Source organism: Diabrotica virgifera, chromosome 7, assembly GCF_917563875.1.
Source record: "Diabrotica virgifera virgifera chromosome 7, PGI_DIABVI_V3a".
NCBI classification, from domain to species: Eukaryota; Metazoa; Arthropoda; class Insecta; order Coleoptera; family Chrysomelidae; genus Diabrotica; species Diabrotica virgifera.
Genome location: NC_065449.1, coordinates 43,227,904 through 43,299,992, shown reverse-complemented (window position 1 = coordinate 43,299,992; position 72,089 = coordinate 43,227,904). Strand labels below are relative to the sequence as shown.

Here is a 72,089-nt window from a genome sequence, read left to right as displayed (position 1 = left end):
TGGATTTATTAGTTTTGATTAATTTAATTAAAAAATTATGAGTGTTTGGGTTGTAAATAAAAACAATGAACAAGCAAAAATTAGTGAAACAACTTATTTTTGCTTGTTCATTGTTTTTATTTAAAAAAATCTTAACGTGGTTAAACACCCACGTTGAGATTTTTTATGCTTCAATTTTCAATCAACTATAATATTATCTATATTTAATATTATATTAAATAGAAGAAAGAAGAAATTTTCTTCTTTCTTATTTTGCATAGAACCTGCATAAAATATTCAGTCCACCAGTATTCATCATCATCATCAGTAGCTCGACAACCCTTTTTGGGTCCTGGCTTGTTCTAGGATTTTCCGCCATTCTGTTCTGTTCCTTGCTTTGTTCTTCCAGTGGGTAATCTCAAGTGTTTTCAGATCTTGTTCCACTTGTTCCATGTATCTAAGTTTGGGTCTTCCCTTTGACCTTCTCCCTACTGGTGTTTGCTTCATTATATGTTTTGGTGTTTCGGTCTCCAACATTCGTTCAACATGGTCCATCCAGCGCAGACGTCCGATCTTTATGGATGTTATGACGTATACGTTTGCTGCGTATAGTTCAAAATTATATCTTCTGCGCCATACGTCATTTTCTTTCACCCCCTTGTATATGTGTCTAAGGATTTTTCGTTCAAACCTACCTAATAAGGTCTCATCGCTTTTCGACAGTGTCCATGTCTCTGATCCATATATAAGGACCGGTTTTATCAGGGTTTTGTATATTTTGCATTTTGGTTTTTCTCGTGATGTTGTTAGATCTTAGATGTTTAATGAGTCCATTATATGTTTTATTAGCAATATGTATTCTTCTCTTAACTTCTTCGATGACATTTTTATATGCGGTAATTAGTGAACCTAGATATGTAAAAATTTTTACGCTTTCGATGTTATAGTCTCCTATTGTGAGATTCTGTAGGTTTCTTTGGCCTGCCAATTTGCTGGCCTTCATGTGTTTGGTTTTTATTTCGTTAATATTTAGGCCACTGTTTTGTGCCGCTCTTTCTATAGCATTAAATGCTTCTATCATTTTTCTTTTGCTTATAGCTATGACATCAAATGAAAAAAGTGAAACAAGCATCCATCGTAAAAGACAAAAAAGGTAAAATAATTACAGATTTAAATGAAAAACTGGCAAGATGGACAGAATACATTGAAGAACTTTTTGCAGACGAAAGACCAGGAATAGCAGTGGCAGAACCTGTAGACGACACAACAGGGCCTCAAATCCTAAAAAGCGAGATAGAATAAATGCTACAAGGAACACTAAAGGGGGTAAAGCTTCAGGACCAGATGGAATTCCTGTAGAATTGTTGAAACTTATAGACTACGACACACTTGAAATAATAGTGAACTTCTTTAACACAATTTATAAAACAGGCATCATACCAAAGAAATGGCTCTCCTCTACTTTTGTCACAATACCGAAGACGAATAACGCCAGAGAGTGTTCAGACCACAGATCTATAGCATTGATGAACCACACACTAAAAGTATTTTTAAAAATAACTCACAAAAGAATATTTAATAAACTAGAAGAGGATATAAGCGCCACACAGTTTGGATTCAGAAGTAGACTGGGAACACGGGAAGCTTTGTTTGGTCTGAGTGTGTTAATGCAAAGATGTTTGGATGTAAACCAAGACCTCTACGTAGGTTTCATAGATTTTGAGAAGGCCTTCGATAAAGTCAGGCACCAAAAGCTGTATGAAATCCTAAGAAGCAAAAACATCGACAGTCGCGACATTAATATTATATCCAGGTTGTATTGGGGACAAACAGCAAAAATCAAGGTTGAAAATGAGTTAACCGAAGAAATTGAGATTCGTCGAGGTGTGCGTCATGGTTATGTGCTTTCTCCACTACTATTCAATATATATAGCGAAACAATATGTCAGGAAGCACTCCTAGAGCAAAATATTGGTATGAACATTAACGGAGAGTTAATTAACAATATACGATACGCTGATGACACTCTAATAGTAACAGATAACCTAGCATATTTACAGTATTTGATGGAAAACATAAACACCCATACCAATAAATATGGTCTAAAACTGAACATCAAAAAGACTAAATTCATGATTGTAACGAAGAAACTATACACCAATGTGAATTTAACCATAAATAATCAGCCAGTTGAAAGAGTTATGTCCTACAAATATTTAGGGGTTTGTTTCACTGATACTAATGACCAGACAAGAGAAATCAAGAGGCGAATAGAGATATCGAGACAATCGTTTGTCAAAATGAAAAAGTTCCTATGCAGCCGGGACATAAATATAAACTTAAGAACAAGAATGTTGAGGTGCTATGTTTTCTGCGTTCTGCTGTACGGCATGGAAGCTTGGACGCTGAAAAAGATGAACATCAAAAACATTGAGGCATTCGAGATGTGGTGTTACAGGAGAATGTGGAAAATATCATGGACAGAAAGAGTAACAAATCAAGATGTTGTGCTGAAGATGGGGAAGGAATGCGAAGTCATAAAAATCATACAAACGAAAAAACTGGAATATCTAGGCCACATAATGAGAGGAGAAAAGTATTGTCTGCTAAGACTCATCATCCAAGGAAAAATCTCGGGAAAGAGAAATGTGGGACATAGGAGGATTTCCTCGTTGCGAAATTTAAGGGAGTGGTATGGGTGCCGTTCAATACAGTTGTTCAGAGCTGCAGCCAACAAAGTTAAGATTGCTGTGATGGTACTGCAAGAAGAAGTATGCTATCAACATCTTCTGCAAATGCCAATATTTGTACACTTTTTGTTATTATTGTTCCTCTGGTGTTGACCTTTGACTCTCTAATTATTTTCTCTAATGTGATGTTGAATAGAATATAGGGTGAGGCAGATAAAGGGCCTATTAGAAATATCTCAAGGACTAAAGGCAACTGAATTATGAAAATTGGAACAAGGGGGTTTTGAAGACTGATCTATTTAATGAAAATATTTTCATCTACTTGGTACTTCCGGTTATACCAGAAGTTGCTTATAACTTGGTTTTTTTAAAGGGACACCCTGTATATTTTTACATTTTTGGATTCTCCTCGATTTCTTCTTTCTTAAAATATGAGGATTTCTAACATTATATAGGGTATGTTAAAAGATAATTACGTTTTCTTATTAATTTCCTAGCAATATTCACACCCTGTAGGATTGTAGTAGTTTGATATAATAAACTGTATTTATGTTCAAATGACTTTCAATATAGTCTAATATTGTTAACAATTATTATTAGTATAGCTAAATTTTTAATTTTAGTATACGGAAACTCGGTGCTGGGTCGAAACTCGGAATGAGTATTTTCAGAGTTTTCTTAAATGGAACACCCTATATTTTAGTATTGCAATAAAATGAAATTTCACGGTACTTTTTTATTTCTTAAGCATTCCCTATATATAACTGCTTTAATTTGTGCTTAATTGTTAATCGCACCAACAATCTTAACTTCGATGGTATTTTGGCTAGCTCAACCATTATTGGCAATTTTAAATTTCAGTCTAGATTAATATGTATTTATTTCCAAAAAATTATTTGTGATTGAATATTTTCACGGCCAACCTAATACAATTTCACATATTTTGTGTTGAAATTAATGTTGGCTTGAATCACCAATAACTCACAAATTAAAGCAGCTAGGTATAGGGAATGTTTAAGAAATTAAAAAGTACTATAAAATAACATTTCATTAAAATACTAAAATACAGGGTATTCCATTTATGAAAACTCAGAAAATACTCATTCCGAGTTTCGACCAACCCTGTATACTAAAATAAAAAATTTAACTATACCAATCATTCCTAACAATAGTAGACTATATTTAAAATTATTTTAATACAAATAGAGTTTATTATGTCAAACTACTACAATCCGACAGGGTGTGAATATTGCTATTAGATTAATAAGAAAACGTAATTATTTTTTAATCTACCCTGTATAATATTACAAAACCCTATATTTAAAGAAAGAATAAATCGAGGAAAATCCACAAATGTAAAAATATACAGGGTGTCCCGTTTAAAAAAACGAAGTTACAATCAACTTCTGGTATAACCGGAAGTAGCAAAGAGACCAAAATATTTTCATTAAATAGATCACACCTCAAAATCCCTGTATTCCAATTTTCATGATTTTCTTACCTTTAGTTCTCGAGATATTTCTAATAGGTCCTTTATCTGACTCACCCTGTATAGGATAGGGCATCTCCCTGTCGTAGGCCCGTTCTAACATGGATTATGGATTGTCTCTGTTAGTGCGTTTTGAATTCGATCCCAGCTTTGTACTTTAAGTGTTTCTTTTACTATATCAATGAGATGAGTTGGAACATTAAACTCTTTCAGGGCGTTGATAAGAAATTCTCGATGGATACTATCATAGGCGCTCTCAAAGTCAATGAAGAAATGATGTGTTTCTATATTAAATTCATTAGTCTTTTCCAAGATCTGTCTCAAAACGAAGATCTGATCTATTGTGGACTTCTGCCTGCAGAAACCACATTTATATCCCCCAACTATTTGTTCCGCATATGGTCTCAATCGCTCATACAATATTTGACAGTATTTTATATGCCACAGTTAGTAGCGTTATTACCCGGTAGTTTTTACATTGAAGTTGATCTCCCTTTTTATGTAGTGGAAGGATTACTCCGGTATTCCAGTCTTGTGGCAGTTGTTTATTATTCCATATGTTGACTATTAGTTCATGTATCGCATTCAATAGGGAGTCTCCGCCTTCTTTTATTAATTCTGCGCTAATATTGTCCAATCCAGGTGACTTGTTGTTTTTCAGTCTGGTAACTGCTTCTTGCATTTCAGCTACTGAAGGGGGGGTTGTTTATCTGGTATCTGTTTGATCCAGTATAATTTCATCGTATAGTGGATCTCCATTTTGTTCAAACTTTTCTTTAAAGAATTCAGTCCATCTTTGCAGTATTTCACTCTGTCGAGTTACTATATCTCCTTCTTTGTCTCTGCACATCATTGTTTTTGGTTTAAATTCTTTTCTGCTTTTGTTAAGTTTTTGGTAGAATTTTCTGGTTTTTGTTGGTTTATTTAATTCTTCAATTTTTGGAGTTCTTTCTCTATGTGTTCTCTTGTCTTTCTGCGGTGTATTGTCTTCTCTTCCCTCCGTAGCATTCTATATTCCTCCTCTGCCTGTCTTGTTCTTGTCGTTGCTGTAGTCGTTGATATGCATAAATTTTTCGAAACTCTTCATCGAACCACTTCCCTTCAGTTGATTTGAGCTTTTTTTGTAGACCCAAGGTCTTTTTGGCAGCGTCTTGTATGATGCTTTTATAAGCTTCCCATTCTCTGTTTATATCCTCGTGCTTTTGTCTGTTTTCTAGCCTTCCTTTTATCATTGCTTTATATATGGCCCTTTTGCTGTTGTCCGCTAAGTTTTTATTTCATATTTTTCAATTTTGGATCCCTTTTCTTTTTTAGTGTTTGAGATTCTGGCTCTTATTTTACTTTCCGCTAGGTAGTGATCTGAGTCTGCATTTGCCCCTCGTCTGCTGCATACATTTATTACGTCTGAGTGATGTCTAGGGTCAATAATAACATGATCGATCATGTTTACTGTAACCCCATCTGGCGATCTCCACGTTCCCTTATGAATATTTTTTCGCTGGAAGCATGTGCTGGCAATGACCATGTTAAGGGAATTTGCTAGATTTATTAGTCTGACGCCATTATCATTGGATACTTCATGGAAGCTGTCCTTACCTATGTTGGTAGGTATTGTGGCTCTTTTCCTATTTTTGCGTTGAGATCACCATAAATAATTTTGATGTCATTCTTTGGGCATGAATGGTATGCAGCTTCTAGGTCTTCATAGAATTTTTTTTTGACATCGTCTTCTTTTTCCCCTGTAGGGGCATGCACATTTAAAATGCTATAGTTAAAAAAAAGAATGTGTGTGTACTTTGTAAGCACGTAAGAAGTTATACTTCTATTATATGATTTAAACGAAATTAATATACTTTTTATTTATATTTTGTTTAAATATTAAACTAATTTATACTTACTGCTTCTCAAACATTTTTATTAGAACAGTGCCAAAAATTAAAATAATAAAAGAATAAAACACACACAAACACATTAAACAAGCCACAAATGATGTCTGAACATTAATTGTCGAAAATTTTTTTAACTAAATACGTATTTTCTGAAAATACAATTATATAATAAATCATAAAATGTATTAAAAAAAACAAAAAAGAAAGTTTCTATTGGGACTCGAACCAGCGCTGATAAGAGCGGTTGGTATTGGAATTCATTCGCCTTCTCCGCTTAGCCACGGACACTATGTGTCATTATTTACGAAGATCGACTAACTAAACGGATTAAACTTGTGATATTTTGATATTTTGAAAATTGATCAAATTATTTTAATTTTGAATTGAAATGATTTAGAATTGAAAAAATACAACAAAACATAGAGTAAAAAACAATATATTAGGTGAATATTGATAGAAATTTTGATGGTAATCAAATTATATAAATAAAAGTATTACATACTATGTATTTTGGCAGATCAAATAGGTAGGTTTATACCCATGATACATTAACAATTATTACGTACCTGTTGCTTTTAAAAACTATTTAAAAGTCACTACAATATTATAAACTTTTTTGTTTCTGTCCTCACAACAATAAAACTAATATATTATACATTTGTTTACCTTTACCTTTACCTCCAAACCACAGCTGCCATATCGGATAATTTTTGACATGTCATTTGAACATCCAATCAGAACAAAGTTATAATGCGCATGCGCCGGGCTGATAGGTTTTAACATATAAAAAAATCACCCTCTATCGCCGGTAAAGAAGTATAACTTAAAAAAGTTCCGCTTAGTCTTAGGATACACATTCTAGGGTTCATAGCACGAAAGTCTCTTACAAGGTGTTTAACCTTTTTATTTACAATAAAGCCAGTACCTAGTGCGTGATGATCTTTAGAGTCGCAACTATAGAATATACTGTGGTGCCTTTTGTCGATGGTGCCAATCCCAGTCCAGCAGTATTAGCACACCTAATGATTAAGGCGAGCGGCACACGCCTAATTTGAGGCTTCAAAATCGAAAGAGCGGCCATGATAGTTGAATGGCAAATTTTGATCATTCTTTCTGTTTTCGAAGTCGCTGAATCCGAATATGAAGTTTATTTTTATTTAGAATTGGTGAAAAATTTTTAAAAATCAAATTTTACTCAAAAAATCGAAAAAAAAAATGTTGATGATTTTTCAAATTTACCTCGCTGTATCTTTGGTGGCTTTAAATATTTCCTTTTGAATATTTTACACTGTCATCTTTGAACAATTTATATAACAATGAGATTTGTCGGACATGCTTAAACAAATTGAAAGAGAAGTTGTTAATTTTTAAACAATTTGTCGTCAGATTTCGTTAGTTTCATGTTTATTTAAAAAATTTGGGCGACAAACTTTTTAGTTTATAATTTTAATCAACACAGCATTAAAACGTGGGTCATTAAGAAGACATAAAACTTAGTTTTCTGAAAGATTTCAAGTCAAAATATTCAAAAAGAAAGAAGTTATGCCACTTTATTTACGAGTGACGCTTTCCCAAAACACGCTTATTTCTCGAGATACTGACCACGGTGTGGTGAGTGGCTAAATCTGATCATATTTTATGTTTTTGGTGACGATGTAAACGAAAATGAGGTTTATTTTAAAGTCTCTAAGTGCTGTATTTAAAAATCGATATATTTTGTGCTAAATTCCCTGGTCTATACTACTGTGCTAGGCCCAAAGGCGGTAACTAACATTTGACAAAATGGTGGCAAACTAGATTTCAAAAGTGAATGATAAAATTTTGGCCCGTTAGGGATTTATGGACTAGCTAATAGTTTTTGCATGGATATATGCCCCAGTTTATTAAGGGAACCATTAATTATATTTTAAAACAAAGTTTTATATAAAAAGAGGTAGATACCGCTAAAACGTTTTATCAAAACTTACTATAAAACTAAGCCTATTAGCGGTATGTGGTTTACAGTTGTGACTGATATGAAATAAAAAGCTTTTCTGTGTATTAAAGTTTATTAACTTGAAAGAATTAAAGTACTATTAAATGTTATTATTTTGTTGAGCCACCAACAACAAATTGACAATATTCTGTTTTCTTTCAAGAGTCAATAAATACATATTGGTTCATTAATAATAATGTTCTATTTGTGATTCAATATAGACAATTAAATAGACAACCGAACAACATACCTTGTGTCTGGTACATACAAAAAACCTATTTAGTATTACAATGGTATTAACTCATAATTAATATTTTTTATAAAATCTTTTATAGTGCTTCTAATAATTTGGCAGAAACTGTACTTACACTAAGAAAAAAGAAAATCTGTTCATATTGTTATAGATGTTTAAACATCTGCTGACGTTAAGCGTTTTAGAGAATTCTTCAACTGTGAATATGATTGTAAACCATACTTTTCACTTTATCAGCTATTATATTTTTTTTTGTTTCTTAGCGACAAAGGTTTGCTATTTTACGACATTTTATTATAGAGCTTTAAGATTTTTATGATCGCCGACACCTACCCTAATATTAGTATGCATTGTTATTATTATTGGGTATTTCACAATATTATATTCGGGAATATACCATTACTTACAGTAATTAGGGCAAATTTTAACATTTTATTAGTTTTATTGTACAAACTAGTTATATGTTATGAATAAAATATTGTTGTATTAAAACATTGTCTTTTAGACCGAAAAATACCTAATTATGTGATAAATAAAATTTTTAAAATATTCAAAAAAATTTTTGTATCATTATCCAGGTACCTGGCGTATTCATGGAAAATTTATAAAGGAATAAAACCAGCATTCTTATATAAAACTTAGGCAAAGGATTCTCAAAAGATTAAGTAAAGATATCCCAAATCTACAATCCCGTATCTATAATAGCATTGTATAACTAGACTACTAGACATTGTCTAGTTAAACAATGATAATAGCTTGTATTTAAACAAAAAAAAATGCAATCATTGGGACTGCTAATCCCATGTACGACCAACAAAGGGTTAATTGCAGGAAACTTTAAGTATGAAACAAACCTTGCGCCTGTACAGGCTGAACATAATTTTTTTTGCACCTCTTGTAATTGCTTTACAATAAATTGTTCTCTTTCTATAATATTGTCTTCAGTGGTTTCACCTCGTGTTTCACAACTCTTACTCGACTCTACTTGATTTTCTAAAAAAACAAAATATTTTAAATCTTTTTCTGAAAATGTTTGTGGACAGCGTGTGGATATATTATTAAGTTTTTAAAACCTAATTAAAAAAAAAGAAATATTTTTTAAACATGAAAATCCCTTACCGCGTAATTCAAGATATAAATCATCCACTTGGCGCCGAGTCATATTGTTTAGGACAACATAATTGGTTAATTCTTGAAATACTATAAACAAAAATTAAAATACATTTCAATAGATATAATAATCTCTAAAAGTTCTTAAAATCCTCGCTAATTTTTTCTTTTACTACCACAACTCTTTTAACTAACACAATAATTTAACCTTGTAAAGTTAGGCCGAATTTACTTTGTTATACTAAGGCGATTTGGCGGTTTCTAAATGTAGGCGTAGCATTCTTGAAAGTAGATTAGCGGTAAGTGCAATATGCTAAGGTATATGGACGGCAACTGTAGCAGATACCGTCAAAACGCCAAAGTGCAGATACCGCTAAAAAAATTGCAATGTTATTTAAAATATAATGCTTCTACAACTCCAAAGACTTTGTAAATAATATATACTAAATACCCTATTCTATATATATATATATATATATATATATATATATATATATATATATATATATATATATATATATATATATATCAAACAAATGAAATAGAGAATGTGGAAAAATCCCCTTACGAACAATTCACACATCCACCATTTCAGATTTTACATTTTTTGATGGAATGTGTCTAAAGATATTCAACCTCTCATCTTTATTGATAAGCCCAGAGAGGTTGAAGAGGGCGAAACACATTTCTAAGAACAGGTGTTTGGATCTTTGATTCTATTCAAGAAATTTTTCCCAACCTGAAATGGTGGATGTGTGAATTGTTCGTAAGGGGATTTTTCCACATTCTCTATTTCATTTGTTTGATTTAGATACGTTTGGTCGGTAAACCAATAACTTAGATCTTTTGATCACTGAGTGTGTTTCAAAGATTTACATCTTTTGTTTTTTTGTTTTTCAAATATATATATATATATATATTGTAACGATATGACTATGTCCTAAAACAGAGTATGTCGAAGATCAGAGAACGTAGTATCCGATTAAAGTGTTTAGAAACCAAAATGGACTAAAATGGCGATTATAGATGTAATTTATAGAAAATATACCATAGAATAGTATAAAAATTATTAAAGATCATATCATTTATATGAGGACATTCAAAATTAGCATAAGAAATTTATTAAAACCTTATGTAGGGACTTATATTTGTTTTTTTTTAATAATTGAGATAATTTAAATAGATAAATGGACATTTCAAACAATAATTATAGGTTAAAATAATAATATTTAACATTTAAGATGTTAATTTTATACAGAAGTAATAATTCTGATCTGAAATGCCTTAAAATCAATTAAAATAAATAATAAAACAAAAATAACTCTATAGGATGGTGGATGACATACTAATTTGACATAGCATGTTAAAAAAAGAAGGAATTGAAGTTTTCTATTTGTCATAATGTTTTTTTGTTTTTCGTTTGGAATGTTCTGGAAAAAAAAATTGATAAAAGGAGGTGTCACAATGACAAAAGGAGGCAGTCAAAAAATTAGAAATGAAGCTAGAAATTTGATAGAGAAAAAGATTTGAAAATTAACAGAAAATACAATAATTTAGCATAAACATGATAAATTTGGTATAATCGAAAAGAAATTAGATAAATATTTGAAGAAAACTTACTTATAATTTGGTAAAGTATCCTTTAATATATAAAAATACTATGTATCTTGAATTTGAACCAGCATAGTGTGGATAGTTTATTAGAAATATAAAGAAGAATTTGTGAAGTATCCATAATTTTAAATATTTATAAATTTTGAAATATATATTAATAATAGTATCCTGGTTCCTGATCCTGGAGTTGAAAGTTGAATTAAAATATTGAGAAGAAAGAAAAAAAATATTTTATTTGACAGTTTTGACAGTGACAATTGACCTGGTCTTACATCCAATAATTTTTCAGCCATCCAACAATTCAAATTTTATAAAATATTAATAAGAAGGCATTCAGTGACAGAAATTAGAAGGTACTGGAATTTGTTTTATTTAATTGTGGGAAGTTTTTCAAGTTAAAATTATTGTTTTTCAAATTTAGATTTCTATTTTTTTTGTTATCACATTTAAATATTCAATTTTATGTTAAATTTAGATTATAATAAAAACATTTAAAAAACTATTTAACAAACTAATTCTTTCAGAACCGCGACAAAAACCCTATTTCACAATAATATCCATTATAAATATCAAAAATAATATATCATTACAAATTTGGCGTCACAACGTAGGACCTCCTAATTAAAAGAATTAGTTTGTTAAAATAAATGCTCTCATATAATTGAAATAATTTTGATTAGAATCAATTTTATATTTTATTTTAAATTGGATTTTAACAAGTAAGATCTCAAAAATGTCTCAAGGAAGGAAAGGTTTAAGAAACAAAAAGAACGAAGAAGATGTGGAAGTGGACGGAGAAACTCAGCAGGCGGAACAAGAGCAGAGTTTAACTCAAGTTCTACAAGAGACAACAGGAATAAAACAAGAACGAGAGGAAAATGTCAATATGACAGCATTGATGTCTTTAATGATGCAGATCAACAAAAGAATGGAAGAAAATTCTAAAGAAATCAAAGAAGATATGAAAAAAATGGAATATAACAGGGAAGAGAATTCTAAAGAAATCAAAGAAGATATGAAAAAAATGGAACAAAAATTGGAAGAGAATTCCAGGAAAATGGAAGAAAATAATGCTAAAATTATGAAACGATTAGAAAAACAGATGGATGAAAAATTTGATGCTTTAGAGAAAAAATTAGCAAGTGAAATAAAAGATATACGTAATGACTACAAGAAAATAATAGAAAATGAAAGGAAAGAAATAAATATGATTATTAAAAATAATAATATAGATATGGAACGGAACATAGAAATCCAAAAATATAACTTAGAAGCAAAAATTTATGAAGAAAGGAGAAAGACTGAAGAAAAATTTGATGATATGCTACAAAATATCCAAACAAACAACCATCACATAAGGAATGTAGAACAGAGAATAGAAGACATTTCACAAATAAGAGACATAGGGAGACCTTACTTGAATTTAACAAATGAGACAGGTATAAAATTCTCTGGTAACATAAAAAAATTACATCCTAGAGTATACATAAATAGTTTAAAACATAAATTAAGATCAGTGAATAATATTAATGATATAAAAGATTATATTAGAATGACATTAAGTGACAATGCAGCAACCTGGTTTGCCAGCATTGAAAACGATTTAGATAATCTGCAAACATTTGAAAATAAATTCTTAAATTATTATTGGGGTGAATTAGAACAAGCTAGATTTAGGGAAGTTTTATATTTTGGAAAGTATAATCGCAATTTAAGTTTAAATATGGTAGATTATGCTTTAAAATTAATAACTGTTGCAAAATATTTAGAACCACCACTTAGAGAAGACGAAACAGTTTTGAATGTTTCTAGACACTTTGATGCGGACGTTGTGCAAACAGTCACAGTACAAAACATTCAAACAGTAGACAGTTTTATTAACTTTATTCAAAGAGTACAAAGAGGTTATATTACAAGTAATAATAGTAAAAATAGACAATCATATAACAATAATAGGTATGGTAGTAATTCTCAAAATTTTAATAACAACAATAATACTAGTTATGAGAGACAAGGTAATAGAGAGAATTTTAATAATAATACTAATGATAATAGACAAGAGAGACAAGGTAATAGAGAGAATTTTAATAATAATAATAATTATAATAGGCAAGATTTTAACACCAGGAGAAATGCACAAAGATATAATTACAACAGACAGGTAAATTATGTAAGGGGTCAGAGCTGCGAAGACAGTCAACGGAATAGTACATGGCAAGAAAATATGAATAGTAGAAGTGAAAGCAGTGAAAGACATCGAGAATTAGATCCAAATGATCAGACACAATCTGACAATCCTAATAATCCAAATTTTATGTAGAGGACTTTCTGAATTTCAAGTTGGGCCATTGTCATTATGAAAAACCTTCGGAATTTATTTCTTTAGATGATTATAAAAATTTTGAATCTATTAATTTAATTTATATAAATGCTATGGCCCAAAATAACATGATTAAGGTTATGATTGATACTGGTTCAGAAAGTACTCTAGTCTCGGAAAATTTTATTTTTAATACATTAAAATTAACAGATATAATCAAGATTCCAAAAATTAAAATAATAGGTGCAAATAATAAGAAGCTGGGAGAAATTAATAAACTGGTTAATTTTAAAATTGATATTCTTAATAAACAAATTAGTATGCAAGGATTTATTGTCAAGGACTTATGTGTTGACATTTTAATGGGAAATGACGAACTGGAAAAGAATAAAGTAAAGATAGATTTTGAAGAAAAAATGGTAACTTTGGAAGGGAAAAAAATAGGGTTTATGGAGAGAGAAGAGGTGGAACAAGGAGTAAGAGTTGATGGTATAATATTACAAGAAAATAATTATGTTGATGAAGAGAAAATGTATTATGATAGGGAAATGTCCAATAATATTAAAAAGAATAATAATTATAATGAATATTTAAGGAATGGTAAATTTGAGCAGAAGGATGCCTACGGAGCGGAGTGCGTAAAATTGGAAGGAAGGACTAATGATTTTATAATGAAAAATAATTTTATTTGTAAAGAAGAAGAAGTTATAGAAAGTTTAAGTTGCCCTGAACAATATAAATTAATAGTCGTTTCCATATTGCGGCAACACAAGGGGCTTATCAATAAAGAAAATAGAATTGCACAAAATTATACCCATAGTATAAAGGTTAAGGAAGAAAAAGACTTTAAAATAAAATCATACCCAATACCATATAAATATAGAGAAGAAGTAAACAGAGAAATTAAGAACATGCTAAAAGATGGCATCATTGAAAAGGCAGATACATGTTTTATAAACCCAATAGTAGTGGTACGTAAAACATCAGGTGAAATCAGATTATGTCTAGATGCAAGGAATATTAACAATATCACCGAAAAGCAATTTGAAGCACCAATGAGTATAGATGGAATATTAGGAAGAATTACAGGAATGTCTTTTTTCACAAAAATCGATTTGCGGCATAGTTTCTGGTTAATTCCCCTAGAAAGGAAAAGTAGACAGTATACAGGATTTCAGATAGATGGAGTTGTCTATCAGTTCAAAGTAGTACCATTTGGACTTCAATCATCTTGCAGTGCTTTATGTAGATGTCTTCATGATATCTTGGATCAATATGAACATTTTGTAATTCACTACATTGATGATATATTAATTTTTTCTAAAACGGCTGAGGATCACGAAAAACACCTAAAAATTATAATTGACAGATTAGATGAAGTTGGACTAAAAATAAATCAAGAAAAATGTAAATTTTTTCAAAAAGAAGTAATATATCTAGGATATAAACTTAACACTAAAGGAATAGAGATGGATCCAGAACGAATACAGGTTATTCAAGAATATAAAACACCACACAATTTAAGAACTTTAAGAGGATTTATTGGTATAGTTAATTATTATAAAAGGATGATACCAGACCTAAGTAAAAAAGAAATTCCATTACTTGAACTATTAAGAAAAGATGTACGATGGAAATGGAACGAGAGGAGAGAACTAGCATTCCAAGAAATAAAAAATATTTTTCTGACAAATTTACAAGTATACCATCCTGACTATACAAAACCATTCACGTTAAGAACAGATGCATCAATTGAGAGATTATCGGGGGTATTATTACAAACATATAATGGAGTAGATTACCCGATACAATTTATTTCAAGAATTACAAAGCCACACGAAAAGGGGTACTCAGTATCAGAATTAGAATTAGCAAGTATCATACACTGTGTCACAAAATTAAGATTTTATTTATTGGGTAATGATTTTACCATCGAAACAGATCATCAAGCATTAACATCTATATTAAAAAACAAATATGGAAACAGTCGAGTCCACCGTTGGAGCCTACTACTAAGTGAATATAGTTTTGAAATCAAATACATTTCAGGAAAATCAAACATAGTGGCAGATGCTTTGTCAAGGTTAGAAAATATACCACAAAATGGACAAAGAACACTAAAAATTGGAATAAATCAATTAGTAGAAAGCACAGGGTTATACTCTAAAGAACAGATAATGAGAGATCAAATCAATCTTGAGGAAAAGGAAAAGCAACTTAGTAAAGATGGGGTGTATTATAAAATAATCAATGGAATAGAAGTATATGTAATCAGTAGAAGTTTGACCAAGGAAATAATGAAAGATTTACATAACAATTACATGCATATAGGATCAAGAAAGCTTTGGATGCTCTTTAGGGATAATTATTTTACAAAGAATGATCTGAGCATAGCAAAAGAAATCACTACACAGTGTCATGTATGTCAATTAAATAAAGAAAAGAATTTCAAAAATAAAAACACATATAAGTCTAATGTTTCATATGAAAAACTAAACACAGTTTCCATGGATTTTATTTCAAATTTAATTCCCAGTCCAACAGGAAAAAAGCATATACTAGTGATAGTTGATTTATATACAAAATTTATTAAGCTATATCCATGCTCAAGAACAAATGTTAAAACATTAAAGATATATATTAATCAATTTTCTGAAGAAATAGGACCATTTAGAAATTGTATCATTGATAACGCTACCTATTTTAACAACCAAAATCTTCGAACATTTTGTGAGAAAAAGGGTATCAAGATGCATTTTACAAGTATAAGGCATCCACAGGCAAACCCAGCAGAAAGATATATTAAAGAAGTAATTAAATATTTAAGGATTGTATGTTATGAAAATCATCTAACTTGGGAGCAGCATGTACATGAAGTAGAATATTTTTTAAATAATACCCATAATTTAAATACAGAAGAAATACCAGAATATTTAATGTTTGGACATATAGGAAACAGAAAATGGATTAGTGAATATAATAAAGATAAGTATGAAGCAGTGTTACAAAAAGTAAATCAAAGAATCATGAGGAAAGCTGAAAAATATGTGAGAAAACATAATCGAAAAATAAAGAAACCAATAACATTTCAAAGAGGAGAACAAGTACTAGTCAGAAATCTCAGAAGAGGAAATTTGAGAGAAAATCTATGTAAAAAATTTCAACCCTTATTTGAAGGCCCTTATATCATAACAAATCAGAATGCAATAAATAGTTATGTGTTGATGGATGCAGATAATAAAATTAGAGGCATATTCCACATTAATGATATTTTCAAATATTATCATGATGAGACTGAATAACTTTCAAAAGTATGTAATACTTACTATAAATCACATTGTTTGCCAGAGATTTTCTGTATAAAATTTGTAATTCCAACTGCTAAGAACGACACAGTCTAGCGTTTTAAAAAACACAGAATGGTATGGGTTTTAAAATATCACATTTTTGCATTGATATAAATATAAAAATACAGTAGTTAGAAGCATTAGAAGATGTAAATACATACAAAATGTAAATGTGAACATGTAAACACTAAACACAAAATGGCATCTGAATTGACATTGACAATTTTGACATAGATAAATTTAAGGTATGTTCAGTATGTTCCATGAGTGACAGTTAGTAGTCAGGTTATTTGTGTTATGTCATGAGGCATTTTTTTACATAAAAGAGTATTAGATGATAGCAAATGAATGGGATGAATGTATTAGTTTGTTTATGAATTTTTTTGAGTTATTTTATTAGATTAATATTAGATTTAAGAATTTGCATAGAATAAAGGAAAATTAATGTTTGAAAAAATTTTAATTACATTCAATTTTTTTAACATTATTTTGGGGTAATTGTAACGATATGACTATGTCCTAAAACAGAGTATGTCGAAGATCAGAGAACGTAGTATCCGATTAAAGTGTTTAGAAACCAAAATGGACTAAAATGGCGATTATAGATGTAATTTATAGAAAATATACCATAGAATAGTATAAAAATTATTAAAGATCATATCATTTATATGAGGACATTCAAAATTAGCATAAGAAATTTATTAAAACCTTATGTAGGGACTTATATTTGTTTTTTTTTAATAATTGAGATAATTTAAATAGATAAATGGACATTTCAAACAATAATTATAGGTTAAAATAATAATATTTAACATTTAAGATGTTAATTTTATACAGAAGTAATAATTCTGATCTGAAATGCCTTAAAATCAATTAAAATAAATAATAAAACAAAAATAACTCTATAGGATGGTGGATGACATACTAATTTGACATAGCATGTTAAAAAAAGAAGGAATTGAAGTTTTCTATTTGTCATAATGTTTTTTGTTTTTCGTTTGGAATGTTCTGGAAAAAAAATTTGATAAAAGGAGGTGTCACAATGACAAAAGGAGGCAGTCAAAAAATTAGAAATGAAGCTAGAAATTTGATAGAGAAAAAGATTTGAAAATTGACAGAAAATACAATAATTTAGCATAAACATGATAAATTTGGTATAATCGAAAAGAAATTAGATAAATATTTGAAGAAAACTTACTTATAATTTGGTAAAGTATCCTTTAATATATAAAAATACTATGTATCTTGAATTTGAACCAGCATAGTGTGGATAGTTTATTAGAAATATAAAGAAGAATTTGTGAAGTATCCATAATTGTAAATATTTATAAATTTTGAAATATTAATAATAGTATCCTGGTTCCTGATCCTGGAGTTGAAAGTTGAATTAAAATATTGAGAAGAAAGAAAAAAAATATTTTATTTGACAGTTTTGACAGTGACAATTGACCTGGTCTTACATCCAATAATTTTTCAGCCATCCAACAATTCAAATTTTATAAAATATTAATAAGAAGGCATTCAGTGACAGAAATTAGAAGGTACTGGAATTTGTTTTATTTAATTGTGGGAAGTTTTTTAAAATTATTGTTTTTCAAATTTAGATTTCTATTTTTTTTGTTATCACATTTAAATATTCAATTTTATGTTAAATTTAGATTATAATAAAAACATTTAAAAAACTATTTAACAAACTAATTCTTTCAGAACCGCGACAAAAACCCTATTTCACAATAATATCCATTATAAATATCAAAAATAATATATCATTACAATATATATATATATATATATATATATATATATATATATATATATATATATATATATATATATATATATATATATATATATATGTTTGAAAAACAAAAAAACAAAAGATGTAAATCTTTGAAACACACTCAGTGATCAAAAGATCTAATGTGTGAATGTTTAAATCACCTGAAATGGTGGATGTGTGAATTGTTCGTAAGGGGATTTTCTCACATTCTCTATTTCATTTGTTTGATATATATATATATATATATATATATATATATATATATATATATATATATATTCTATATATATCTATATTCTATATATCATATCCCGCTATATATGGCATTTATTGACTTCGAAAAAGCATTTGATAGTGTGGAACACTGGGCAGTAAAGAATTCCCTACAAAACAGCAGAATAGACTACAGATATACCGACTTAATTACAAATATATATGATAAGGCAACAACAATTATCAAGCTAATGAAACAAACGGAGGCTATTAAAATAAACCGAGGAGTAAGACAAGGAGATACCATCTCGCCCAAGCTATTCAACCAAGCGCTAGAAGATGTGTTCAAACAACTGCACAACATGTTTGGGTATAAACATAAACGGGCAATATCTGAATCACTTACGATATGCTGATGATATTGTATTAATAGCAGAAAGAAGTGAATAATTACAAAGAATGATGGAAGAACTAGATAGAGAATCGACAAAGATAGGACTGAAGATGAATTACAGTAAAACAAAAACCATGACCAATCAACAAGAAGAACTAGTAACTACAGTGGCACAAACAAGAATAGAACAAGTAAAAGAATATATATATCTAGGACAAATCACTAGATTAAATAGAGAAAATCAGACCGAAGAAATAAAGAGAAGAATAATGTTGGCCTGGGCATCATTCGGAAAACTGTCTTATATTCTAAAGAAGAGAAAATACCCGCAATACCTAAAAACAAAAGTCTTCAATCAATGTATACTCCCTGTTTTAATATATGGCTCTCAGACATGGACGTTTACAAAAGAGAATATGGAAAAAATAGCAAAGACAGAAAGAGCCATGGAAAGACAAATGCTGAACATTAAATTATCAGACAGCAAAAGAAACAAATGGATCCGTAACAAAACAAAAGTGAAAGACGTTTCTACCCAAGTAGCAAAGCTTAAATGGAAGTTAGCCGGACACCCTACGGCAGAAGGATGAAAGATGGACTAAGATGGTAATACATTGGAGACCATGGAACCATAAACGAAAAAGGGGAAGGCCACAGATGCGATGGTCAGATGACCTGAAGAAACACACTGGGTCAAAATGGATGCAAATTGCCCAAGATAGAGAGGCATGGAAGAAGGAAGAGGAGGCCTATATCCAAGGATGGATGTTTAGGGCTGATTAGATAGAATAGATTAGACCCTATTCTACCTAAAAATTCAAAAATCGCATTCTCGATAATTAATGCACGAATCGGAAATGAAATAGTTCCAGGAGTAAAACAAAGATTCAATGAAAACCATGTCAACTCAAATGGAGAACTCATGGCTAATCTCTGTGCTTTTAACGAACTGCGAATCAATAATACATTTTTCGACCATAAGCTTCAGTATAAATATACGTTTGAAAACTCCAGGGGGCACAAATCTATGATTGATTTTATAGTCACTAATAGAAAAATCCACCCAGAGCAGATTCTAGATATTCGAACTTTAAACTCGGCAGACGCAGGGAGTGAACACAAATTAGTCCTAGCAAAAATAAGAATGAAACTAACACCAAAACATTTTCCACAGGAAATCACCGACGAAAAATTCAATGCAGAATCACTGTGGAACGATTCTACCAAAGAAATGTACCAAAGGAGGCTAGCACAGAAGATACAGCTGAAGCAGATAGACGACATCGAAGATATAAACGCGAGCTGGGAGAAAATTAAAAACAATATTGAAGAGGCAGCAACAGAAGCTCTAGGAAAACGCAAAGTCATACTGAACAAAAGAAACAACAACAATACACCATGGTTCAGAAAAGAAATAAAAGACAAATGTAAAGAGAAGAGAGACGCCAACATGAAGTATAAAACATCAAACACTCCAGAATCCAGAGACACCTATAGAAGAATACGAAATGAAACAAAGCAATTGGTAAGAAGAACAAAAAATGAACACTGGGAACAGTTTACAAAAAGGATGGAAAGCGACTTCTACGGAACACAAAAACAAATATGGAGATTCATAAGAAACCAACGGAAAGAAATGGCTGAATTGAAGGAATACAATAACATACCAGCAAACGAATGGGAAAGATACTTGACGGAACTGTTTAAAGGAAAGGAAAATCATAATCAAAATAATAACCTACCTGAATTAAGACACGAAATTGAAATCAGTTTTCAGGAAGTAGGGGTAGCCATAAATTCACTCAAAAATAGGAAGTCACCAGGACCAGACGGAATAACCAACGAGCTTCTAAAATACGGAGGAGAAAGTATAACCCTAGAGATGACAAAACTTATACAAAAACTAATATTGCACTGCACGATACCAGACGCATGGAGAAACAGCCTAATAATACCAATGTTCAAAAAAGGAGACAAAGAAGACCCCAACAATTATACAGGTATAAATCTACTAAACACCGCACTTAAGCTAACCACAAAAGTCCTAACCAACAAAATCAATAAACTAACAACTTTATCAGATGAACAACAAGGATTCAGATCCGGAAGATCCTGCGTAGATGCCGTATTTGTACTGAGACAAATCACAGAAAAGGCCATTGAGTACAATAAACCAGCATATCTATGTTTTATAGACCTGACAAAGGCTTTCGATCGGATCCAAGTCGAAGACGTCTTACATTTACTGTATGAAAGAAACATACCAATCAATATTATACAAACCATCGAAAACATCTACTTTCATAATCGAATACAGGCAAAGATAAATGGAAAACTAACGCAGTTTATACCAGTACAAAGTGGAGTCAGAAAAGGTGACTCATTAAGCCCACTGCTCTTTAATATAATAATAGACGAAATAATAGAAGCAGTACGTAAAGGTCGTGGTTACAGAATGGGGAATAAAGAAATCAAAGTATTGTGTTATGCAGACGACGCCGCATTAATCGCCGAGACAGAAGACGATCTCCAAAGATTAACACACATCTTTAATACAACAGTCAAGAAATACAATATGATAATATCAGCAGAAAAAACCAAATGTATGACAACATCTAAATACCCACTACGATGTAAAATCGAAATTGATGGGAAAATAATAAAGCAGGAAGCAAGGTTTAGATATCTGGGAATTGATATAACCAGTTACGGAGATGTTGAAGAGGAAGTACGACAACAAAGCTTAAAAGCAAGTAAAGCGGCGGGATCTCTTAATGACACAATCTGGAAGAACAAACACTTAAGACAAGACACAAAAGCAAGAATCTATAAAGCAGCAATTAGACCTATATTAACATACACGGCGGAGACAAGGCCTGACACATCTAAAACGAGACGACTACTGGAAACAACAGAGATGAAAATACTCCGACGAATATCAGGGAAAAGTCTGTTGGATAGGGAGAGGAGCGAAAACATAAGAAGATCATGCAATATAGAAGACATAAATGGATGGGTGACAAAACGGAAACAGGAGTGGAACGAACACATTAGTAGAATGGCAGAGGATAGGATAGTACGAATAGCACGAGATAAGTCACCAAATGAACGAAGAAGTATTGGCAGACCAAGAAAAAGGTGGTGCGATAACCTAAACAATTTAGGAGGATAATATTGAAGAAGAAACAGGCTTTAAAGCCTACATACAAGAAGGAAGAAGAAGAAGAAGAAGCATTTTCGATAATAAATCAGTTACCGCCTTTGGGCTTAGCACGGCAGTATAATTCCTGATACTTATTGTATTTGGAATTTTTTGTTGGTATTTTTTCTTAATACCAGAATCATCCTCTGAAGTTTGTCACACGTATTTACTAACACCCTGCATAAAGAACTTGTGTATTGATAGTTGATGAAAAATACGCACTGACAAATTGTAGATTCAAAATTTTCTTAACTGCACTCGTTATCAAAAACATTCGGAGCCCAAATTCTGACGTACTCTAAAACTCGTTTTCTCGTGCCTTTTTTACTATTTCGTAATTTCAGGTGTAATTAAATGTTTGGCTAATTTTGGCTAAAGTCCCGCAGATCAATAAAAAGACACTTGATTTCGATGTTACATTCACGCACCTCACGCAGAGAATTCGCCTACGCTGTAATTGCCTGTAACACACTTAAAAATACAATTTCGGGTTAAGACAACTTGACCTGAATAAAATCTTTGTCTTTGTTTCTTAATATCAACCCAAAAATAAATCCGGACTGTAGCAAAGCCAAAGCAATTTCAAGTGCAATTTTTGTAACTAAACTTTTCTTTAATCATTAATTTAAGGTCTAATTAAATAGTTACACAAAGAAGATAAAAGAGACTTTCAGAAATATCTATACAGTCATAAAGAAACCAGTGTCTATTGTTAAAATATTAATATCAATAAAATATTTAATTTTTTTAATGCTGCCAAAAATTTGTAATCTCTTGAAGATTTAAAAAGATAGACCAAAAATTTTACAACGTAGAATGAAATAAGTAAGTAAATTCATATTATACCTACTATTATACATACAACAGAAGTGTTTAATTCATTCTATGTTGTCTTATCGAAGGTATGCGCCAACTACAGGACTTATCCTTTTTAAAGTTTTAAAAATTTTACTGTTCTTCTAATATTAAACCCGTGTTGAGCTGCCCCTCCCCCACTTGCAAAAATTTTAAAACAAATAGCGCTGATTTATCAGCTATTTATTAGCTCTCATATTCCGCAAATTAAAAATTTTAAGCTCGTTCCACTGATCAGAAATTTAATATTTATTGGGGGGCAGCCCCCCACTACTTTTGGGGGCGAAAATAGCGATATTGAGTATCTTTGCGGCAGAATTACGAGCTATTTATGATCTCTCTAAAAAAATATAAACGTCTACTAAATTTTATTTGAGGAATAAAACTATTTATTGATTTATTTGTTGTTGAAACCGGAACTTAAACGTTTCTATCTCGATTATTTTAATTAACACAGAAATAAAAAGACAAGTAAAATCTTTACCAATAAAAAAGCTCCAATTTCGTTCTCTATCATTTTACGTGTATCTAGTATTATTGGAGTTATTATCAAAAGAAATAATTTACGAAAATTTGAGAAATCTTGATCCTTTTAAAGAGGTAAATCTGTAAATAAATGCATATTTTTTTATTTTACTTATGCTAAAGTAAAGAAAATATTATAGGGATTACTAAAAAATTTTAATTTTTATGGAAATGGCGTATGTTTTATTCTTCACTATTTTCAAGTGTTGTGTTTCTTAGAAACACAACACAAAATAACAGAAAGAAGACAGTTAAAAAGTGAAAGGGACATTGATCCACAAACCATTAGGGCACTCAATAAAGACATATCGAAAGCTGTGGGAAGAGATATTAGGAAATTTAAACATGAAAAAATAGTACAGATTATAGAGCAAAACCGGAGCATGAAGGTAATGAGACGAAAAATGACGACAAGTAGAAAAGAAATTTTCCAGCTTAGGGATAAAAATGGTGAGATAACAACAGACAGACAGAAAATACTAGGAATAGTCGAAGAGTTCTACACTATATTATACACAAACCAAGTTAACAATGTCATAAATCCAGAAAATAGACACACGGTACAAAACCAGGGATCTGAGGATATTCCAGAAATTACTCAAGATGAGATACAATATGCACTCCAAAAAATGAAAAACAACAAGGCTCCGGGAGATGATGGAATAGTTACAGAAGCTATAAAACTTGGCGGAACTTCTTTTCTGAAAAAAATACAAGACCTCTTCAATCTCTGCTTGTATAGTCAAAAAATTCCTATAGCTTGGAATAACTCAATTACAATTCTTATGCATAAGAAGGGTGACAACATGAACCTAGAGAATTACAGGCCAATTTCTCTACTCAACTATTTATACAAACTGTACACCAGAATAATAACCAATCGATTGGAAGCAAAATTTGAGCTGTACCAACCAAAAGAACAGGCTGGTTTTCGCCCCAACTACGGTACAAATGACCACCTACAGTGCCTCAAAGTCTTGATTGAAAAATCAATTGAATATAATATACCTCTAGTTCTAACGTTTATAGACTTCCATAAAGCGTTTGATACTATCGAATTACCCGCACTACTTAAGGCATTGGAAGAGTGTCGAATTGATCATAGGTACACCAATATTATAGAAAATATATACAGAAATGCTACAACAACTATAAATCTGCACGGTCCTACCAATAAGATATATATCAGGAGAGGTATTCGACAGGGAGATACTATGTCGCCTAAGTTGTTCATTACTGTACTTGAACATGCTTTGAAATCACTGGAATGGGAAAATAAAGTAATAAATATCGATGGTGAGATGCTCAGTCATCTACTATTCGCAGATGATATTGTTCTGATTTCAGATGACCTAAAAACTGCCAATGATATGTTGAATGAACTCCGCAATGCAGCACGTAAAGTAGGTCTAAATATTAATTACCAAAAGACCAAAATGATGACGAATTTAGTTCCGAGCCATCCTTTAAAGGTAGAAGACGTCGAAATTGAAGTTGTTGACAGCTACATATACCTTGGACACACGGTAAAAATTAGCAGAGACAATCAAACTGCTGAGCTGCTAAGAAGAATAACTCTGGGATGGGCAGCATATGGAAGACTACGTGATATTTTTAAAGGTGATATACCTATCAGCTTAAAAAGAAGAGCCTTTAATCAATGTGTCCTGCCTGTTCTTACATATGGCGCAGAGACACTTACCCTAACAAGGACATCTGCACGAAAACTACAAGTGACGCAACGTAGAATGGAAAGATCATTGTTGGGCATAACGTTAAGAGATAGGGTAAGAAACGAAGAAATTCGTAGAAGAAGTGGTGTAGAAGACATAATAAAACACATAGCCAAAATTAAATGGAAGTGGGCAGGACACGTCGCTAGAATGAGAGATGATAGGTGGACCAAAAAAATCTTGGAATGGAGACCGAGAGCGGATAGACGAAACCCGGGAAGACCACCCACAAGATGGACTGACGACATAAAGAGGATTTGTACCAACTGGATTGCAGCAGCGCAGGATAGATCTGAATGGAAGTTTTTCGAGGAGGCCTATGTTCAGCAGTGGACGACTATGGGCTGATGATGATGATGATGATGATTTTCTAAAAAAGTCTAAAGGGTCGTCTTATTTTCATTGTAACTTGCTTACATTTGATGATATCAACTTCGTCAGTAGCTCACTTGTAAAGTATTGCTGAGTACTTTGACAAGCGTAAATTAAATATTTATATTTTATAAAATGCATCGTTTTCCCGTTACTCAGGCTTGAATAATAAGATTTGAGTACTCGTCGAAAAAAAAAAGATATATTCAATTACCTATAACTCACTTTTAACTAATAATAAAAGGTTTTTTAAAGCTTTAATTTTGATAATTAACTTATAAAACCGCTTTAAAGCATGCATTTTTTGACGAAAAATTAAAATTTTTGATATTTAATAACTCAAAACTATTGATTTCCTTTAATAATAAGTTTATATAACAAATTTTGCTTATAATTTGTCCTTCTATTGATTTTTGAAGTTATTTTTAATAAAATAATTTTCGCCCCAGAGAAGGGGTGGTATCTACCTTCCGACTAGAAGCGCAAGGTGGCACTATGTCATCTTTATTTCTTTAGGTATCCTCTAACCACTCACCAATTTTCGTAAAAATCCATGAAGGTTCACAGAAATTGAAGGTAATAGTTTATTTTTACCTTCATTGACTGCACTATACAAAAGAAATTTCAATTTAATGATCTAAATGCGTGTATTTTGGGAGCTCATAAATTAGTAAACGATATGTAGTCGGCAGAAAATAAATTGAATTCATTTTAAGTGCAACTCTCTCTTAAGCCGGGAAAATGGGGTGGTATTCTTGCGAAGGGGTTGTAGCTCAATAATCGAAATGGGTGTGATTTAAGGGTTTATTATTAGAATATATCAGCTATACAGGGTGTTTCATTGGGAAAGTAACATACGTTTACTGCAGAAAGAGGACACTTAGGCGGTCTCAAAAATACCATACTTAATGGGTCTTACTTCATTAATAACAAAGACACTGAGTGTTTTATCTATTTTGCCATTTTTTTAATCGGTTCATAACTTTTTTACCACACTGTATATTTATTTTATATTTGGCAAGCAAATATCGTTTAAGGTGTACAATAAATTGTATTATTTACAATTGTAAAAAATCCAGGTGCGGATTAAAAAAAATTGGAAAAATATTCCAACCCAAAAACAACACCCTGTACATTAATTTTTTTTAATAGATTTTTCAGTTGAAAAGAGGATTAAAAACTAAATTTAGTGGTATACTTTGAATTTTTGGCAAAATAATTTTTCTGGTAAAATTTTGAATTTGAATTCTGAAATTATGTGAATTGCGAAGCTCAAAGTAAAAAAAAAATTAAAATATGATTTAATTTTAATTGATACCATTATTTAATCTAAATTGGTAAAATATTAACATTTTGACACATAACAATAATTTTTGATGGTGGTAATTTTGAATAACTACTTTAGTTTTGAATAGTAATGCTGCACATTTTCTCTGTTTTGTTATAGTTTTTAGATACTTTGTTGATTAAAGTGATTCTTTATTGGCTCTTTATTATTTATTCATTATTTAAAGATGAATATTCGCCATAAACTATTTGTCACAGATAATAAAAAAACACTGAAATGTTTTAACATTTTACCAATTTAGATTAAATAATGGTATTAATTAAAATTAAGTCGCATTTTAATTTTCTCTACTTAGAGCTCTCGCAATTGACATAATTTCAGAATTCAAATTTAAAATTTTATCAGAAAAATAATTTGGCCGAAAATTCAAAGTATACCACTAAATTTAGTTTTTCATCCTCTTTTCAAATGCAAAATCCATTTTAAAAAAATTTAATATACAGGGTGTTTTTGGGTCGAAACATTTTTACAATATTTTTTAATCCAGACCTGGATTTTTTATAATTGTAAATAAAATAATTGATTGGACACCTAAAAGAATATTTCCGTGTTAAATATAAAATAAATATATAGTGCGATTATCAAGTTGTAAGTTGTATTTAATTTTTTTTTCTACTTAGAGCTCTCGCAATTCACATACATAATTTCAGAATTCAAATTCAAAATTTGACCAGAAAAATCATTTTGCCGAAAATTCAACGTATACCACTAAATTTAGTTTTTCATGCTATTTTCAACTAAAAAATCCATTTTAAAAAAATTTAATATACAGGGTGTTTTTTGGGGTCGGAACATTTTTACAATATTTTTTAATCCAGACCTGGATTTTTTATAATTGTAAATAAAATAATTGATTGGACACCTAAAAGAATATTCGCGTGTTAAATATAAAATAAATATACAGTGCGGTTAACAAGTTGTAAGTTTTATTTAATTTTTTTTCTACTTAGAGCTCTCGTAATTCACATAATTTCAGATTTCAAATTCAAAATTTGACCAGAAAAATCATTTTGCCGGAAATTCAAAGTAAACCACTAAATTTAGTTTTTCATCCTCTTTTCAACTAAAAAATCCATTTTAAAAAAACTTAATGTACAGGGTGTTGTTTTTGGGTCGGAATATTTTTCTAATATTTTTTAATCGGGGTCTGGATTTTTTACATTTGTAAATAAATTAATTTATTTTACACCTTAAAGGATATTTCCGTGCCAAATATAAAATACATATACGGTGTGGTTAAAAAGTTATGAACCAAATAAAAAAAAATGGCAAAATAGATAAAACACCCAGTATCTCTGTTATTAATAAAGTAAGACCCATTAAGTATGGTATTTTTGAGATCGGTTAAGTGTCCTCTTTCTACAGTTAACGTATGTTACTTCCCCAATGAAAAACCCTGTATGAATTATATCCGCGATACGATAAATTTTAATTTTTCTCAGCATGTTTCTCTTAAGTTAAATCAATTAAAGGGATGTTTGGGGATGAAGGGGATGAGCTCAAAAATCTAAACTATATCACTTCGAAAGCTCATAAATAGCTCGTAATTCTGCCGCAAATATCGATTCAATATCGCTATTTTTAAGTAGTGGTGGCCCGACTCGCCCCCCCCCCCATTAAATATTAAATTGCTGCTCAGTGGAACGAGCTCAAAATGTTTAATTTGCGGAATATGAGAGCTCATAAATGGCTTATAAATAAGCACTATTTATTTTTTAATTTTTGCAAGTGGGGGGGGGGGGGCAGCTCAACACGGGTTAACATTAATACAGAGACATCGAAAAAATATGTACACTCAAACAGGTATAGGAATGTGAGCTGTGCGCAAACCAAAAAAAGGGGTGCAGAATTAGCTTGGAGCTTAATTTACAGAGTAAATTACTTCTGGACATCAGCCAGGCATTTCGAAAGGTATGGCACCGAGAATTACTTTATAAAATCAAAAAATATTTACCCAAAATAATTTGATTTATTAAAATCAAATGTAAAGAAAAGAGAATTTGAAAGTAAAGTGGACAATGAACTATCAAACCGTAATCAAATTCAGTCAGGAGTCCCATAAGGTAGTATGCTGGGAGCACTACTTTATGTACTGCACAATACATAAAAAACATTGTATTTTGTTAATAAAGAAGTTATTTATTGTTTAAAAAAAATCTACAACTAATATTAAAAAGCTTTGGTTAGATGAAATCTACAGCCTATTAACTTCGATTCTGGCCAAACAATATTTACTGCATTATGTATGGATTTTTCAAAATCCACTACAACATACTTGGGATGAAAACTCATTTTACGTTCCACCACAGTTTTAAAAATAAGTCAAAAACAAGCTAAGGTTGGCATTGACTTTCTTCTTGCGTTATAATATAGTATTCTGTTTAATGCAATTCACATCATTAATATTTAAATTATTGCAGTCACTTCCTAACACAGAACACATAACTTTTGACGGTCTGTCGCGAATATCTTCTAGTGCTTTCCTTTTGGCACTGACAGACACTTTTTGTGTTTCTATAGGCCGTTTCAAGACTTTGACGTTTATGACACTAATATGAAACCTGGGAGGCAAACATTGAAATTATTTATATTTGTACTGCATTGAGTTTTTTGAGTTTTTTACGTTTAATAGTTTTTTTATAAAATAGTTATTGTTGTTATAAAATAGTGGTTTATATAACAGTTTTTATACAATAGTTTAATAGTTGTAAAATAGTTTTTTTTAGTTGTATTTTCCGAACATTTTGCTGTTGACATTGTGTAGCTTTTAGCTGTTGAAGTTCTTTAACGACTTTATTTAGTTTTAAGGAGTGAATAAATAAACCTGAGTGAATATTTTCAAAAGCTGTTGGTATATAGATTATTTTCCCTAAAGGGGTATGAGTTAGCCTACAGCAGAAAAGGTTTTCCAAGGGTAACTAACATGGACATAGTTACTTATTTAGGGCTTAGTAATAGTTTCTACACACACAGGTCAACAAATGAAGGCATTTAAGAGTTTAAATTCTTACAAATATTTTGAGGCAGGATTTATATATAATTGTGGAGCTATTAAAATAAATAATTTCATCATAGTGGTTGGTAATGTAAGTTTAAATTTAATTAGCTCTAATAATGCATAGTTCAGCTCAGATATCTTCAAAAATTGCCTTTTTAAAGAATTTGTACCTGCAGTGAAAACATTTTAAGAGAAGACACTGGGAATACTGCCGGAAGAGGTGAAATGTTTTTTGATTTTAGACAATTCTCCTCCCTCTGAAAATATTCTATGATCAAAACATGACAACTTTAGTTATATGTTTTTGCCAAAAAATACATTGCTTATTCAACCTATGGATCAGGAAATAATTTTAGCAACTATAAACGAATATATTGCAGAAAGTTTTTAGATGAAGTAATTACAGTAGAACCCCGTAAATCCGAACCCCTCTAATCTGAACTTTCGCAAATCCGAACCAACGGAAAGTAAAAAAATTTTTAAAATTCAAGACAAAAACTGAAAAACATGTTTATTATACAGAGTAAAGCTAGAAAATTGGACAATGTAGGATTAATAGGACTTTTGACATTTAAAATTTCTTAAAAATAAATATTATACTTTAATATAGAGGTTTATAAAGTGTTTATAAAGGTTAAACACAAACTTACTTTGGTTCTCTCATAGTCAACTTGAGTCCAAAAATATTGTCCACACTCTTGCGAGAACGTTTGGCTACTCACAATCGCAATGAAAGCTTTGAACTACTAGTTAAGGCTAACTTTCGGATAATCCGAACTTTTTGGAATCCGAACAGGCTGTCTCCCCAATTAGTTCGGATTTGCGGGGTTCTACTGTATATGATGAAGATAACGCAGAAGATACAAGAGGGCAGCATACCTTGCAAAACTTAACTGTTACAAATTAAAATCAACAATTTGACAAGTTTGCTACAGCGTGGAAAGGGCAAACATTAAAAAAGTGGTTGGAAGAATTTGTTTGATGGCCATACATTATATTTAGTTAGGGAAGTTACTGATTTCTGTAGTGTAATACATAATAATGCCGAAGAGGAAGTAACCCTCACCGCTGGACTCCACTTGCAATTTGTAGTCCCGAAGATTGAACACATTGTTTCAAATATAAGTCAATCCATGATTATTTAGTCGCAAATGGATTGACTTGTATAGGGCTATTCATTCACAGTCATTTGTTTCGAGCTTCTATCATATTTCGTATAATCCGTGTATATTAATGTTATACACGACATTTGACAGAGGCTCGAAACAAATGACAATCGATGAAAAGCCCTATTTGAAACAATGTGTTCAATCTTCATGACTACAAATCGCAAGTGGAGTCCGGTGCTAACAATAAAACATTCCATGTATGTTCCTAGAAGGTACACACAGGACATTGAAAAAATTCCTGGAATATCCCCAAAAGCACAAGAACGTTCCCTGAACATCCCAGGAAAATTCTGTGTCAGCATTTTAAACATTCCCTGAATCCATGAATGTACACGAATGTTCTTGGTCATTCAAAGTATATTTTTTAGACATTCCTTGGATATACCAGAAATATATCCCTTGCTGATGAGACAATACCTCCTATCTGTTTTTTCATGAGTTTTGTAGGAGAGACGAAAAACTTTTTAAGGTCACATCCTGTTTTCATAAATGTAAGTTTTGACTTGTTTTGTAGTAAATAGATAGTGTAATTTACTACAAAACAAGTCAAAAAATATCATATGAAACAGGTGGTGACCCTAAAACAAGTTTTTAGTCTCTCTTACAAAACACATAAAAAAACAGAGAGGATGTATTGTCACATCACCGACGATATGTGGCCATATCAAATAATACATCCTTGATAAATATAAACATTTTTATTGCACAAAATCTTTTCATACATTTTTAATGTAGTTTACTGATATTCCTACATATTTTTAAAAAAATGTGTCACATTTGCTTTGTAATCATTTCTTTTGCCTTTCGTAGCCACATATTCCATTCCCTTCCTAGTTTTTTTGTACACCACTTCTCTCAGCTGATTCTAAAAAAAATTAAAATGGTAATTTTTCTATCCTTTACAATTAGCAATCAGAAGAAATATTATTTACAGATAATGATATGCATAATAATAATAGGTTTGTTCTAGCATCAGTTTCAAACAGTTTGAAACCATCAGCGAATAGTGGACCAGCGCGAGTAGAGGGGATAGCACTGGTGACTGTATTATGTTATCTCACTGACCAACTGTTTGCTGACGGTTTTTGACTAGTTTGACTGTTTACTAGAACAAACCTAATAATAATGAATACTTTGTATTTTGACAATGACATCTGATGTGGAAGTCAAAATATTAATAAAATTATTTTTTTCAAGTTAACTTTCACATGCGTGTCTTAAAAATTGTACTTTTAATACTTATATCATAAATAACTATTGTAAATAACAGTGAAACTAATTATAAATTTAGTATCAATTTGTAGCAAATTTTTGTGGTATCTCCTGCATTCACAGTGTTTTTAATACAATTGTGTAATAGTTCGTTAATCTGCAATTAACAGAAAATAAGTCAGTGGTTTTACCCTTTTTTGTGGTAATTTACAGATCACGAAAAAACTTAACTTGTCCATTATCTGTAGGCAATTGATAAAGCTCATTAGTGTACAGGACCGGCTTTTAAATTTTAATTTAGAAAATGAAGTGTATGGAATGCAAGAAAGAAGGTACTGAAGAAGAAATGCTTTATTGTGATAGCTGTGACCGCCCAGTTCACAAAGATACTTATTGTTCTGGTCTGTGTTCATCAGAAATTAGGGTTATGGAGTTAAAGAAGAATCGTGTTCTGCAGTTTTTGTGTCAAGAATGTAAATCTGGAATGAAACTTGTTCCAAAACTATTCAAATTAATTGAAAAACTGCAGAATGAGGTTAATGATATGAAATTGCAGAATTCTAAAAACCAAGAAGAGGATATTGTGAGGTTTTTGAAAGACAAAAGAGAATGAACAACTTAATCATTCATAATCTAGGTGAATCTGTGGATAGAAGAAATGCTGTATCTGATGATTTGGCTACTGTGACCTCAATTTTCAAGGATATTACTCAAGAGGAAAGTTGTCAAAGCTGTTAGATTTGGTAAGAAAAACAAAAATGGTGCTCGTTCTCTAAAAATTGTATCAACAAATTCTTTTGATGTAATGAATATTTTAAAAAATAAGATTCACGTTGCCAAAGCAAATAAGATATTTATAAATTCTGACACTCCCCAGCAACTCAACAATAAAGTTAAAGAGGACCTCAAAAAACGCCAAGAACAAGGTGAGAAAGATTTATTTATACGATATGTTAAAGGTATACCTGAAATTTGCAAAAATGATAATTCCACACAAAAAAACTAGACACAACGAAACATATAAGCTCACCTCCTTTACTAATTTATTATCAAAATGTTGGTGGATTAACAACTAAACTAAAGTCTCTGGAAATTGCCATAGCTCAATGTAATTATCATATAATCATTTTGGTGGAAACTTGGTTAACGTGTGATTATAGCGATGCAGAATTAGGACTTATTGGTTATCATGTGTTTAGAAATGATCGCAATCCTGCTGCTACAGGAAAAACTAGGGGTGGAGGTGTGTTGATTGCTGTTAAAAATGACATAAGTGCGCAGAAAGTGATAATCCCTGATTGTGAAGTAGAACAAATTTTTGTATCACTGAAAATTAATAATAAGTGCATAGTTATGGGTGGAGTTTATATCCCTCCTGCATCCGTGCAAAACACTTTACCTAACAGTCGTAATGTCTTTCTAGATTTAGTATTTACAAATTTAAACAATGTTGATGTAGTTATTCCACTTGATTCGCTATTTGATAATAGTATCCATCATTCGCCTATAGTTGTAGAATTAACTGGTTTTGAAAAGCATTATCAACTGAACTACGAGGAATTTTATTATGATTTTAAAAATGCAAATTATGTCGGATTAAATGATTACTTTGCAAGTATTAATTGGGACTTACTTTTATCAGATGATGTGAATTACAGCTTAGCAGTATTTTATGATTTTATGTATACAGGTTTTGACTTATTTGTTCCGATCAAAAAATTTAAAACAAGTTAGTTTCCGATTTGGTTTAATGGTAAATTAAGGAAATTGATATATTTAAAAAAGAAAATACATAAGCAGTATAAATTATTTGGTAGAAGGGATGATTATTTAAGATTTTCTCAGTTAAGAGATGAATGTAAACAAGTCTCCTCTCAATGTTATACTAACTATTTGAATAACATTGAGAATGGGATTCTATCTAATCCTCGACATTTTTGGAAGTACTATATCAATAATAAACGTAAAAGTTATAATCTGCCATCTAATATGTCCTACGGTGATAGTACCGGTGATAATGCTCAAGACGTAGTTAATTTATTTAGTAAGTTTTTCTCAACTACATATTCTAATTCTAAAGTTAATCAGATCCCAATTTTTAACTATACGCAGAGTGTAAATGTGAATAATTATAGTATTGGACTCTCAGACATAATTGATAGTGTTTTAAAGATGCCTTGGAAATTATCGCTTGGACCAGATTGTTTGCCAGCTTATGTTCTCAAGCATTGCATTTTTACTCTCGTAAAACCTATCTGCTACTTATTTAATTCCTCATTGAGTACTGGCATCTTTCCTGATTTTTGGAAAACTAGTTATTTAACACCAATTTTTAAGTCTAGTAATAAAAATGATGTTGAAAATTATCGAGCGGTTTGTAACCAATCTGTATTACCCAAACTTTTTGAGTGACTTGTAAATAACTTCTTGACATGGAATTGTAAAGATATATTTGATGTTAGACAACATGGCTTTTCTAAAGGTAAGTCTACATGCACAAACTTAATATTGTATACTAATTTCATTGCTAATTCAGTTGAACAGAAGGGTCAGGTTGACGCTATCTACACAGACTTCTCTAAAGCCTTCGATAGAGTTAACCATGATATGCTTATTGCTAAATTAAAAGGCTATGGATTTTGAGGTAAAATAATTGAGTGGATAGGTAGTTATATATCTGGTAGATGTCAGTATGTTAAATATGGAAACTGTTTATCTCAACGAGTATCTGTAACCTCAGGAGTTCCTCAGGGGTCTCATATTGGGCTTCTCTTATTTAATATATTTGTTAATGATATATCCTCAGTGATTAAAAGTAGTAATTTTCTAATGTTTGCTGATGACCTTAAAATATTTCGAATAGTAAATAATCTAGTTGACGCCTCTTTGTTACAGAATGATATTAAAAGCTTAGCTAGTTGGTGTGAGGTAAACATGCTATACTTAAATATAAAAAAATGTTTTAAAATTACTTTTGGAAGATCAAGAGAGTTTGTAAATTATGATTATTGTATAAATAATGTACCATTAGAGGCACGTCATAATATTAAGGATTTAGGAATAAATTTTGATTCTAAATTAACTTTTAAATATCACATTAACGAAACTTCAGCTAAAGCTTTAAAAATGTTGGGATTCATTCTAAGAAACTGTAATCAGTTTTCAGTACAAACTTTAAAAATGTTATACTTTAGTTTAGTTCGATCAGTTTTGGAGTATGGTTCTCTCATTTGGTCTCCTTCATATAATAGTGACATCTACAGTATCGAGAGAGTTCAGAATAAATTCTTGAGGGTATGTGCTTACAAGATTGGTTTTATTAGAGAACAATACACATATGATGATATACTATCATTACTAAATATCTCACCACTACATCATAGAAGGTGACAAGTGGATTTATGTTCCCTTTTTAAGATTATAAATGGATATGTTCAAGATCCAGAGTTACTAAGTTTAATAAGTTTTAATGTTAATACTAGAAGAACTCGTAACACTGAGATTTTCAACATTCCATTACACACTACAAATTATGGTCAAATTGAACCCATTACAAGAATTTTACGAACTGCCAATGAGCACAGCAATAGTTTAGAGTTATTTGGAATATCTATAGCAACATTTAAGAAATCAGTTGAGAGATTTTGAACATTATATAACTTAAGCTACTACTTTTAATGAATTTTGTTTAATTTTAATTTTGGTTTGTTTTTTTAACTCAACCTATTGAACCTATGCTTTGTAAAGGTTGACGTCGTATTTTTGTAAAAATGGTGTATCCGTAAAATAAATAAATTAAAATTAAATTAAAACTATCTTAAGAGGAAACAGTATCGATCAACAGGTAGCGAAAACGCGTTCCAAGATTGGGGCTGTAATTTTGAATATTTTTTCGAGATATTTGGCATACGCATTCGTAATATAATAAAGAATGGCAGTACAGAGCCCAATTTTAAAAATATATTAATATGTGGAAATTACTCTGTAATTAAATACAATATAAAAAAACGAGCCTGTACCGCCATTAAGAAGAACAAAAATACACTTTCTTCAAATAAACTTTTTTATCTGATACCTAGATTTGTGTTATTTTGGAACTACTAAAATTTTTTATTTCATTAGTAGTTCCAAAATGACACAAAATCTAGGCATCGGGTAAAAAAGGTTATTTGAAGAAAGTGTATTTTTTTGTTCTTCTTAATGGCGGTACAGGCTCGTTTTTTAAATATTGTATAATTACACAGTAATTTCCACATATTAATATATTTTTAAAATTGGGCTCTGTACCGCCATTCTTTATTATATTACGAATACGTGTGCCAAATATCTCGAAAAAATATTCAAAATTACAGCAGCAATCTTGGAACGCGTTTTGGCTACCTGTTGATCGCTACTGTATCACCTTAAAACATTGTAATTTGCTAAACCAGTATATTTTACTCTACTACTACTCTACAAGCTACCACATTTTCCACTGTTTCTAAGACCTGTTTACACGGGTAGAGTAATGATGCAAGTTCTTGATAGAGTAGAGTAACTCTACCCGTAAAAACGCTCAGCACAGTAGAGTAGCAAGTAGAGTGTATAGTAGGTGGTAAAGTAGAGTGACTAGCAACATGTGGCAAAGTAACTATACTCTACTACCACCACCACCGCCAAAATGTCCACTGGCCTACGTACTCTACCCATGGAACGCGCTCGATTATGGTAGAGTAGAGTCGGAAGGAGAGTTAGGACGCTGTCATTCCGTTGTTCTGCTATTACTTGTACTATCCTCTCGTGTGAACGGTCACAAGCCATTTTTGGTAGAGTAGCAAGTAGAGTCGACTCTCCTCGCCACTCTACTCTTCTCAAAACTCTACCCGTGTAAACAAGCCTTAAAGACTTGTTTACATGGGTAGAGTTTTGAGGAGAGCAGAGTAGCAGTAGTACTCTACCAAAAATGGCTTGATACCATTCACATGAGGAGAGTATAATAATAATAATATCGTATGGCATTTTTGCCGGGGAGATCCTTTCGGATAGTTCCAGCGCCAATTACATCTTTAACCCTGTTTCAAGTAACTAGTGTCGATGTACACTAGCCCAGGGGGACCGACGGCTTAACGTACTCTCCGAGGCACGGTGAGACGGCTCGTGTCATTATTGGAAATGAAAATGGTTTGTCTTTGGCAGGGATCGAACCCACGTCTACTGGCGTATGAGGCCAGCGTTTATGCCGTTACCCACGGCCGCTCACATGAGGAGAGTACAAGTATAGTACTGATGCTAGTATAGTGAAACCGATTTTTGTATTTTTAAACACTCTTGATTATAAGTGCACCTTAAATTCTTAATTTTTTGCTTGAGCTCGTTTACTCCAAAGCCCCCTTTGACATTCTTTCGACAATTTCATCCTCCGCAGCTTGCTGCATACTTTTATTTCTGTAGTATATACTACCTAAATTCCATAAACACTGGTATTCGCCGTATTATAGCTCTACAAGTTTTATCTTCGGTGAACTTCTTTTTCACTATTTACACAAAACACAATTCCAGCCAGAATGACAGCGCCCCCATGTACTCTCCTACCTACTCTACTCTGCCATAGTTGACCGTGTTCCATGGGTAGAGTGCTCAGCCGAGTAGACATTTTGGCAGTGGTGGTGGTCATAGAGTAGTTACTTTGCCATATGTTGCTAGTCACTCTACTTTAACTCCTACTATACACTCTACTAGCTATTCTACTGTGCTGAGCATTTTTACAGGTAGTGTTACTCTACTCTATCAAGTACTTGCATCATTACTCTACCCGTGTAAACAAGTCTTAAATCTACTGAAGTAACAGTAACCTACAACCATTAATGAAAAATGTCTAAAATCATTTACCCACCTAGTATTTGTAGAATTTAAGACAGTCCAGTGCCTTATAAATAATTTCAATATGAATATTTTTTCTTTTAATTCTCCTTTGATACCACTCCATTTTAGATTTTGGGGAACTTATTTCATTGTAAAAGACTAAGTTTTCACTCTAATGGCATATAGCATATAGCTTTTTTCTATTTCATTGTGTTTATAGCCCATATTTATTGAAGGAACCCAATCTGGATTGTTATTATCGATTAAGTCGGCTGGTTTTCCTATAAGATTAAAATGTTAACATCTTCAAAAATCGTTACTGTTGTAATTGTAACTTACCAGATATAAAATAAAATGATTACAGCAGACAGGACAGGAGAATTTTCATTTCGCTAGTAAAACTTTTACATTATATTGCATTTAACCATTGTTGTCTCTCAGCTGATACCTTATTTAGTTCAGTTTAAAAGTGAACTTTATCTTGACTTTATCAGGATTACTTTGCATTTCACACTTCAAAACACAACACCAATGAAGTATATTATCTTTCTAAATTAATACTTCCAGAGAAAATGTTAAACTAATCTTTGTACAATACAAAATTACGAAGAAATACAAACTAAAATTATCTAAAACACATTAAGAACAGATAGAATAACATTTATCTTTTACTCCCAGTAGCCATATTGATTTAATTTTGACAGCATATTGGAACGGCCTATAACACTTTCGTCCAATTTATCATGATTATGATTTACACTTCCAGAACATAAAAGTCGCTCCTGGTCTTCTCCGTTGGTTAAAATAAAGGCTTTACATGATTTTTCAACACATCTCCACCTGCTTTCTCCGGATGGTACTAGGCGATGAAAACAAAATTTATAATTTTCATGAATAACTAATATTTTACCCCTTTGACTTATCATTTCACTCAACTGCGACATATTTAACAGTACAAAACAACAAGTACACTACTTGAATGAAACAGAGAAACTAAATAATAATTTCAAAATATTTACACATTTCCTTCTACCTGCTAATATCTCTGGGCCCAATTTCGTATTAGCCTTATTTACAAGTATACTCCGTCTACCCAACAGACGGAGTAATCCCGTGAATAAATCACAATATTTCTTCAAAATACCTTAATGCACGGCTTTCTACACAATACCGATAACAAGGTATTCAGTAATTGGTATTATCGGCATTGTGTACAAGGCCGTGCGTTAAGGTATTTTGAAGAAATATTATGATTTATTCACTTGATTACTCCGTCTGTTCGGTAGACGGAGTATAGTGTTTATACACCTTTTGCATTAATAGTTGTTGGGCCCGATTTCGTACTGCCCGCCAAGACATTGGATTATGACTTTTCACCATGGCCACGTTTATGTCATTACTTGTAAGATATTTTCTTTGGTTTTATTTACTGTACATGTAATATCTATAATTATTTATTCTAATTAATGATGTCAATCGGTTTTCACTTACTGCCGAAATATATTAATAATACGCCGAAATATTTGTAAAGTTAACTAAATAAACATCAACTTTAAAACTGACATCTCTCTAGCACAGTTATTCGACACCCACACGGAACTGCCCGATCTTGCAAAAAGTGTCAACATGGTATTATAATAAGAAAAACGTAATCGCGATTACATTGAGAATTATAGAATTATATTAATTAAATAACCAAAATCACTTTTTATTATTATTAATATACATTTTATGAAACAACCCTTTTAGTTAAATAATCCGCAAAATAGTAATTTTATTTAAATATATTAGACAATCGTATGCTACTGATATGACAGTTCTGTGTTGCTATATTTTTAAATACTTCATTTCGTACATAATTTGATTCGAAATATAGCAAAGCTGTACTGTTTTTATAAATATCTACCTATTAAATATAGTTTAAAAACTATTGTTATTTATTGTTGTGTACCTATTGTGGTTGTTTTTGTATTGAGAAACATGCCAAATTAAAATGCTTCTAATAGATTATTTTGAACAAGAACGAAATAATGGGGTTCCCTGTTACCATTAACTACAGAGAAGATAAAGAATTTAGATTTCTTGGATTAGGTTAATTAGAAATAAGATTATTATTAGATTCAAAGATCACACAGTTTTCTTATGAATTTTAGCGTTTGAAGTACTTAGTTTTGAAATATTATTAAATTTTTTTTAATACTGACCTACACTATGACTAAAAATGTACCTACACTATGATAATATTGTTGTTAATTAATATATTTTGATAAGTAATGAAAACCAATTGACATCATTAATTAGAATAAATAATTACAGATATTATTTGTATAGTAAAAAAAACAAAGAAAAATATTTCTGACAAGTAGAGGCATAAACGTGGCCATGAGGAAAAGTCACATTCTAATGTCTTGGCAGTGCTCTGACGTCAGAAATTTTGACCTACTGGAGCAAGATTACTGCGTAGGTCAAAGTTTCTGACGTCAGGGCACTGCCAATACACTAGAATGTGACTTTTCATCATAGCCACGTTTATGTCATTACTTGTCAGAATCATAACAAATTATGAAATGAAAATAGATGAAACTAGTAGAGGTAGAACTTATCGATATAATCGTATATTATATCTCTTTTCTCTCTCTATTTTTATTTCATAATTTGTTACGTTTTCGTTCTTTTGCATTATTGTGCCGGTTATTTGCGCTCAACTCACTGTATAGTTTACAGGTTTTTCTGATAAATTTTTAAAGCCCACCTACTCTCACGGTTTTTGAAGTTTAATTTTAAAATAATAAAACAAGAAAATCTACGGTTTCGTTTTGATTAAAATCTGTCTTCCTCCATCTCCTAGTGCTATCCCCGATAGCACTATTTCTAGGTCTACCTGTTGTCAAGGAGCCTCTGAGGAAAAGAGATTTTTACCATCACGGCCGTAGATTCTCTATATAAATTGAAACAGTTTACATCGCAGTATGGTGAGAACGTCCTCTAACGGGGAATAAGCGAAACGAATTTCGACTCGATTCGAGTTCTCTGTTTAACCCAGGTATAACCATACCAACAGCCACCGCTAGGAAAACATTGCACTTTGCGGTTCCGAGAACCCATATGAAACGAGTCTGTATACTCTATACAGAGTATGGCATTAGTAAAATAATAAAATAAGAAAATCTACGGTTTCGTTATGATTAAAATCTGTTTTCCTCCATCATCCCATAGCACTATTTCTAGGTCTACGTGTTCTTGTTTCAATTTATATCGAGAATTAACGGCCGTGATGGTAAAAATCTGTCTTCCTTAGAGCCTCCTTGACAACAGGTAGACAAAGAAATAGTGCTATCGGGGGGTGGAGGAAGACAGATTTTAATCAAAACGAAACCGTAGATTTTCTTATTTTATTATTTCACTAATGCCATACCCTGTATCTGTATAGAGTACACAGACTCGTTTCATATGGGTTCTCTGAACCGGAAAGTGGAATGTTTTCCTAGCGGTGCCTGTTGGTATGATGGTTATACCTGGGTTAAGCAGAGAACTCGAATAGAGACGAAATTCATTTCTTGTAATTTTAAAATATTTCCAAAATATTAAAATTATGACACGAACCAATATTCAAATGCCTAAGAGTTATTGGTACCTTCTTCTTCTTTCTGTGCAGTGTCCTTATTCAGACGTTGGCCGTCATCAGTCATCACGTTTACAATTTCCTGAAATTCTTATAGTGTAGGAAACAGAGGTTGGCTATTTGTTTTTTTTTGTATGGTATTACAATAACAATTTTAAGTTAATATCTAAGCCTACTTATTATCTAAATTTACAGGGTGTTATAATATATTAATGAAAACATTTTTCAATTTTGTGTGATATTTTTACAATTTTTAATTTTATTATCTAAGCCTATTTAAAATTTAAATTTACAGGACGTTACATATTCGTAAAGACATTTTAACGTCTGCTTATTTTTTGGAAAAAGAATTTCGTTTAAATTGACAGGTAAAGGACAATTTAGATCAATTAACTTTTCATACATCACTTTAATATTTTGTCTGTACTGTCCACACTCCAATATTAGGTGCTGTAGATCTCCCATTCCACCACAGGCGCAATATGGGTTACCACTGATACCTATGCTGTGTTTGTATGTTGGGGTTAGTGCGTGATTTGACCTCATTCTGTTTATTGTTTTTATAAATAATCTATTTGATTCTTGTTTAAACCATCTCTCATTGGGAATTAGTGGTTGGCAATTTCTAAAATTTATTCCCGTTGTACTTTGGTTATATACACGTTGCCAATTTTGTTTGCAATGGTTTTTACTGATATTATCTATATCGGATACTGGTAGAAGTATGTTGTTTATGTTTCGTTTGGTTAAAGCTGCAGATTTAGCTAATTTGTCGACTTCTTCATTTCCAAATATTTAAGAATGTCCTTTAACCCAACAAATAATAATTGAACTGCCCGAGGAAGTAATGTCATAATATAGACTCTTAATTTCTATCTCAATGTGGTTTAGACTTTTTGTCGATTGGATAGAAGTGAGTTTGTCCACAATACTTCTACAATCGGTGAAAATGATATAATTGTCCATACCAACAGAGGCTATATATTTTAGCGCAAGTAATAAAGCTGATAATTCGGCAGTATACAGGGTGAGGCAAATAAAGGGCCTATTAGAAATATCTCGAGAACTAAAGGCAACAGAATCATGAAAATTGGAATAAAGGGGTTTTGAAGGATGATCTATTAAATAAAAATATTTTCATCTCTTTGCAACTTCCTGTTATAACGGAAGTTGCTTATAACTTCGTTTTTTTAAATGGGACACCCTGTATATTTTTACATTTTTTGATTCTCTTCGATGTCTTCTTTCTTAAAATATGAGGTTTTGTAATATTATACAGGGTATTTTAAAAGATAATTACGTTTTTTTATTAATTTCGTAGCAAAATTAACACCCTGTAGAATTGTAGTAGTTTGACATCTAAAACTCTACTTACGTTCAAATGATTTTTAATATACTCTACTATTGTTAGGAATCATTAGTATAGCTAAAATTTTAATTTTAGTATACAGGGTTGGTCGAAACTCGGAATGAGTATTTTCTGAGTTTTCTTAAATGGAACACCCTGCATTTTAGTATTGTAATGAAATGATATTTTGTGGTACTTTTTTATTTCTTAAGCATTCCCTATACCTAACTGCTTTAATTTGTGCTTAATTGTTAATCGCACCAACAATCTTAACTAAGTAGGTATTTCGATAGCTAAACCATTATTGGTAATTTTAAGGACCAGTCTGGATTAATATGTATTTATTTTTGAAAAATTATTTGGGATTGAGTATTTTCACGGCCAACCTAATAAAATTTTACATATTTTTTGTTGCAATTAATGTTTAGCTTGAATCACCAATAACTCACAAATTAAAGCAGTTAGGTATAGGGAATGCTTAAGAAATAAAAAAGTACTATAAAATATCATTTCACTACAATACAAAAATGCAGGATGTTCCATTTAAGAAAACTCAGAAAATACTCATTCCGAGTTTCGACCAACCCTGTATACTAAAATTAAAAATTTAGCTATACTAATGATTCTTAACAATAGTAGAGTATATTAAAAATCATTTGAACGTAAGTAGAGTTTTAGATGTCAAAATACTACAATTTTACAGGGTGTGAATATTGCTACGAAATTAATAAAAAAAAACGTAATTATCTTTTAAAATACCCTGTATAATATTACAAAACCTTATATTTTAAGAAAGAAGACATCGAAGAGAATCAAAAAATGTAAAAATATACAGGGTGTCCCATTTAAAAAAACGAAATTATAAGCAACTTCCGGTATAATCGGAAGTTGCAAAGAGATGAAAATATTTTCATTTAATAGATTATCCTTCAAAACCCCTTTATTCCAATTTTCATGATTCTGTTGCCTTTAGTTCTTGAGATATTTCTAATAGGCCAGTTATCTGCCTCACCCTATATATTGAAGCTTCATTAGGCAATCGGCATGATTCTTTGTATTCAGAATTCCAGTGATATATTGCACTTCCGGTTCTATTTTGAATTTTGGAGCCGTCAGTAAAAATATATTAAAACATAGGCCACTTGTCTTTAATTATTTTGTTGATAATACTGCCTGGAAGGTTTGAATCCATGTAATTTGTTTGTATTATCTTGGAAAAGAGAGTTTCAGGAGATTTAGTGTAAATTGGAGGTATTTTATTTTTGTATGTTTGGTGTTCATACATTGTCAATTTCAATTTGTCTATCAACGTATATGGGGGTTTTTTTAGTACACCAATATTTGTGGCTTAAATCTAATATATTCAAGTTACGAATAGTCCTTAAGTAACTGACGTTTTTTGAAATAGCTCTAGCTACAAACTTATCTGTACAAAACTGTCTACGTAGAGTAAGTGGTGGTTCCTTAGCTTCAATCTCAATAATAGTAATAGGAGTAGATTTTAAGTAACCGAGACAGAGTCTCAAACATTTATTCCTTTGGATTTCAACTTTATTAAGATATCCTGTTGACGCAGACCCATATAAATGACAACTATAGTCGAAAATTGGTCGAATCATTGAGCGATAGAATAGCAATGCAATATTCGGGTCAGCTCCCCAACCGGTTCTACAAAAAGCTCTAAGGATATTCATAGAATTTTCTGATTTCTTTATAATATAATGAATTTGATCCTTTCATAACAATTTACGATCCAAATACGTCCCAAGATATTTAAAACAATTTTTTATCGGAAATTCTATTCTACCTAATTTGAAGGTGCCTTGAGGAATTTGGCGTTTTTTGGAGAAAAAACAAATTTCAGTCTTTGTCGTTGATATGGATAAACCTAGAGAATGGTAATCATTTTTTACACAATCTAATGTAAATTCAAGTTGACGTCTACAAATGTCTAGAGAAGAATGGGAGGTGTACAACACAACATCATCTGCAAATTGTAAAATATTAGAGTGTGGAGGTACTATGTGTTCTAAATCTATATTGTACAATGAAAAAAGAAGTGGACTTAAAATACTGCCCTGTGGTAAACCTATACTCGTTAACCTTGGTGGTAAAAGGTTCTCGTTTATTTTTAAGTAAGTCCATCTATTCTTGTACAAGGATACAATGAAATTTGAAATTTTGACTGGCATTCCAAGATCTAGTAATTTTTTATAAAGAATGTCTAAATTGATGTTATCAAACGCTGAAGTTACATCTATAAATGCTGCAGCTGTCGACGCCTGATTTGTAAAATTGACCTGTAAAGAAGAGACTAGGGAAGTGAGAGCATCTTGTGTAGATCTGGATTTTCGAAAGCCGTACTGAGATTTGGGAAGGATATCTTCGGACTCAAGCCAGTATTCAAGCCGATTTTTGATTAATCTCTCTAGAGTTTTTAGTATACAGGAACTTAAAGATATAGGTCTGTAAGATTCAACTTTGTTATCTGGCTTTCCTGGTTTTTTATAGGTAATACAATATAGTCCTACCATGCTTTGGGAATTAAATTTTTGTTTTGCCAAATAGTGTTAAAAATTTGTAGTAATGATAGTTTGTATTCTGTAGGTAGAAAATATAGCATAGAATATGATATACAGTCCATCCCTGGAGATGAAACAGAGGTTGAACCTTGCAAAATGAACACAAGTCCGGTTTTATTTTTTTTCTGGTATATCAAGGGGTGCTTGTTATGAAACTAACTTTTTCTTAAAAAATTTCGCCCCGGTGCCCCCCTTTTCACCCCTTCAAAGGGGGTAATTTGTGGTTTTTGCGGAACGGAGCCCTTCCTGTACCTTTTGCAAAAAATTTATTTTATAGAAATATGAAGAGGACTATATTTTCTACGATTTGTTTCCCAACAGCATATGTCTATCACCCACCGTTTAGTGGAGGTGGGGCCCCAAAGTTGACAAGTTTTAAAAAAAGATATTTTAAAAAAATTTTTCCCTCACTGTAATGGAAATTAAGAAGAAATCCTGCGGCAATTGCCCTTTTTTTAATTACAGGGTGTTACATTTTATAAAACCCCTTTTTATACCATCTGAACCGTTTATGATAGAGTAAAAAGACTTTTAACGATTACCCATGTACTGGTGCTATTTACAAATTTGTATAATGCACCCCCATTTTTCCCCGGAATCACCCCAAAAAAAAGAAAAATTAATAAAAAAAGTAATTTTCTTGGAATCCTTCACACACAATCCCCTTTATTAATATACTTCATATTATATCATTTTGTGCACGTTATTATTACCCATGCATGGAACTAAAAGCGATTTCCTAGTGCAACCCCTGTAGCCAAAAAAAAATAAATAAAATGGGGGGTTGAAACTTTTTTTTTGTTTGCTTTTTGATTCATATCAAAATATGCTTTGATCAATCATCTTGATATGCTTCATCAATATTGTTTTTCAAAAATATATATGGTTCTTGCAGCATCCCAGCGGAAACCACCCCTATCCTTGAAAATATACTGCAGAAACTACCCCTATCCCTTGGCGAGCATGTTTTTATGATTTTATCATTACCTATGCCTTCTTTCTAAACAAAACTTATACAACGTTAAAGACCACTATTTACTCTAAAAATTAGGTCCTATTCATTTTTTTTGTATAAGCAACCGTTACGGCACAGTGGCGCCGTAAACTTCAGATATGCTTTGCCGGGCTCCAGTTTTTGTTTTTTCTTCGTCACCTGTTCGTTTTATTAACCCGCGAATAGTCGCTCCGTTAGATAGAATCTCACATTTTGTCCTTTTTCGCGATAACTTAATGAAAAATTTTGCAATTTTAAAAAAATTTCTTAAGTGCCTCGAGGAAAGTAAAATAAAACAACACAGTGTATCCTACAAATTATAAGGTATGCACCCTAATGTTATTCTTTGAGCCCAAAAGCCACAGTGGTGGCCCAAAATAAATTTTTGCATATTTTCGCCACCTACACGCATTTTATTGCATTAATGCTACTTTAATAGCACAGTATTCACCCTTAAGTGGTCGCTAAGCAGTGGCGTATCCAGGGAGGGGTGATGGTGGCGATCACCCCCCTCCTCTCAAACCAAGTGATATATTTAAAGATTATAAAAATATTCATTTATTTTTATAAAAATTTAGCCAATTGGCACCCCCCTCTTAACGATGATGGATCCGCCACTGTCGCTAAAGCATAAAAAGTACGCCATTCTTATAAAAATAATAATATAATATAAGTAATTCTATAGAAATAAATGAATATTTTTATAACCTTTAAATATATCACTTGGTTTGAGAGGGGGGTGATCGCCCCAGACCCCTCGCTGTATTCGCCACTGCTTAGCGACCACTTAAGGGTGAATATTGTGCTATTAAGGTAGCATTAATGCAATAAAAGGCGTGTATGTGGCGAAAATATGCAAAAATTTATTTTGGTCCACCACTGTGGCTTTGGGGCGCAAAGAATGTAAAATTTGCATAGGTCATAATTTTGTAGATTACACTGTGTTGTTTTATTTTACATAAATACTTTATTAATAAAACGAACAGGTGAAAAAAAAAAACAAAAAACTGGAGCTCGCCAAAGCATATCTAAGGTTTACGGCGCCACCGTGCCGTAACGGTTGCTTATAGGAAAAAAATGAATAGGACCTAATTTTTAGAGTAAATAGTGGTCTTTAACCTTGTATAAGTTTTGTTTAAAAATAATGCATAGGTAATGAAAAAATCGTAAAAACATGCTCGCCAAGGGATAGGGGTAGTTTCTGCAGTATATTTTCAAGAATAGGGGTGGTTTCCGAAGGGATGTTGCAATAACCATATATATTTTTGAAAAATACTATTGATGAAGCACATGCCCATTATTGCCCATATGGATAAAAAAGCAAAAAAAAAAAATGTTTTTCAACCCCCCGTTTTATTTATTTTATATTTTATATTTTATTTTATTTTTTGCCCTACCGACTTTTATAACGAGTTACATTTTATAGTTTTATCGATTTTGCCCATTTCTTTCCTAAGCCATAACTTTAGAACCACCCTGTATATGTTTTTGATATTTGGTGCACATATGTCTCATTCAAAACCCAAACGATCGACATACTAACCATAAGAAAAATCCAGATCCGGATGAAAATTATAAAGTAATTGTGACCTTAAAACAACACCCTGTATATTCAAATTTTGAAAATCTGTTTGCATATTTGAAAAGAGCACAAAAAACTAAGTTTAATGGTTCGCTTCAATTTTTCGGCCAGACAATTTTTTGACTTTAATTTTGAAATTATATTGAATTTTTTAAGAACTCTAAAAAGCTCATTAAGCTTTTTAATGTCAGAGCTTAAAATGAATAAATACTCATTTTAAAACTAATCAATACTTATTTACCACATTGGAACGACCCAATTACTAATGACAAGAAAAGTCCAGGTCCGGATTAACAAAAAATATAAAGTAATTGTGACCTTGAAACAACACCCTCTATATTGAAATTTTGAAAATTTGTTTGCGTATTTTAAAAGAGCATCAAAAAGTGCGTTAAAAGTTGCATGTCAAATTTTTGCACAGATAATTTAATTACGGCAATTCTGAAATCATATTGATTAATTCTGTCAAGGTCACAAGAAATTGACAGAAAAATGAAGAACAATCCCAATGTAATTAGAAAATCGATTCGAAATCTTTTAAAACGAACAAGGAAATGCATCGAAAAAAATGGCGGACATTTTGAGCAACTGTTATCTGTCAAATATTTTTAATTTATGTTAAATTTTTGAATTTTCTTAACGAGTTTTTTTTAATTCTTTAGTTAATCATTAAAATATCTCAATTCTCGCAATCCTAATTTTTAATGATGTACATACAGCTACAAATCCAGAGAATCCATGAAGCCAGGGTAGTAAATAAGTATTAAGTATTTTTAAAATTAGTATTGATTCATTAACATTAACATTAAAATATTAAAAGTTAATAATACATACCTGGTTTTTAATCTCGGAGTTCTTTAAAATTTGAATATAATTTTAAAATTGATATAATTAAATCAACGGCGAAAAAATTAAAATGAACCTTTAATTACAGTTTTTATGCTCTTTTAAAAAGGCGTAGACACATTTTCAAAATTTCAATATACAGGGTGTTGTTTCAAGGTTCCAATTACTTTATAATTTTTCGTTAATCCGGCCATGTATTTTACTTGTCATTAGTAATTAGGTCGTTCCAATGAGGTAAATAAGTATTGATTATTATTAAAATGTGTATTTATTCATTAACTTTAATAGTTTATAACTAAAAGCTAATAATACCTGCTTTTTAATGTCAGAATTCTTAAAAAATCAATATTATTTCAAAATTAAAGTCATAAAATTGTCTGGCCGAAAAATTGAGGCGAACCATTCAACTTACTTTTTTGTGCTCTTTTCAAATATGCAAACAGATTTTGAAAATTTTAATATACAGGGTGTTTTTTTAAGGTCATAATTACTTTATAATTTTTTGTTAATCCGGACCTGGATTTTTCTTATGGTTAGTGTGTCGGTCGTTTGTGTTTTGAATGAGACATATGTGTACCAAATATCAAAAAAATATACAGGGTGGTTCTAAAATTATGGCTTAGGAAAAAATGGGCAAAATCGATAAAACAACCTGTAACTCGGTTATAAAAGTCGGCAGGGCAAAAAATATAGTATTCCTAGAACCGGCTAGGTGACCTCTATTCACCGCTAAAGTATTTCCGTTTCTGAATGAATAAGTATAAAGTATATTAATAAAGAGCATTGTGTGTGAAGGATTCCAAGAAAATCTGCCACCCATCTGAAAAGAGGCAGATGGGTGGCAGATTGAACATTGAATTTAAGTGAAAAGTAATGTTTATTAATTCAATAAACATTTATTTCTGTTTTCTGACAGCAGTAGAATGTATTTGAATTAAATAAATTACATACATTTTTCTTTTTGTTTCAATTAATTTAATTTAAAAGAATTTTTTTGGACACCCTGTATAATTAATCATGTTAATATTTATATTACTGAATAGGGAATTAAATAACATTTTAAATGAGCTAGCACTCAAATGACAATTCTTCTACTGTGGAACCACAGAGTAGAATAAGTTTTGTTTTTGGAAAATAAAACTCAAGTATTTTTAGATACAACATTTATGATAATCCCGTGCTATAATTAAAATAATAGATAATTCATGGGAAAATACAAATCAAATAATAGTATTATACATGGTGTTTGGTAACGAATGGGTCATAAGTTAACCTTACATTCCTGAAGTTAAAATAGGTCGATTTAAGCTAACTTTCTTTAGTACGAAAATTGATAATTATAGCTCGGATTATAGGCAAAATGCCTTTTTTTGCCTATTTTGCCTATTACAATTGTTTTTTGCACTTTTTGCCTTTTTTCGTAAATTCCGCCTATTTGTGCCTTTTTTAAAATTTCATGGTACTACCCATGATATTATTCTATTACTAAACCATTATATAATAAAATTTTGGGTCAATAATAAAATATCAATGGTTTGTTTATATAACAGATTTCTAGAAAAATGTACCTGATCGAGACTTGAGGGTTAACTATTTGGAAATCCCTAAGCTTTATTATTTTATTATCAGTTGTACAGTCGGTTACTGTATCAGAGTTTAGTCACACATTGCTATATCCTAGTTTAGTTTTGTTGCGTATACCGAAAAGCAAAGAACACGTTTTAAAACGTTTTAGACATTTGTGTGAAAAGATGACATCTGAATTAAGGCTATGGATCGCACCTTATTCGGAACTTTCTCTAGAAGGAGCATTTTGTAAACCATGCGGCAAATCGGTAAGTTTTATTTTTTCTCGTCTCACAACATAACCAAATTCTAAAGCGGTTTTAGAATTCTAATTATTATTTTTAAATTCTCAGATTTCAAGTAGAAAAAAGTACTTTATTGACCAGCATTGTGGAACCCCACTTCATAAACGTAATTTGGAAAAATTAAATTCCTCTAAGTTAGACCAAATATCTCTGCGGGATAGTTTAAGCAGTTCAAAAAAAAAGGAGGAAGACGCATTTAAATTTGATTTATGCCAGATGATGACTGCATCCAACATTCCTCTATGTAAAGTTAATAACCCTAGTTTTAAATGCTTTTTCGAAAAGTATCTTAATAAATCCTTACCGGACGAGAGTACATTGAGAAAACATACTGTGGAAAAATGTTATGTGGAATGTATTTCAAAAATTAAGCGGGAGTTAGAGGGCAATTTTTTGTATATTATCATGGATGAAACGACAGATGTATGCGGCAGGTATATAGCTAATTTAGTGATTGGAATTTTCAACGAAAACTTTGCGAGAAAACCTTATTTAGTTGCCGTTAAAGAATTGGAAAAACAAACAATTTAACAATAAGTCGATTTATTTATACAAGATAGTTTAACAAACCTCTTTTTACCCAACCCTATACCAGTGAATAAAATAGTTTTAATGCTTTCAGATGCTTCGGCATATATGTTAAAAGCTGCTGTTAATTTAATGATTTTTTATCCTAATTTAATTCATTGCACTTGTGTAGCCCACGGGGTAAATAGAATTGCTGAAGAAATAAGAAATCTGTTTCCGTTGGTAAATAATTTTATAAATTTTATGAAAAAAGTTTTTATAAAGGCTCCTTTGAGGGTGCAAATATATAAAGAAAGACTTCCCGGTGTCCCTTTGCCACCTAAACCAGTAATTACAAGGTGGGGAACCTGGCTTGAAGCAGTTTTTTTTACTTTGAACACTGCAATGAAATAGAATTAGTTATGTCAGAATTTGATGATGATATTTCCGAAGCCATTCGAGAAGCAAAAAAAATATTAAAAAATCCCAAATTGAAACAGGAACTCGCTTATATCAATGAAAATTATAAATTAATAGTTACCACAATTACCTTATTAGAAAAACAAGAGATAAATTTATGTGAGTCAGTAAAATTAATAGATAATTTAAAGACGAAAATTAAATCGGCATCTGGAAGTAACGGTCAATTAATTTTTAAAAAAATGAAATATGTTTTCGACAAGAATGAAAGTTTTGCGTTTTTATCTAATGTTGCTAAAGTTTTGAATGGCACATTTTCCGAGGAATTTCAAATTATGCCAGATTTATTATCCGCTCTGAAATATGCTCCAATTACATCTGTCGATATCGAACGTTCGTTTTCAATGTACAAATTAATTTTAAGTGATCGAAGACATATTTTTAAGACCGAAATTATTGAAAAACATTTAGTTGTTTCTATTAATGATAAAATTTTAAGTGGTTATAAATAATAAGTTATATTCCTTTATTGCCTATATTTTGCCTAAATGTTAATATTCCTGCCTTTTTTAATAAAAATATTTGCCTATATAGGCGCCTTTTTCTTCAATTTTTGTTGCCTATAAATCCGAGCTTTATTAATAATAACCGAAATATAGTGTGTCAAAGTTAAGATTTATTTTATTTATTCTTGAATATTTTCCGACAGTCATGGGATAACGACACGAAATTTGATAAACGGAGGTTTTTTTAACTTTGACACCCTATGTTTCGATTATTATAAATTTTAGTACTAAAGTAGGTAAGTTAGCTCATATCGACCTATTTTAACCTCATGAATCTAAGGTTAAGCTATGACCCATTCGCTACCAAACACCCTGTACTGTGTCCTACTAGTTGAGCACTCTTCCTCAGGCATCAGAATCACCTATACATACCATCCTATCTTATCTGAAAAATAGTAGACTTTGGTTGTAGTGGAGATTGGTTTGAATGTGGCATAAGTAGATGCTGGTAGAAAACAACCTACACAACCAGTTACTTGAAAAGTATTCCAGTCTATTGGTGGAGGGGTTGCACTTACTAACGCTCTGGGTGTAGTGGGTGTGGGTTTGAATTTGGCATAAGTAGAGGCTGGTAGAAAACAACCTACACAACCAGCTACTTGAAGAGTATTCCAGTCTACTGGTAGTGGGGTTGCACTTACGCTGTTGGGTTGAGGAAAACCACTCCACATGCCAAACAGCAACTAAAAGCAGATACATGTTAATACAAGATAAAATTTAATACAGAAACTAAACTATGTAGGTTATAAATATCATTCAAACTACATAGTAACAGTACAGACACTGAATGGTTTTACCTCCGAATTCGTCGAGCTTTCATCGATTTTTATGAAAATTGAAGAATAGTTAGAGGACATCTCAAGAAACAAAAGTGACATGGTGCGAACGATACCTGTTGCCCTAGGATGCATGCCATTCCTTCTAGAGTTTGGAACATATTTTTTTAAGAATAACTCAAGAAATCGATAGAATGACTAATAGCCCAATAAAATAAAATAAAATCAAAATGTAATTCCGTACAGGTTGGAATAATATTTTTATCAAAGTTTAGGTCCAAACACAAGATATTTTCAAGAAGGTGTATGACTCATATGAGGGGATTCATTGTTTAAATAATTAAAAATGGGTAATTTTTGACTAAAATTTACTTTTTTAACTGCTGCGGTAATTTGTGATTTATTAAGGTCTTTACATTTTTTTTCTGCAAAGCTGAAGAAACAATCTTTTATATAAGACTTAACTAAATTAAATTTGACCCTTAATTTATTTAAATAATTTTAAATCAAAATTGAAAAACAAATTTCCAAAAAAATATTACTTGCATGATAAATAAACACTATAAAACATTTTGTTTTATAGTGTTTATTCTTGTGTTTATTCTTATTCGGTTTATTCTTTTTTTCGGTATAAAACCGAAAAAAACTTGGGTAATAAATATTAAGTAGTTTAGGTCCAAAACAATTGTTTATTTAATTAATTTGTTAATAAAAATTGCCATTTTTCAATTGCAAAAACGCAGTTGTTGCCGATGAAATATACAAGTTTTTAAGGTCTCATTTTTGTTGCTTTTATGTATATTTTCTACAGATGTATTGACAAATCAAAATTTTAGTTAAACACCCCTCCAAAATGGTGTTTGAAAATTGGTATAGTTTGTTTAAAACTTCTTTTTAATAACATCGCCATGAAATAAAATTTTGAAATTATTTTTCGATATTCGTGTTCCTGGTAGTTTTTGACATACTTACAAAAGAAAAAAAATTCTAGATCTATTTTTTGCCGAGATAGCTTTTTCAACTTTAAAAATTTTTTATTGTAATTATCTACTATACAGGGTGTCAGTAAATAAGTATAAAAAATTTTAAGGGCTAATTTGACATGGAAAAATAATGCCGGTTTGCTCTATAAACATAATATGTCAGCAAATGCTGCATTTCCGAGATACGGGGTGTTGAAATTTTTATTTCAAACTGCCAATTTATTTATTGCTTTAAGACCAGTTGAGCTATGAAAATGAAATTTGGTGAGTTTTAGAAGGTAGTTATTTCGCATTTTTTGACATACAATTAAGAATTTTGTATTTATCATTGGCGCGTCTACGGGTAATGGTCTGAATTTTTTTTAAAGAAAAAATAGTACGCCACTGAGATATCTTGAATTAAAAATTATTTTTAAATTTCACGTCTAATTTGTGATAAAAAATCTTTCTTGCCTTTTTTTCATATGGTGCACCGTTTCTATGCAGAAAAATGAAACATCTTGACGCGTATTTTTCATTTTTTTAATATATTATTAAGAAATATCCAATAAATAATACCATTGTTTATATAGGGATAGTTGGTCAGCCCAATAGGAAAATTTGTTTGATTCAAATTGAGACAGTCACCAGATGTCCCCACAATTTCTGTCAGGGTCGCAACGTCAAAATGCATAGACACCAAGTTGGATACGATCCTATTCGTAACACCCCAACTCGCATGCATATTAAGAAAAATAAATACAGTAGGAAAAATGAAAGAATACCCATGAACGGACATATAAAACACGCTGTATTTTCCTGTCATCGTGTCACACAAAAAATTGTCCAGCGCAAGTATATGTAATAATTATTGTTACATGTACTTGCACTGGACAATTTTCTTTGTGAGACGGTGACAGGAAAATACAGCGTGTTTTATATGTTAGTTCATGGATATTCTTTCATTTTCCAACTGTATATATGGAAGAATATATTTAAAAATTGAATTAATAATGTCATGCTAATATATATTAATGTGTAGTAGCATGACATCATTAATTCAATTTCTAAATATATTCTTCCATATATATTTATTTTTCTCAATATTTATGCGAGTTGGGGTGTTATGAATAGGATTGTACCCAACTTGGTGTCTATGCATTTTGACGTTGCAACCTTGACAGAAATTGTGGAAACATCTGGTGACTGTCTCAATTTGAATCAAACAAACTTTCATATTGGGCTGACCAACTATCTCCCTATATAAACAATGATAATACTAAACTGGAAGAATAACAGAAAATATTACTAATAAGATTTTAGTTAGGTGCAGAGCTGCAACAAATGTTAAAAATGACCTTTTTTATAGGTTACAGAATAATTTTATATTCATCATTGGCGCGCGTACGGGTAATGGTCTGAATTTTTTTAAGACAAAAATAGTACGCCACTGAGATATGTCAAACTAAACCTCATTTTTGAATTCCTCGTTCAATTTACGACAAAAAATCTTTCTTATCTTTTTTTCATACAAGGCGCCGTTTTTATAGAAAAAAATAAAACATCTTAACGCTTACAAAGTATTTGAGGTAGCTTCCATACGCATAGAAACTTAGTTCAAATATTTTGTAAACGTTAAGATGTTTTATTTTTTTGCAAAAAAACGACGCGGCATATGAAAAAAAGGCAAGAACGATTTTTTGTCGTAAATTAAACCAGCAATTCAAAAATCATTTTTAATTTGACATATCTCAGTGGAGTACTATTTTTCTCTTAAAAAATTCAGACCATAACCCGTACGCGCGCCAATGATGAATATAAAATTCTTCTGTAACATCTAAAGGAGGTCATTTTTAACATTTGTTGTAGCCCTGCACCTAGTTAAAATCTTATTTGTAATATTTTCTGTTATTGTTCAAGTTTCGTATTATTATATTGGATATTTCTTGATAATGTATTAAAAAAATGAAAAATATGCGTCAAGATGTTTTATTTTTCTGCATAAAAACGGTGCACCATATGAAAAAAAGGCAAAAAAATTTTTATCACGAATTAGATGTGGAATTTAAAAATAATTTTTAATTCAAAATATCTCAGTGGCGTACTATTTTTTTCTTTAAAAAAATTCAGACCATTACCCGTAGGCGCGCCAATGATGAATACAAAATTCTTAATTGTATGCCAAATAATGCGAAATAACTACCTTCTAAAACTCACCAAATTTCATTTTCATAGCTCAACTGGTCTTAGAGCAATAAATAAATTGGCAGTTTGAAATAAAAATTTCAACACCCCGTATCTCGGAAACGAAGCAATTGCTGACATATCTGTATAGAGCAAACCGGCATTATTTTTTCATGTAAAATTAGCCCTTAAAATGTTTCATACTTATATACTAACACCCTGTATAGTAGGGGAGCAAAGTATGCTAAATGTGCATTCACTCGAGCGTTATGGGGACCTATTGGGTTGTGAAAAGTAGATCATAAAACCAAAAAAAGTTAAGAAATATTTTCTATTTAAGTGGGGACTTTCCATTTTTTAATTTAATTTTCCTCATACGCTAACTCCTAACGCTCCTCATAACCGTACCAGGTTTCTCCTCATATGCTAATCTGACGCGCTCGAGTAACTGAAAAAATCCCCGCTTGGGTTCCCCTACCACTACTCAACAATGTCATTTATACATAGTGTTAAAATTTTAGAGTATTTTAAAAAATAATGATTTTCGTAGCGACCTTAAGTGAAAACTTTTTCATGAAGAGTGGTGCAGTAGTACCTACCTACTTTGCAATATCTTCGTTAATAATGGACCAATTTCAATGTTTTTTGTTTAGTTTAGGGTAGCATATAAAAATAATAACGTCTAAATGACACATTTTACAATAAATATTCGTCAATTTGTTATAAACAATTTTTTTTCAAATTTCTTTTATTTCTACGTGTGTTAAATAAAAATTTCCACAAACAATTTTTTATAAAAAAATTAACATTATAATACTGAATTAGCATTAAAAATTTGTACAGAGACTTTGTACTGTAAGACTTTTTTCTTCACTTATATACATTTTTATACACAATTTTTACACACATTTTTAAGACAATTTCTATTCACTTATATACATAATAGATTTATAATAGAGGTTGTCCTCCATTTTTTTATATATTTTGTTTTGTATTCACATTAACTTTGTGAGATTTTGATAACGATTTGAACAAAGAAAAAAGTTTTTATGTTTCTTTTATAAAATTTTTCTATTTTGTTAGATTTTTAAAATAAAAATTTGTTTTAATACTTTTTTGTGGTTATCTTTGTTGTCAATTTTTATTTATCACAATATTAGAGAAAAAAATAAAAACAAAAATATTGTTTATAACAAATTTATGAATATTTAATGCAAAAAGGGTCATGCAGATGTTATTATTTTTATATGCAACCCCAAATTAAAAAAAAACATTGAAATTGGCCCATTATTAACGGATATATCGTAAACTACTCCTCCGCCAATTTTCAAACAAAGAGTTTTCATTTAAGGTGCTAAGAAAATCATTATTTTTTTAAATATTCTAGGATTTTTATTATGTTAATAAAAGGCATTGTTAAGTAGTAGGGTTAATAGATGTACTTACGCACTTTTAAATGTTAATATTGATAAATAAACAAAGTATGAATTTTTAAACTTGGAAAAACTATCTCAGTAAAAAATTGTTCTAGAAAATATTTTTTCTTTTGTTAATGTGTAAAAATCCAACATAAACACCAATATTGAAAAGTAATTTAAAAAATTTTAATCCCGGCGATGTTATTAAAAAAAAATTTTAAACAAATTACACCAATTGTCAAACGTCATTTTTGGGGAGTGTTTAATTGAAATTTTGATTTCTCAATACATTTGTCGAAAACATACATAAAAGCAAAACAAATGAGATCTTAAAAACTTGTATACTCTGTCGGCAACAACCGCGTTTTTGCAATTGAAGAAGTGGTAATTTTTTATAAACAAATTAAATATCTCATAAACTACTTGGTATTTATCAACCATTTGTTTTTTAAATTTATACTGATATGATGGCGCAACGTTTTATGTAAAACAAGATGTTTATTTATAATGCAAATAATATTTTTTTTGGAAACTTGTTTTTCAATTTTGCTTTACAATTATTTAAATAAATCAAAGATGAAATTTAATTTAGTAAGTCTTATATAAAAGATTGTTTCTTCAGCTTTGCAGAAAAAAATTGTAAAAACCAATATGAACATGAATTACCGCATCACTTAAAAAAGCAAATTGTGAGCAAAAATAACCCATTTTTAATTAATTAAACAATGTTCCCCTCATTTGAATCATATACTTTCTTGAAAATATCTTTTTTTTGACCTAAACTTTGATAACAAATTTATTCCAACCTGTACGGAAGTACATTTTGATTTACATGCATTGTACTTTTATTTGATCGGTCTATAATTCTAAGTAAAATTTGATAATACAAATAAAGTTATTAAAATAAAATAATAATTTTGGAGTTATCAAGACTGCACGAAACAAACTGCTAAAAAGCAATTGTAAGAAATCGCATTTTAAACAATTTAAGTTCCTAGCACACACAAGTTGAAAAAAATATCAAATTAATTTGTTTCAGATAATATCTTATATTATATTATATTGGCCTCTAATAATAGGCTATTGATTATGTTCAAAATTAGAGAGCTTAAAGGAACTACAACGTTTACAAGATTTTATTATCTCATATGGTCAACAGACCTCTACATTTGCAAAAACCGCGGAGTGCTACCATTTAAATGGGTGCGTTTTTGAGAAAGGGGTGAATTAGTCCCTAGGCACAGGGTGAAATAAGGTGAGTTCCATTCACTTTTGGTACAAACACTTCTACATGAAAACTGTTCCAGGATAAATTTACTATCGAAATATTATATTTTAATGTCAAAAGTATTTTTTTTACAAAAATGCATTCAAAAGAAAAGCAAGAAAAAAACACGAAAGAAAGCAAATTTTTTTGCCCCATAATTTTTTTCCCACGGGGACATAGGTATAGGCATTGCTTCAGCGAAAAATAATTTCTATCTTTTCTCTTTAAAATGACGTTTGGTAGAAGTCTCTATGATTTGCAGTTTCCGAAATAGGATTTTTCAAAATTTGCCGCTCACAGAATTTTTGAGCCATTCTTCCCAATATTTCGCAAACATTGTTCTGTAACTTTTTTCTACGCATTTCTAGGTATATGCAATGGTAAATTTAGTAGAAAGAAAAGTCAATTACCTTTAAAATGGTCAACTCTATAAGGTCGTACGACTATTTTTAAACAAGCTATGCTTTTTCAAGATTTTATACTTTTAATGATTTTTGATATTTTTTATAATTATTTTTTAAATTTCTCATTATGACTTTTTTTCTTGTACATTTAGGTATATACATTCTGGAATAAAAAAAGCTTATTTTCTTTACTTTAAAATGGTGTATTGCAATCACCTCTGGGACTATTTTTAATCAAAATATCCGTAGGATATCCAAGGGTGTCCGTAATTTGAGAAAAATTTCAAAATTTTTTACTTTTTTTAATTAGAAGAATATAATTGCATATTGTAACATAATTTTTAATTCGAAATATCTTTTCTTAATAACACTTTCTGATATTGTGAAATATAAAGGTACTTTACTCTTCAGCGAAATTCATATTTTTTAACATACCTCGTACAATATTGATACAATTTTATATCTGATGATTACATCTTAGCTTTTAGACTATGCAGAGCATTATATAAAGAATAATTTTTTTCATAAAATTAATAATAAAAAGTTTTCCATATTATGGTTCCAACTTTGAAAAAGCAAATCTAAAAATAGACCTAGAATTTTTTACAATACACCATTTTAAAGTAAAGAAAATAATCTTTCGTTTTTATTTCACAATGTATTATATACCTAAATATACAATAAAAAAGTTATAATGAGAAATTTAAAAATAATCGTAACATATATCAAAAATCATTAAAAGTATAAAATTTTGAAAAACCATATCTTACTTAAAAATAGTCATACAGACTTCTACGATAGACCATTTTAAAGGTAATTGACTTTTCTTCCTACTAAATGTAACATTGCATATACCTAAATAGGGGAGTGCAATTAGAATGAAAATATGCATTGTTGCGGAAAAATTCAATCAAGCTTATATTTTTCTAAAACTTTTTTTGTTAGTTTATACAGGGTGTAACAAAAATACAGGTCATAAATTTAATCGCATATTCTGGAATCAAAAATAGTTCGATTGAACCTAACTTACCTTAGTACAAATGTGCACGAAAAAAAAAGTTACAGCCCTTTGAATTTACAAAATGAAAATCGATTTTTTCCAATATATCGAAAACTATTAGATATTTTTTATTAAAAAAGGACATGTCGTATTCTTATGGCAGTAGTATTTTAAGAAAAAATTCTGATGAAATTTGGACCCCCCATAAAAATTTTATGGGGGTTTGGTTCTTTTAAACCCCCCCAAACTTTTGTGTACGTTCCAATTTAATTATTATTGTAGAGCCATTACTTAAACACAAGTTTTTAAAAACTTTTTTGTTTCTTAGTACTTTTTTCAAAAGTCAGTTTTTATCGAGATATTTGAATATTTGTCAAATCCACCACATATTTGTATATATATATGGTAAAGTACGGTTATGGAGACTTGGTAATAACATGAAAATTTATTTATGATTTACATTTTTAAGTATATTTTGAACCATATTAAAAAAGAAGCCACATCTCGATAAAAGATGCTTTGTCAAAAAAATACAGAGGCAAAAAATTTTAAAAACACTGTGTTTAACTAATGGTACCGCAGTAATAGTTTAATTGGAACGTATACAAACATTTGGGGGGTTTAAAAGAACAAAAACCCACATACAATTTTTATGTAAACATATTAAAAAAGAAGCCGCAACTCGAGAAGAACTGCCTTATCGAAAAAATAAAAGAGGCAAAAAGTTTTAAAAATATTGAATTTAACTAATGGCACCACAATAATAATTTATTTGGAACAGACACAAAAGTTTGGGGGGTTTAAGGGAACAAATCCCCCATAAAATTTTTATGGGGTGCACAAATGTCACTATAATTTTTCTTTAAGATTTTCTTTCCATAAGAATGCTACATGTCCATTTTCAACAAAAAACCTCTAATAGTTTTCGATATATTCAAAAAAATCGATTTTCATTTTGTAACTTCAAAGGGCTGTAACTTCTTTTGTGTGCATATTATTTGTACTAAGGTAAGTTAGGTTCATTCGAACTATTTTTGGTTCCAGAATATGTGGTTTAATTTATGACCTGTATTTTTGTTACACCCTGTATACATGTTAAAGTAAAACGTTCTACTCGCAGATTTTGCCGCTAACTGTTTATTAATTGTTTTAACAATAACAATTATTTTGAATAAATAATTTTAAAAATATAGTTAAATTCATCATTTTACTTTGATCAAATATGTTCCGATTTTGTTTTTGATTATGCTGAATTCGAATATGGCATTGCAATTTGAAAATTCTTATACAGAAGCTCTTATACAGTATGTCCGCGTAGCTAGGAATCACATGGAAAACTTTTTTATTATAAATTTTACGAAAAAAAATTTATTCTTTATAAAATGCTCTGGAAAGTCAAAAATCTAAAACTAAATTATCAAATATCAAATTTTATCAATTTTATACGAGTTATGTCAAAAATATGAATTTCGTTAAAGAGTAAAGTACCTTTATATTCCAGAATATCAAAAAATGCTATTATGAAAAGTTGTTTGAAATTAAAAACTATGTTTAAATGTACAATTACATCATTCTAATCGAAAAAAAAAAATTCAATTTTTTCTCAAAATACGGATACTCATCATAATTTTATTACAATTATGATAACTATTTTATTATCACTTTTACGAAAAAAAGTTATTCTTCATAAAATGCTCTCCCTGGTCTAAAATCTAAGATACAATCATCAGATATCAAACTTTTGTAATTTTATACGAGGTATGTAAAAAATATGAACTTTTCTTAAGAGTTAAGTGCCTGTATTATTCACAATATTTTATTTAGAAGGATTTAATTGAACACTAAACCAAATTTTTTAATTCCAAACAAGTTCTCTTAATAACAATTTTCGATATTGTGAAATGTAACGGTACTTTACTCTTGAGTGAAATTCATATTTTTTGACATACCTCGTATAAAATTAATTAAATTTGATATTTGATAATTGCATCTTAGATTATGTACGATGCAGAGTATTTTATAAAAAATAACTTTTTTTTTTCGTAAAACTGATAATAAAAAAGTTATCAATAGGTTCCAAGTTACGCAGACATACTGTATAAGAGCTAAAAAAAATTTTTTTTGCTGAACATTTATTATTGTTGAAGCTTATTATTTAATGTATTTTAGGTAAGTTTTACAGAAAAAAGTTTTGATCGCTTTGTATAAACATCTTTTTAGCTGGTAATTTTCGGTTTTTGTATTACATTTTTGTTACCTTGCTTAATTTTATCAAAAAGAAATAGTCTATTTCATTTCTGTAGTAAAATAATTTATTACATTTAAATATTACATCCTAATCTTTAAAAAAGCACTTATAAAACTGTAATAGATCTGTTTGAACTTGAGTAATACCGTCTTAAACTGGTGATAATTCTATAAAACTACGAAAATTTCAAAATTACATTTTTTGAGACGTCATATCATTTGAATTAAATTTTTGAAATTTTTTTTTAATGAAACATTTAGTAAGATGCTTGAAAGGTAAGTTGTGTAAAATTAAGGGTTTTATAAGAAAAATTGTATTAGTTACAAATGTTTAAATCATTTTTAAACAAAATTCATGTAAGGCTCACTTTCCGCGCCCACCGTACTTATGCCCATACATTTTATTTCTTCTTATTATAACCATAAGATAGCGTAATTATTCTTCTTTCATGTTCAATTTGTAAAATTTCATTTGAAGGGTACAGGAGAAAAACAAGGAATATCACTTCTTCATGAATTTTGGCTTTTCTCGCCATGTGGTAGCAAAAACTGAGTACTATCGACTAGACTATCGAATCATAACAATAACCATAAAGATCAGTCTATATAAATTTTTTAAGAGTTTGTATCCAGGCGCAGGACCAGGATTGTCCGCACGCCACTGGATAAAAATAAAGAATGTTATCAGTTTTTTGGTGCATTATTAAATTAATAAGTTAATATTGATTAATGTTATATTAAGATTATAGACTAATAATGGCTAGAATTCTGCTAAGAATCTCCTAAGTAGTTTTTGGATATCATAAGCAATAAACTTTTATTGCTGTTTATCTCAATATGTATAAAATGTGACATTCCCTGTTTTTTCTCCTGTACTCTTCATTTGATCCATTAGTTAAAGAATTACATTAAAATAACTCAACCGTTCACTTCGCCGTACGCTAGTTTACAGTGCGCCAATGTTTGTGAGAAGGGTGACTTTAGCGGTATAAATAAAAAATTATAGAAGATACAGATTTAATTTTAGAAAATTCTTTATATAAGGTTTTTTTGTACAATTTTCTGAATTTTTCAATGGTCAAGTCAGTTTTTTTCTAAAATTTATATTCGCAGTTATTTAAAAAAAAAACATATAATTTTGTAGTTCATTTGTTTAATAAAAAATGAAGCACCCACTTCTCGAGTAGAACTTTTTGATATGTTGTTTATTAAACATTTCTTAATGAAATTACAAAAAGTTCTATCTTGTTTGATTTTCTCCGAAGTGAAGATCTATATGCACTCCCCTAAAAGCTGCGTAAAAAAAGTTACAGAACAATGCTTGCGAAGCAACAAGGAAAATGGCCCAAAATTGTTGTGAGTGGCAAAATCATATTTACCCTAATGGCCCTGTGCCTAGGGACTAATTCACCCCTTTCTCAAAAACGCACAGCTTTAAATGGTAGCACTCCGCGGTTTTTTCATACTGAGAAGTTTATTGACTATATGAAACAATAAGACCCCGTTAACGTTGTAGTTCCTTTCTAAAATACATAATCAATAGCCTATAATGGAAAAAGAGCAAGATATGAAACGAAAATAGAAAATATAATTAAACAATATGATAAAGTAAATACAAATCAGATCAGAAATATCGAAGATAAGTGGATAATTTTAAAGAAAGCAGTTATAATAGCAGCAAAAGAACTAGTGGAGGAAAGTAAAGAACCTAACCAAAAAAGATTGTATGACAAAGACTGTCGGAGGCTAATGGAACAAAAAACCAAGTTATGCTTAAAATGCTGAACCAAAGTACCAAAAGTACGGAAGAAACCAAAGAATATTTTGCAAGAAGGCGGCAATTAGAAAAACACCTAGGATTAGAAAAAAAACAAGGACATGAACAAAATAGTGATATAAATCTATTCTATAAGGATATCCCATCCAAGAAAAAAATTATGCAAGGACAAAAAAGAACTATTGAATAAACCAAATGAACATTACGAAATAGAAGAGCTAAGATTAAAAGCGGACCAATATGCACCAACAGAAGCAGAAATAAAAGACGTAATAAAATGATGAACAATAACAAGGCCCCACAATGTGATACGAAAACCAAAGAAATGTTAAAATATATGGAGAACACACGGGAACAGACCAAGAGGTGGGTACAAGACCAAGAAAGAATGGATATATGATATTATAACCAGTATTGAAAAGAACAAGAATGGGAAAAACAAGCAACTGAAAGAAAAACATGATCAACTATAGTCAAGAAAGCAAAATATACGTGATATTGAAATGATCTCAAAAAAAAGCAAACTAGGAAGTAACAATTTTAAACGTTGAAAGTTTTGAGGAGTTATACGTATGGCTTGGATCCAGAACATGTAAAACTTTAGACTTAGAGCCTAGAAACCTCAAGGGGCGACCATGGCCCTCCATGGGCGGTCAGTGGTCACAGTTAATGATGGTTATGTAAACATATGAAACAAAATTAATGAAAATAATTTAATGTATGGCTTACCAGAATTGAGATAAAACTGAACACCTGCATCTTCTTTTATGAATTTATTAAATGATTAATCTTTAAGACCATTTAATGGTCGTTCAGTTTTTGGTCTTCTTTTATAGCTAGACCAATATAGATAATAAACAGATTAATTTTAATAAAGATATAAACGTCACCAAAGTATTTTTATGCGGTGCTATTATTTCCTATTTGGATTTATTGGTTTTGATTAATTTAATTAAAAAATTATGAGTATTTGGGTTGTAAATAAAAACAATGAACAAGCAAAAATTAGTTAAACAACTTATTTTTGCTTGTTCATTGTTTTTATTTAAAAAAATCTTAACGTGGTTAAACACCCACGTTGAGATTTTTTATACTTCAATTTTCAATCAACTATAATATTACTATAAGCAAACAAGCAATTTGATTCAACCCGACCTGTGGGAGATGTCACACCCTATCGAAAAAGTACATTCGGGTGTAACAATTCATTGGGGCGAGATGCTTTGACCCGAGTAAAAACAGGGATCACCCCACCTCGCTCCATGCCCTAGGCCATCCCTTTTCCTCCCATAGCACGCTGATGCGCGATGGGGGCACAACTATCAGCCAAATGCTCTTCACAATTGAATCCTGGGTAATAAGATTCCATGTGGTGTCCTAATCGAGGACAAAAACGAGGCCAGCGTGAAGCGCTCTATGCATTTATCTTCTAATTACTTATCCGCGGAACTAAATTTGCTTGCTTGGGCCCCAAGTCATTGTACCAAGCCCCATTGAGCTCGGTCCAATGGCCTGGAACTCAAGAAATTTTATGTTTTTTTTTGTTTTCTGTATTTTTTTGTTGGCTTGCGCCTTTTCCTCTATTTTCTTACTGGCTGACTTTACCTGGTCGTGATGTGGGACCTACGCGTGTTTCTTCGGCACTTGGTGTTTCGAGCTACGAACTATCTACTACTTTTACTTTTTCCTTTACTTTGTTACTCATTGTTTGCTTTATTATTCACTTTAATCCACTATTTGCTGTTTAGGCCGTTTGTGCTTCCATCGGTGGAAAGCGTCATACCCTAGCAGTATCTCTCGCAGTATGTGACTTGGGTGGTACTCCAGCTCCGCGAATTTGACTCTTGCCTTATCTGTCATCATTTCGGTGACTCTCACCTGTTGAAGTTCTCTGAACAGGAATCTTTCTGCTACATATCTTGGGACTCTGGCTGCTTCTCTTAGGCTGCTGTTGTGGACCGCTTATATCTTCTTTTTGTGGGTGTTGCATACTTGTCCCCATGCGAGAGATGCGTATGTTAATACCGGTAATATTATGCTATTTATTAGTCTTAGCCTCGTTTTTAGTCTTAATTTACTTTTACTTCCTGTGAGTCCTCTTAATGTTGCTCTCGCCATGTTGGCCTTCTGGACTGTGGCTTCTACGTGTTTTTGGAAGGTTAATCCTTTGTCCATGATGACACCCAGGTATTTAGCTTCATTTTTCCACTCGATGGGGTTGTTCAGCACCGTCAGCTGTTCTTCTGGCTGTTGTCTTCCTTTCTTATATAGTACCGCTTGCGTCTTTTCAGAGTTGATGGCTATCTTCCATTTTATACAGCAGTCCTCGATGTCTTCTAACGCTGTTTGCAGGTTGGTCACTGCGATGTCTACGTTTCTGTGTTTGGCCGCTATGGCTGTATCGTCGGCGTAGATGCTCATTAGGGTACCTGGTGTTCTAGGTACGTCAGCGGTGTATATTGTGTACAGCAGAGGTGACAGGACCGCTCTCTGTGGTACTCCAGTCTCCGGGCTTCCGACCTCGGACAGGACTTGTCCTATCCGAACCCTGAAACTCCGGCCGCCTAAGTACGAGGAGATCAGCCTCGTCGTCGCTCCGCTGTACCCATAACCTCGCATTTTGTATATGAGCCCCTCTGTCGAAAGCTTTGCTTACGTCCAGGAATGCTGCTCCAGTGTACTGCTTGTCGTTGAATCCAGTTGCTATGTACTCAGTTAATCTGAGTACTTGTAGCTCGCTGGAGTGCTCTGGTCTGAATCCGAATTGAGCTTCTGGGATTATCACTATAATATTATATTTAATATTATATTAAATAGAAGAAAGAAGAAATTTACTTCTTTCTTCTTTTTCATAGAACCTGCATAAAGTATGCAGTCCAGCAGTATTAGCACACCTAATAATTAAGGCGAGCGGCACACGCCTAATTTGAGGCTTAGAAATCGAAAAAGCGACCATGATAGGTGAATGGCAAATTTTGATCATTCTTTCTGTTTTCAAGGTCGCTGAATCCGAATATGAAATTTACTTTTATCTAGAATTGGTGCAAAATGTTTAAAAATCAAATTTTATGCAAAAATGCGAAAAATAAATTTTGATGATTTTTCAAACTTACCTCGCTGTATCTTTGTTGGCTGTAAATATTTAATTTTGAATATTTTACAGTGTCATCTTTGAACAGTTTAGGTAACAACGAAATTTCTCCGACATGCTTAAACAAATTAAAAGAGAAGTTGTTAATTTTTAAACAATTTGTCGTCAGATTTCGTTACTTTCATGTTTATTTAAAAAATTTGGGCGACACACTTTTTAGTTAATAATTTTAATCAACACAGCATTAACACGTGCGTCATGAAGAAGTTTTCTGAAAGATTTCAAATAAAAATATGCAATAAGAAAAAAGTTATGTGACTTTATATAGGAGTGGCGCTCTCTCAAAAAACGCTTATTTCTCGAGATAGTGATCACGGTGTGGTGAATGGCTAATTTTGATCATATTTTATGTTTTTGATGGCGCTGTAAGCGAAAATGAGTTTTATTTTAATAAAAAAAAAACAGTACAATCCTTTATAAAAGGTATATTTAAAAACCCTCAAAGGGGCCACATCAAAATCACATAACTAGTTTTCGACTGGTTTACCAGCCATCATCAGTGCTTACCTAAAATGAATATAACCTGATAAAATATTACAAAGATATTGAAATTTTGACTAGGGTTAAAAATTATCAGTTATACTCACGTGCAATGTACATGCTAACCACCAAGATAGTATTTGACAAAAATATTAGGGTCAAAGCCCAGTAAAAGAAGTCTGTCAAAGAAACATTGGTTTAAAAAGATACATACATAAAGTATGGATGTTTAAAATATTTAGCTAATCTGCCCCAGGTAACATCTGAGATGTGGATTTGACTTGTTTACATGTTGAATGTATGACGGCAAGTAACAATGAGATAGATAGGACCTCTGAACGATGACAAGCAGAAATGACAGTTCCACAGGAAGTTAAAATTTAACCTGTCATATTTAAGACTAAGGTGTACAGCATGTTAAAATTAGAAATGATGTAACAACACACTCCATTGTGAACATTATCAGTTAGAATTCATTAAGCTAGTGGTTATAATTAAAAATGTATTCACATATACTGTAAGTGCAGTTAGGCAAACCACATTACACAAAATTTTCGTGTTCAATAACTAAATTCAGTAAAAAAACTTTATTTTCGAGAGATCTAAGATTTAAAAAGCAATTATGTGTTGATTAAAGTTATCGAATTCATTTAACTTATTGGTAGCTGTTCGAATTTATGTGGGTAAGTGTGTAAGAGATCACAATACGAGTGACTAAGGTGTAAAAATGTCTTAAATAATCTGGGGGATGTATCATTAAGAAAGCACAATCTCAAACTTAGGCGACTAATTCTTAAAGGCTTCGCAGGCTGCCCGGGTCCCTAAGGGTCCAAAAACTAAAACCGTAATAGAATGATGACAGTAGGGGCTGAGGGTATGAGATGTCTGTGAGGGAATTAGTGAGAAAGGAACATGAACGAGACCTGAAAAGAGAATTAGACTTTAATTGGTTTTACTAAAGATGAGTGTTATATTTTGGTAATGACAGATTGAAAAGGTAAGGTGAGCATAGCCATATGTAGAAATATGATGGTGAGTTGTATGTAGATGAAAATTTGTATATGTGGATGTCTGTGGATGATGATATCAGTAATTTGTATGTAATTATGAATAGATAAAAGTGGTTAGTTGGCTGAAGATGACAAAAGGATTATTGTGGCTGGTACCAGATAAATTATTATAAGTGTGAATATTAACGAAGCAGTAGAAGGGCGGTGGAGAGTGATATTGTAAAAATGTTGAGAAAAAAGTTGTCGTTGGAGTGGTTGGCAGTCCCGATTGAACGAAACATGGCGGTTGACACAATTTGGACTTTTCTGTTTTTCCTTTATTATTTCTAGGTCCTCGTAAAACTCTAATTTTAAGAAGTTTTTTGTGGGATGTTGTGAAGTAGAGCAACATCATCTGGGATATTTAACGTATTATTTTATTTTGTTTAAGATGTTGAGAAAAGGTAGAGGTGTTCTCTCTTTTGGTGTGTTCAAGAGAGCGAGAAGCAAGTGATCTACAAGTTCTGTAAGTAGCATCACAGTCAGAACATTGTAGTCTATAAACACCACTACGATTCATGTAATTAATGCTATTTTTGGAAATGGGTAGAGACTGTCCTAAGTTGTTGGATACTTTAAATGAAATTCGGATGTGGTCTACTGATCTCTTGATAATTTTCCAAATATCCCAAGAAAACCTATCTTGGTGAATGGGTATAGAAGCAAAAGTAGGTTTGGTTGTCGAATCCCTAGGGAACGCAGCATGTCGTAAGACTTTAAGCTGTCTTTTATGAATGAGCTTGTCTATGATGTGTGGATCGTAACCGTTATTAAAGGCTATTTGACGAAGTATGTTTAATTCTTTATTGTAATTAGATTGTGACAAAGGGGTGGTTTCAAGACGGTGTATGTAACTGTGGAAGGCGGCAAGTTTGTGTCACATAGGGTGGTTAGAGGATAGTGGTATGACATGGTCAGTCTGTGTCGGTTTCCTAAAGATACTGAAATCGAAGTGGTCATTTAATCTGGTAATAGTGAGGTCAAGAAAGTTAATTGATTGGGATGACTCTAATTTCATGGTGAATTTAATATTGTGGTGGATTTGATTAATTTTAGAAAGTAATAAGTCATATGTATTCGAGTCACCTGAGATGATCAATAAACAATCATCAACATAACGATACCAATGGAGAATTTCAGGATTTTTCATGTTATGTACGGATTCCAAATGATCCATAAAAATGTCAGCTAGAAGAGGAGACAGGCAACTACGCATGGCTAAACCATCAGGTTGTCTGTAATATTTATTGTTGAATACAAATAAGTCTTGAGCCAGACAAAATTGTAATACTTGAATAATTGAATCAGTGGTAGAAATGGTAATGGAATGCTCTTAGAAGAGAATGCAGCAGATTAATCCTTTCTTGTTTTGGTACTGAAGTGAAAAGATTGTTAACATCAAATGAAAGCATGGTAATGTTAGGGCGAAGTTGGATTTGTTGGAGATTGTCGACAAGTTTATTTTAATGTCTCTAGGTGCTGTATTTAGAAATCGATATATTTTGTGCTAAATGGCCTGGTATATACTGCCCTACTAAGAAAAAAGACCTTAAGTCCAAAAAAAAAATTGACATAAGGTCATATTAGGGTTTTATAGGTGGTTTTCTACCTTTTTTTGAGGTTAGAAAGCGGTAGCTCCACTTCTTCAATGAGAAAAACGCTAATGAAATATGCCTTATGTCCTAAATTGTCCGCCATTCTAGTGAACAAAGCCTCAACTGCAACTTTTGAATAAAGAAAGCCTCAAGTTACAGTCGTTTTTGACTTAAGGCTTTTTTACTTCAAATTTCTATTATTGCAAGAGAAATTGGAACCACGCCTTAACTTACATCAGATAAAAGAAAGCCTTATATCCACTTGCCAGTGGAGTTAAGGTTTTCTTTTCTCTGATGAGTTTCTTTACAAGTGGCTTTTGATGCTGTTTTTCACTAAAACTAACAGGTGTTTCTTTTATGCTCAGCTGTTTCCCTCCATTATTAGGTATATTATTTTGACAGTGATTACTTAGTTACTAACCTCAATTATTCAAGAAGAGTGTTTTGTTATGGTGTCGTGGGTTGTATGAAAGTTTTACGCTTTTTTTTTGTAACTTGTGACATAAATTAATTTACAACGTGACATTGGACATGTGTAGTTCAAGATCAAGTTATATTTTGAGTTTAGTGAAGGATGTAAAAAATCGAAACGAAGATGATCCTGACGATCCGTTGCCGCTAGCAGCTATTATGTCAACTTCAACAACTACTCCTGTTGTTAAACTTTGATTGTAATAATAGTGAGGAGCACGACAACAGTTATGTTTTAACTCAGCTTTCACCAGTTCAACTTACTATTTTCTACAATAATTCAGGTTCCCATGACCTCGACGTTCAGGATGGCCTAGGCGTAGGGATTGTTCAGCCTATTAACTTATTGCCAGAAAGCGAAGACCAACCTGCTGAAAATATACAACCGGAAGACACCCGATAGGTAACTAAAAAAGGGACACCAAGAATTAGAAAAAAGTCAGTTTTAAGCAAACAAGAAAAACATGAACAGAAAAAAGATAAATATATTAAAAAACATGACTTGTATCCTCCTTGCCAAGCTTGTAGACTGAAATGCATTGAAAATATTCCAGAAGTAAGAAGAAAACAAATCAATTCTGTGTATTGCGCAAAAAGTTGGCTAGAGAGAAGAAACTTTATGTTGATTTCGACAACTAGGCATGGGGTTAAGAGGCGAAGAT

General features: G+C 31.1%; 2 protein-coding genes and 1 long non-coding RNA gene across 3 annotated transcripts; 1 reads left to right on the top strand and 2 right to left on the bottom strand.

Moving 5' to 3' along the window:
- Nucleotides 1–12,233: 12,233 nt before the first annotated feature.
- On the top strand, nt 12,234–13,319 carry LOC126888500 (GATA zinc finger domain-containing protein 4-like). Its single transcript, XM_050656838.1, has one exon. The coding sequence runs from the start codon at nt 12,234–12,236 to the stop codon at nt 13,317–13,319; it is 1,086 nt and encodes a 361-aa protein (XP_050512795.1).
- Nucleotides 13,320–31,938: 18,619 nt separating this feature from the next.
- On the bottom strand, nt 31,939–38,503 carry LOC126888213 (uncharacterized). Its single transcript, XR_007699451.1, has 2 exons — nt 38,340–38,503; nt 31,939–32,120 (listed from the first exon to the last, which is right to left on the bottom strand). It is a non-coding gene; the product is annotated as an uncharacterized LOC126888213 (long non-coding RNA).
- Nucleotides 38,504–50,430: 11,927 nt separating this feature from the next.
- Nucleotides 50,431–65,577, bottom strand: LOC126888212 (uncharacterized). Its single transcript, XM_050656268.1, has 2 exons — nt 65,411–65,577; nt 50,431–53,329 (listed from the first exon to the last, which is right to left on the bottom strand). Exons 1-2 carry the CDS (start codon nt 65,438–65,440, stop codon nt 53,009–53,011), a joined length of 351 nt encoding a protein of 116 aa, XP_050512225.1. The 5' UTR covers nt 65,441–65,577; the 3' UTR covers nt 50,431–53,008.
- Between the last annotated feature and the right edge of the window lie 6,512 nt (nt 65,578–72,089).

Excerpts from the sequence above, each read along its gene's own strand:
- LOC126888500 (XM_050656838.1), top strand. The coding sequence starts at position 12,234 with ATGGAACGGAACATAGAAATCCAAAAATATAACTTAGAAGCAAAAATT.
- LOC126888212 (XM_050656268.1), bottom strand. The coding sequence starts at position 65,440 with ATGCAGGTGTTCAGTTTTATCTCAATTCTG. Across the intron at positions 53,330-65,410 it reads TCAGTTTTATCTCAATTCTG|TTGCTGTTTGGCATGTGGAG; the intron begins GTAAGCCATACA and ends ATCTGCTTTTAG.